The 72,089-nt window shown below is 38.2% G+C and overlaps 4 protein-coding genes and 2 long non-coding RNA genes across 6 annotated transcripts; 3 read left to right on the top strand and 3 right to left on the bottom strand.

The window, feature by feature from the left end:
* The first annotated feature begins 5,011 nt into the window (after positions 1–5,011).
* On the top strand, positions 5,012–8,208 carry LOC311300368. The gene is made up of 2 exons (XR_014629270.1): positions 5,012–5,152; positions 6,372–8,208. It is a non-coding gene; the product is annotated as an uncharacterized lncRNA (long non-coding RNA).
* A 5,155-nt stretch (positions 8,209–13,363) lies between these two features.
* LOC311300319 (uncharacterized protein) lies at positions 13,364–23,633 on the bottom strand. The gene is made up of 6 exons (XM_084424556.1): positions 23,497–23,633; positions 22,974–23,020; positions 22,227–22,538; positions 19,249–19,500; positions 19,055–19,135; positions 13,364–14,324 (listed from the first exon to the last, which is right to left on the bottom strand). Coding segments are annotated over exons 1-6 (840 nt in total). The 5' UTR covers positions 23,499–23,633; the 3' UTR covers positions 13,364–14,178.
* A 1,202-nt stretch (positions 23,634–24,835) lies between these two features.
* LOC311300376 lies at positions 24,836–26,125 on the top strand. The gene is made up of 3 exons (XR_014629279.1): positions 24,836–25,582; positions 25,827–25,895; positions 25,996–26,125. It is a non-coding gene; the product is annotated as an uncharacterized lncRNA (long non-coding RNA).
* A 142-nt stretch (positions 26,126–26,267) lies between these two features.
* LOC311300353 (uncharacterized protein) lies at positions 26,268–34,708 on the top strand. Its single transcript, XM_084424608.1, has 13 exons — positions 26,268–26,441; positions 27,275–27,377; positions 27,677–27,861; positions 27,956–28,091; positions 28,197–28,823; positions 28,935–29,049; positions 29,144–29,225; positions 29,585–29,653; positions 31,686–31,746; positions 31,861–31,911; positions 31,995–32,039; positions 33,289–33,354; positions 33,506–34,708. The coding sequence occupies exons 8-13, from the start codon at positions 29,629–29,631 to the stop codon at positions 33,762–33,764; spliced, it is 507 nt and encodes a 168-aa protein (XP_084280734.1). The 5' UTR covers positions 26,268–26,441; positions 27,275–27,377; positions 27,677–27,861; positions 27,956–28,091; positions 28,197–28,823; positions 28,935–29,049; positions 29,144–29,225; positions 29,585–29,628; the 3' UTR covers positions 33,765–34,708.
* Positions 34,709–34,801: 93 nt separating this feature from the next.
* Positions 34,802–48,374, bottom strand: LOC311300327 (uncharacterized protein). The gene is made up of 6 exons (XM_084424567.1): positions 48,250–48,374; positions 37,678–37,718; positions 36,929–37,240; positions 36,396–36,641; positions 36,239–36,283; positions 34,802–36,106 (listed from the first exon to the last, which is right to left on the bottom strand). Coding segments are annotated over exons 1-6 (786 nt in total). The 5' UTR covers positions 48,252–48,374; the 3' UTR covers positions 34,802–35,966.
* An 11,153-nt stretch (positions 48,375–59,527) lies between these two features.
* On the bottom strand, positions 59,528–62,283 carry LOC311300337 (uncharacterized protein). The gene is made up of 3 exons (XM_084424581.1): positions 61,650–62,283; positions 60,883–61,032; positions 59,528–60,202 (listed from the first exon to the last, which is right to left on the bottom strand). The coding sequence occupies exons 1-3, from the start codon at positions 62,023–62,025 to the stop codon at positions 60,063–60,065; spliced, it is 666 nt and encodes a 221-aa protein (XP_084280707.1). The 5' UTR covers positions 62,026–62,283; the 3' UTR covers positions 59,528–60,062.
* Between the last annotated feature and the right edge of the window lie 9,806 nt (positions 62,284–72,089).

The raw sequence follows: 72,089 nt of genomic DNA on the forward strand, positions 1-72,089 counted from the left end.
CGTTCCTTCAGTTCTGCAGTTTTTTTCTTATTAGTAGCTGCAACCTTCTCCGTCACTTGCAGTAGGGTTTTGCAGTCTTTAATCTCTGCCGCATTAAATTCGACCGCCTTCGCCATGTTAGCAAGCATTACAGAGTTTTGTTGAATCTGAGTGCTGAGAGACTCGACCTTGTTAGTTAGCAATGAAGTTTGGTTTGAAAGTTGTTTTATTGCGTCCAGGATAGCACTTACACTTTCTTCCGACACCAGATCCTTCTTTTTGGGATTCGGTTGGGTTTTGACCGGAGAAAACGGGTCTTTTCGCTTGGCGCTGTCGGTCGAGACCTCCATTTTGGTAGCGTAGTCGTGTCCTCCAGCTGACACACTTCCTCGTCTTGTTGTAGAGGGTTTCATGAGTCGGGAGGTATTTGTGTTGAGTTCTTTTCACGGGGTATATAAAAATTTAGTCAGAGAGTAAGTTTGATTAAAACAAATTCTGGGACATGCAGACGGAGCTCAAGCCTTCACGTGCACCTAGTGATGGGACATTTGAACCGAGGCGTCGGAGCGTGTGTCGAGAAAAAGTGGGCGTGCCAGATGAAGCCGCGATTCGAGGCTTGTGTTGTTAACGTGAAAATCACGTGACTAATGCTGCGTTCACACCAAACGCGAATTTGCGTCTGGCGCGAGTGATTTCAATGTTAAGTCAATGGTAAGACGCGTTGACGCGCGTCTGGAGGTCTTGCGGCGCGAATGAGGCGTTTAGCGCGGCGCGGTAGACGCGAATTCGCCTCATTCGCGCGAATTGAGCGTTTGGTTACGCGCGAAATTTATTAGTGCTATTTGTGCATTCACGCGTTTGACGCGAATTCGCGTCTGCCGCCCGAGTTGAAAAATCTGAACTTCTGCGTCAATTCGCGCCGCGTTAACCAATCAGGAGCCTGCTTGCTGCTGTCACGTGGTGAACTGACAGTTTATAATGTTATTTTATGTTTGGCCTCAATAAATTATTTTGTAATATGACTAAAATGCACAACAAAGCAAATAATCTTTCACATAAAAACTCGATTTCAATGAGAGATACTCATTTTGTAATGAATGCTATTTATTTCATATCTATTCTAGATTATATGAAACTTTATTAATCTAATGTAAAGACAACAAACACAATATAAAAACTTTTCAAAAAATCACAGGATAGGTTTCACTTTTGGAGGCTGGCTCCATTTATTATCAAAACAAAAATAAATGACAGATTAGGTGCGGGAGAGGGTGAACCTCGCGCCGGGCTGTACAGCGCGGGCTCGTCATGCAGAGACCACTCGAGGCCGAGGCTTTATACGGCCTACGCTGTCCTCGTCAGCGTCCTCACCGTTAGGTCCACCAAACCTACCTCCTGAAGCAAATTGTGAAACTCCTGAAACCCTCCGGAGGGTTTGGTGGACCCGAGTACAGCCACGATGTCCCCTACGCAGCTGTTTCTGCTCTCCAGAGCATATACGAGCGGTGACTCTCTCGATTAATGCTATTGCTAATGCTCGATAAACATCTAAAAAAGATGGCCGCCAACAGGTTTCGAAACTCTCGCCCCCGGAATTCGCCTTTGACGCGCGTAAATTTTGCTTCAAACTTTTGATTTTACGCGCGTCAATTTCGCTCTGACGCGCGAATGCACACAAAGTGGTCACGCGTGTAACTAGACGCGGCAGGCGCGAATTTTGACGCAGATTCGCGTTTGGTGTGAACGCAGCATAAGACAAACGAGGCCTCGGTTTGTGTGGATACGTCATCGGTTCGGTCTGAGTGTCGCTTCCGGATAAAAGGCGGTTCGAAACTCGCGCCTCCTTGTGGGTGTTGTCAGGAGTAGTAGAAGAAGTGTCAGAGAGTCAGAGAGTTAGATGATAACTGTTGTGTCATATGTGACAGAGAGTCAGAGAGTTAGATGATAACTGTTGTGTCATATGTGAGGGCTGTATATTATTACATTATCAGGTTAGAATAGTTATAGTATATTATTATTATAGTAGGCCTAGCTATATTATAGTCTTGTTATATTAATTAGCTAAGATTATTTGGATTGCTCTGGATTTTTGCATCTGGACTGGACTGCTTTTTGATTTGGATTGCCTTTTTGGATGTGTTTGCTTTTTGTGACTCTTCTTTTTCCTGGTAATGGAGCCAGCAAGAAAGAGGGAATCCTCCCCTGTCTGGGCTCAACAGAAGCATCAGTGTCCTCATTTGTACCACTGCCATTTTTACGTTCCCCTGCATCCCCTGTTCCTTGTGAAAGGATATTTTCCAAGGCTAGAGAGATTTTGTCCAAGAAGAGGAATCGTCTAAACCCCAACACACTTGAAATAATTCTGTTTCTCAATAAAAAATCTATTGTAATCCTTCCTTCCGGACTATTCTGTTGCAGTTTACTTTAATCTGTTATCTATAATCTGCTAAATGGATAAATTTACTTTATTACACTCCCTCTAACATAAGCACTGCACTCAACACAGTGTCACTGTTGTTGTTCATACTGTCACTATCCAAAAAATGTATGAATAATTAATAAACTGTGTGTGTGACTCTGCACAAGTAAATCCAGACAGAGAAAGATACATATTTTATATTATACACAGTAATGGACAAATGTCTGATCATGTCTTTTTATTATTGCAAATGAAAGGTTACAGACATCAACAGTGAGTAGCCTACAAAATAAATAAATAAATATTTGTATTTATAAAAATATTTTTATAAAATATACATTTAAATAAAAATATACAAATAAATATAAATATTTATTTGTATATTTACATTACAAATAAATATTTTTATTTCTAAAAGTATTTTATAAAATATACATTTTTTTATTAAAAAAAATATTTTTTTTTATAAAGTTAGGGAGGGGGGGGGGGGGGGGCGTGGCTCTGAACACTGGTTCAGAATGAATTAATTTGTCTGCTATTTCTTTGCACAGTAGCTAGGTGTCACTAGTGAGCAATTCTGAATGAAGCTTCGAGTAATGAACCTTTGGCTGAAGCAATGGCCTGCGAGGTCTCAGTGGTTCAGGAAGCCTCATTTTGCCATCACTACGTGCACCCGCTTCGCCATCTTGCCGGAAGTCCGCCATATTAGACATTCTCTGGTAGCGCGAATTCTGAACGCCATGACGGACCAACATTATGAAGCTGCAGACTCGGAGCCTGCATCTACAGTCCCGCACCCAGAGTCCCGCATTCTCAGACCCCTCATTTTTCGAGACAGCGCCTCCTGCTGTTCGGAAAATCGTATAACACCCTTATCCAAATGCCATTGAAAACAATAGGATGCAATAAAGTTATCCAAATAAATATTTGTGTTCCCTGCTTAATGCATGTGCCAAAAAAAAAAACTCATTGTGTACTCTGACTAACAAATTACCCAGTAGTTATTTTTTGAGCGTGGGTGTAATTGAAAGAAAATTACTGATGGAAGGCATACAATTACTATGGAAGCTTGACTCCGCCACTGAATAATAAATAAATAATAATAGCGACTTTTTATCTCACAATTCTGATTTTTTTCTCACAATTGCAATAGGCCTATATCAAGTCTGAGTTGTGACTTTTTCTGAGAATTGCAGGATATAAAGTCGCAATTCTGAGAAATAAAGTCGCAATTGCATATTGAACTATCTTCTGAAAAATATTATGTGATATTATACTGTATTGCTACAATGTTTTTTTTTTATTCAAATTCCAATTTTTCTTTCAGTTCAATGATGGTCTAATTAACATTATACCTGCTAACATTACAAAACCTGTTTTTTGATATTTTGAATGCGAAGCAAAACTCAAATAAGAATAGACAAAACACCAATAATAAACAATTCTGTACTTTATTTAACGATCACCTAAGCATCATCTTGCTGTAAACAGGACAAAGCAAAGAAAAAAGGAAAGAATTGTGTTAGTGACTTTACTTTTCGTCTTCAATTGCATTAAAAAAAACTCCTCATTTATAAGTCGCTTTGGATAAAAGCGTCTGCTAAATGAATAAATGTAAAATGTAAATGCATAAGGTATAAAAATTTCTGGTAGGCGAATGTTCCTTCTTTTTGCAATCGCTCTGTCAAATTCCTCGACTTCACTAAAATAAAAGATGAATGCCATTGTCAAAAATATTGTGTAATAATAAATCATATTTTTTTTGCAAATGCAAATTACAAGCATACCTAGGGTGATAAGTAGGGCCACGGAGGAAATGGCTGCAACAACTTCATATCAGTTAAATTAATATTGATTCATTTTAATACTACGTTTTATAATAACTAATTTAAGTAGTCTACATAAATTATATAAAGTAAAATAATTACTCCGGCATTAATTAATTCAACTTAATAGTTTTAGGAAAAAAGGTCCGGTAATTAAAAAAAAGGTAAAATGGTGAATCTGATTAAATAATTAATGATGACATTCTTTGATATTAACACACTTAATGTATTTAATTAGTCTACTTTAATGTCAACTAATTTTAATTTTTACAATGGCTTGTCTACCAAAAGTCCAAGGTTAAAGGCTAACGTAGGCTATAGCCTAAGCTATCAAAATATTTTCTGGGAAAAAAGGCGAAAAAACATACATTAACGGCTCAAATTTTGTTACAAACTACTTTACAAATATTAAATGGACTATTCATATGTTGGTGTATCGATGAGCTATAAAGTAGTTTGATTAAAAAAGAAACCGAATGAGGTATGATTCACTAAATAAAATTGACGATACTCACGTTTCGGCTTAAGTTCTTCACATGTTTATCCGATCTAATTTGATAGGAGGCGCTGTCTCGAAAAACGAGGGGTCTGAGAATGCGGGACTCTGGGTGCGGGACTGTAGATGCAGCAGGCTCCGAGTCTGCAGCTTCATACTACTCTGACGGACGGCGGAAGTGCTATTCTATAGGCGGACGGCAAGCCAAACGAGTACGTGTTTGTGTTCGTTCTCGTAATAATAATAATAAAAAAAAAAAAATCGTAATAAAATGTTATTTTGTGTTGTGCCGTGGGCTGTGCTTATAGACAGGGTAAAGTCAATATATATTTTTTATCGAATACCATTTGATGGGGAGAGAAGGCAGCGATGGGTTGCTGCTATCAGCCCTCCAAGTAACTTACTCCAGGATTTGCGAGCATTTTTTACAAGGTAAGAGTCATGTATTTCCCAGTTACGTGTACTTCATTTGTGTAATACCATACCGTCATCCATGTCCAGATAAAGACCCAGTCAAATTGTCATTTGTAACATGAGTAAAGTAATGTTATGTAATGAGCAAGTACCAGCTAGCGTGATAGGGCTGTGCAGTCTAACGTTACCCATTCACAAACGTAACGTTAACTAGCTTAAATGTCAGGAATACACTGATCACCCGGCCGTCTATAACAGAGTCATCTGTATCTGACACAAAGAACAACGCAAATTTTGGTGCCACTTAAATGTCTATGCTTCTCCCTGATGCTCATAAACTTACGTTAGAGGCAACGTAAACATTGCTGCATGGGAGGCTATTTAACACTACACTTGACAGCAGGTAACGTTAGCTAGCAGCTGGATAAAAATAGTTAAAATGCTGACAGGTAAACTGTGTACAAGTTTGTATGCGTTTTAATGTAGAGGATTCCTCTGCCACTGTCGGAAAAACAACACAGAGCAGACCTCATGCGCTGCATTCAAAGTGATTGTAAATTACCCTTTTCCCATCCAGAGGTTGTTTTTGTCATTTAACAGGAATTTACTTTACAAATAGGAAATGGATAATGTGTCAGGATAGTTATAGGCTGGGACCATGGTTCTCTTAAAATTGTCATGTGTCAGTTCCTCAACACATTCACACTTTGTATTTAATTGAAACATGCAGGACAAACGTTAAGTAGTTGTACATTATGTAATTTAGGTTGGCTCTTTTATAAACATGTTGAAAGATATTTTTGTAAAATAAACCAGCCCTCAAACTTTTGACCGTGCTGTTGTCCTTTATAAAAGGATATTAAATGTATGTAGAATTATGCACTTGCAAATTTTACTAAATAATTCAATTCAATTTTATTTATAGTATCAAATCATAACAAGAGTTCAAGACACTTTACAAATAGAGTAGGTCTAGACCACACTCTATAATTCACTTCATGTTTTGAACAACGCCCCACTTCTCCTCCAATTCTTGAGAGTCTGCACTGCTTCTGTAAAGAAGTCAGCATCAGGCAAAATTCTCTGTACGAAAAAATCGGATGTAGACCACACCATGAAGTCACAAAACTTCCGCCTCGTCACAAACAACTGGGCTGGCACCTGGTAGTGGTATTGATGATCTCTGTTAAGTGCATGTGTACATCTGTGTTCTCAATGCAAAAATGTTTCTTTTCAGTGGCACTGAGGACTCCGGCGTCTTTGGCACAGTGTGGGCACTTGATTTCCAAAATACCATCGCCACAGCAGGAGCAGGACAGCAAGGCGTCTGGAGATGCTCCAAGGTAGGGACGGGAGGAATCAATGCGGAGACCGGCATCACAAACACTTAGTTCCTGATGCTGTTGTGCAGCGTAAGCCTCATACGTCTCTCTGACTTTTTGTTTATGTTCACATCCCCATCTGAAAATTAGAAAAATGTTATTAAGTCGTCATAGCTCTTTGAGTGCCCTTTTCATTGGATTTGTTCTCTCATTTCCCTATGAATTGTAAGTACTATAGATGTCAGTACCCAAAATTGGCCTAATCTTAAGGGGATAGTTCGCCCAAAAATGATATTAAACCCATGATTTACTTACCCTCAAGCCGTTGATGTCGCCTTGTCTACGGCAGTTCATTGGAACGAATGTCTTTAAGGCGACATCTAGTGTATATATTAGGGGTGTAACGATTCATCAACTACATCGATGTATCGATTCATATTCTTAATGATCCAACTACATCGATCTGTGCTCGGCAAGTTATATCCATCTAGACATATATCGATCTAACATCGTTTTAAAAGGTAATGAATCGATTGTATCGATACTATGAAATAACGCATTGGATTTAAGCACGTCAGACTTTATAAGGATGTTTTTATCTTAGCACTTTTAATGATAAAGGCGTTAAACGTTAGAAGTGATCGCCATGCGTGGCGCGCCAGCAGCAGCGCAAAGACAACAAGCAGCGCAAAGTCTCTCACCTCAGAAAAACGGACTTTCCTGTCCTCTCAGCCGCTATACTGCAGTAGCGCGCACTCTTCAATTGCACGCGCAAATGCGGCGGCGCGCGCTGCAGGCTTATATCGTTTCATAGCCTATATAAAGCACAAAATAAACTACAAGCATGCAACGTCGTTACAAATTAGAAAAAAACGTGTTGTCCAGATTCAGTATCTACGGTCAGATGATGTTGTCAGGTTATATGTCAGTGTCATTATTCTATCATTATTTTCATAACTTGTAACGAAATAGTCTCTCACCTCAGAAAAACTAAATCTCATGTCCTGTCATCGTTATACTGTGCTCGTAGCGTGCACTCTTTAATTGCACGCGCATAATTAATTGATACCTGATTCCCTTTCAAGACATTTTGGTTAAAAAGTCACTGAATCAATTTCAAGTCACTGAATCGTTTCGGATCGTATCGTTCTAAATGAACCAATATCGTCCTTGAATCGTATCGACAACCACGAATCGTGATACGAATCGAATCGTTGTTAAAACGAATCGTTACACCCCTAGTATATATCTATGAACCAGTCTGCGGCGTACACGTCACACACCCGGATGCGCGCGCGCCCTCAGTTGGAAACCGCTCGTTTCGTGTCTTAGGCCATCAATGTGTACTTACGATGAGTTGTTTAATTTGGACGATGGGGAATTGTTTTAATTTAATTTTGAGCCAGTGACCATAGACCTGCATAATATGACTTAGAGACAAGAACGGTTTGACCTAAAAATATCAAAATTGAAACTACTGTGGAAACAAAGACACCTAGATCTTGGATCATACCAAAATTTAATTTCAAAGTGAACTATCCCTTTAAAAAGGTGTAAATGAAATATAACAGGAACCATTTAAAAGGAACATTAGGAATAAATAGGCAAAGGGAATAAAAGGACATACACCTGGGATTAAAAATAGATAAGGGCACTCAAAGAGATTGAGGGATGCACTCTGTCATCATGTTTGTAATTTAATGTTGATAATTTGTAATACTGACTGTAATAAATATTCCAATGATAAATGCATTTCTTTGTCTTGTGTTTGTTTCTTTGATGTTTTTTTTTAAAGAAAGCAGGGGTCCTCTACATTAGAACACATGTATTGCATACATTTCCATAGTTGAAACATAACAGTTCAAAGCACATTTAATATCTTTACTCACTTACACTATTGTGAAATTAAAAACAGAAACTGTATGTTTGTGTCATACTGTTGAAAATCTGCATAGGTCAGGGTAACAGATCTGCCTAATTAGGTTGGTTCACTGGCTATGATGCACCTACAAATACAGAAAGTGGCATAAATACATTATTTTTACATGAATGTTATTGTGATGTTATTGTTTAATGCTGCAGTGACACCATAAATGCCCCTTGTGAATACATCTTAACATCTTAACATAGGCTACAGCGAATATAATCACAGATAAGATGGCTAGATGTTACAATTATATGTGGTTACTACTGATCACAGACATTCCGTGATTTACTGCATGGATTAACGTGTGATCGATAATTAATGAATGCCCTCTCAGAGCCGGGATGCGTCCAGGCATCCATTAAAAAGCCACGGCCAACCATTTCCTCTAAAATCATAGGCTACGTGTTATATAAATCTTGACTTAAGTAAAGAATAGATGTTAATACAAAATAAACCATAGATTGATGTCTTTACCTTTGCCATTATGAAGTACCTCCACCCGCCGTTAGCGTAGCATCGCGTAGCTACCTGTAACCCAGCCAGCTACAAAGAACTGGTAAGCATCCAGACTTTTAAAAGCTTTGAGATCAGCACCAGTGTATGGGGATACCCCGTTTACCACATAGTGGTACAAATCGTGTGGGCTGAAGTTGGGCAGACTCGGCGATTTAATGAGGTCCGTGAAAACTGAGGGAGGAAGAAGGTAAGGGTCGGTATCCAAACCTGCTATCTCCAACTTCTCCAAATACCGCTCTTTATGAGCACCTACCAGATGCCCTACCTCCACCGATAACGGCACTACAACTTCTTCAATAGAAGAAGCCATGAAGTTTAGTGGTATATGGCAAGCCGTTTTAGCTTAAATTGTACCCAGCGTTACTCGTCGTAATTGCATTTTTACTAGTAAGAATTCAATTAGAGAGCTCTACAATTCAGTTATTACTAGTAAGAATTACAATTACAAAGCTCTCTAATTCCATTCTTACTAGTAACAATAACAATTAGAGAGCTCTACAATTCAATTCTTACTAGTTAAAAATACAATTAGAGAGCTCTCTAATTCAGTTATTACTAGTAACAATTCCAATTAGAGAGCTCTACAAATTAATTACTAGTCATATGTCTCCATTGACTTCCATTCATTTTTAATTACAGAGCTCTACAATCCAATTATTACTAGTAACAATAACAATTAGAGAGCTCTACAATTCAATTATTACTAGTAACAATAACAATTAGAGAGCTCTACAATTCAATTATTACTAGTAACAATAACAATTAGAGAGCTCTACAATTCAATTATTACTAGTAACAATAACAATTAGAGAGCTCTACAATTCAATTATTACTAGTAACAATTACAGCGCTCTCTAATTGAATTTTTACTAGTAAAAAAACAAATTAAAGATATGTATAATTGCAGAGCTCTGTAATTGAATTAAAAATAAAAAAATGCAATTACAACGAGTAACACTGGGTACAATTTAAGCTAAAATGGCTTGCCATAGTGGTATCTATTTTAAACTGTTTAAAACGAATCAAATTTCCCACTCGTCTACTACTGTTAAGCCTGTGCGTCCAGTGATTTGCCGTCCAGCATGGCGTCATCACGTGGTCGTGGTCACGTGTTTGCAAAGGGTCTATATCCACATATATACATACATACACCTTACATATACCTACCTAAACCCAGAGCCATATGGAGCTGGTAAGTCCCGCCCCCTTCCCTAACCCCGCTGGACCTCTAGGTTGAAAAATCGTCAATGCAAGTGAATGTGAGAAAATAATTATTTTCTGGTCCCGTTTGAATTGTGCCATGAATGTGAACATATGTTGTATGTGAATTATTTATATAACTCTCCATGTTACGAGTTTGACAGTAAATGGTATGATTCGTCAGCTAGCAGTTGTGGAAAAGACATAACGAGAAAGACTACATGTCGCCTATGTGACGTCACCCCATAAAGTTGACTTACCCGTGGTTTTTTAACATAGGGGTGTCCAAACTTATGCACCCTGTATTTTAAGGAAGAACATTTATTTATTTACGATACATTATTCATTCACAAAGAAAATTGGTGTCCTTAAAGGTTGGATTTTTCCTAATTTTTTAAATTAAGGCATTAAGTTCAATTTCCAAAAGATGATTTTTTATTCCTCTTTTTAGTCAACTTTAGCATGGGTGCCTAAACTTATGCATAGCACTGTATATGGTATGATTCTTCGGCTAGCAGTTGTGGAAAAGACATAACGAGAAAGACTACATGTCGCCTATGTGACGTCACCCCATAACACATTTTCCCTCCACTTGTCAAATCACGGTGCTAATGCCGCGATAATCTATGGAGACAGATCGAGATGCCTGTGTGTTTTGTACCTAAATGTCACCATTCAAACCAAATGGGCTGTTCTTTCTTCAGATTCCCGCGTCGAAAGCAGCGAAGAGTTGTAGTCCATAAAGTGCTCTCACACAAAGTCTAACCGTATCAAACTTCTTTTTTCTTAAACTCAGCGTATATGTACATTATATTAATGCTCCTAAAACAATGTCTAAAAGATGTTCATTTCCAACAAAAGCTCTAATGATATTCAAGCATGTGTTTCTTTGTTTTGGCTGGGACAGAACCTGACTCATGTTTTTCTTATTGATATATATATACAGTACCAGTCAAAAGTTTGGAAACATTACTATTTTTAATGTTTTTGAAAGAAGTCTCTTATGCTCATCAAGCCTGCAGTTAAAAAACAAACAACAAAAACAAAACCAGTAATATTATGAAATATTATTACAATTTAAAATAATGGTTCTCTTTTTTAATATACTTTAAAATGTAATTTATTTTTGTGATGCAAAGCTGAATTTTCATCAGCAAGTACTCCAGTCTTTGGTGTCTTATGATCCTTCAGAAATCATTCTAATATGATGATTTATGATCAATGTTGGAAACAGTTGTGCTGCTTAATATTTTTTTTATAACCTGAGATACTTTTTTCAGGATTATTTGATGAATAAAAAGTAAAAAAAAACCTGTATTTATTTAGTATAGAAATCTTTTGTAACAATATACACTACCGTTCAAAAGTTTGGGAACAATAACACATTTTTTTTTTAAGAAATTAGTACTTTAATTCAACAAGGATGCGTTAAATTGATAAAAGGTGATGGTAACGATTTATATTGTTAGAAATTTTTTTATTTTGAATAAATGCTGTTTTTATGAATAAATGCTGTTAACGTTTTACTCATCAATGAATCCTGAAAAAAGTATTCCAAAAAAATATATTAAACAGCACAACTGTTTCCATCATTGATAATAACTGAGTATCAAATCATCATATTAGAATGATTTCTGAAGGATCATAAGACACCAAAGACTGGAGTACTTGCTGATGAAAATTCAGCTTTGCATCACAAAAATAAATTACATTTTAAAGTATATTAAAAAAGAGAACCATTATTTTAAATTGTAATAATATTTCATAATATTACTGTTTTTTTTTTTTTTTTTTTACTGCAGGCTTGATGAGCATAAGAGACTTCTTTCAAAAACATTAAAAATAGTAATGTTTCCAAACTTTTGACTGGTACTGTATAAAAATGTCTTAAAACATGCTTGTCACAGATAGCCTGTGACTACAACTCTTATTTTGAAAGGACTGCTGAAGTGCATGAACACCCATGAACAGTTCACACCAATATACACACACACACACACACACACACACACACACACATACAATCTAGATGCCGGCAAAATAAAATAATATACACTAGATGTGTGGTTATTTTTCTATTTAGGTGGTGTAATAGGCCCTCTGCTTAGCTCCACGGTTTTGATTAGGCCTATATAATTTTCTTTTCTTTTGTCGGTTGTTTGTGTTGTCTCAATGCTTAATGTTTTGTTTTGTTATATGATTTAACATTCAAAGAAACCACACCAAACTCTTTTACAAATGTTAACAGTTTATTTCCCCTGTAACAATAACATATACACATAAAATACTGTTATACCCACGTGGTCACCTCTCTACTGGCAGACCCATGTGAGCGACGGCTGCCATTTTAAAGCTTCTGATTGCCCAGTAGGAACACAGACAGTAAAGAGTAGGAAGGGCACTTTCATTGTCAGACATCACAGGGGAAATCACTTAAATTTCTCAGACATTTTTCTGTGCAATGTTTAGACTTTTTGTAATTGATAGTGTGATGCATAGGTTGTATGTTAATATCATTTGTAGTTTTATCTTGCTTTAAAATTCTCATTTATTTATACATGGTATGTTCCAGAAGTGGGAGGAGCCTAACTCTATAAAACGGCTCCTAAGGAGAGTGTAATCACTCCTTGTATTTTTGGGCCTGGATATTGGCATAGCCAGAATACACATGTGAACCTCTTGTAGATTTAAATTTCTTTTGCCTTAGGTTTTGTCACTGTATATATTTTTGCTTGGGAATCACTTTTTCCAATGGCATCCGCTGTAAAAAAAATCTGTATAAACCTCCTAATAGGTTTTTTGTCAACTGAAATTTCTTAAAAATATATTTTTCCAGTGTTTCATGAGCAGAACAATCCTAAAACGCATTAAATAACAGTTCAGCCCATTGAAGAGATGCATGTCTGTCTGTCCCTCACTCGCTTTCATTCCCATTAAAAATCAAAGATTCAGTGTAGAGTCACGGGCATATGGCGTCAGTCCGAGTTATTTACTCACTTCACACTGGAGAAAGAACAAGACTGAAACAAACATAGTATATCATTAAAAATTAACAAGTCTCTCCAGTTTGTCATCTTAAATAATAATATCTTACAAATGTTTTTTTACAAAAATGCTTTCATTTGTGTTTTTTCATAATACACTTCAATTCAGATTTACAAAGAATAATGCAAATCTCCACTTGAGCGGACGAAAACAACAGTAAGAACAAAACTCTAGATGATGAAGACACTTTAGATGAAGCAAACCATATTAAATATACATTTTATTTAAACATACATATTTAAAATACTCCATACTTTACAGATATCATACAGTTTATAAAATACAGATTGTTTCAAAGCTTTACAGTGATAAACAGGAAAATAATGATCAATGATGCAAACAAAGTTCAATTCTGCTGTAATTTCAGCTGTAAGGACATTATTCATTTCCAGTCAGTTCAGTGTCAATGCTTGTTACGGTCGCTGGTTCAGGCTGTGTCTTATGCTTACTTTCTGTTGTCCCTCCATTGTTTGGTGTCGCTCTATCGCTATTAGCGCACACACTCTTTCTCTTCTGTTGCTGCATCTGTTCATCATTTGAAAGATAAAAGACGCCAAGGAGGAGAAGAAAGGAGAGAGACGACAGACGAGCGAGCCAGAACAAGCAGCGTCTTTATGTTTTATAGTTTTGCTTTACGTTTCTTATCTTTTTTTTTTTATTAGACTAGTTGTTGTCCCCTGTTAAAAGTGTCAGTGCTGAATATTAGGTGTTTTTAAACCAAAACTGAGCAAGACAAAAGGTGAAAGTGGCAAAAACAAAAAATAAACATTTTTTTACAAAATATACAGTAGTTGCACTTTTTGTCTTTCATAGTCTGGCATAGATACGTTTGTTCGCTGTTTACACTGTGAATACGTTCTTCATTTGTTTAGACACAAGATTTGATGGAATCAACAGAAACATTAAATCCTAGTTCATGTCAACTTTAAGTTCAGTGGCAGTATATTGCAGAAATATGCTGACAGAATCCTGTGCAGATCTGTTGGCTCTGAAGGAGAATTACAAGTAACCAGAGACGTCACTACTGTGCCTCTTTACGGATTATTAGATTGGGAGGAATCATGTTCCACTTTCTTGTTCAGAAATTGTTGTTTCTTGATGACAGCCAGTATAACCAGAACCAGAACCAGCAGAATCACAAACAAAAGCATTCCAGCACTCAAAACACAATGTATTACAGCTGGAAGATGGGAAGAGAACAAACATTTTTTCAATGTTATTCTTTTTTAAACTCAAGACTTAAATGATCTGTAAAGTTTTAAATGTATTGGATTAACTTTCTTTCCACCAAAAGTATTGAGGTCATGGATCAAAAATAATATGTGTGAAACGAAAAACATGTAAATATATATTTCACAAAACTGAGAAACGACTGCAAAATTATCAGAATAGCAAAACATTTGGTCACGGATTGTAAGAACAAAGCATGAATTAAACATTTAAAGGTTGGGTAGGTAATTTTCGGAGAGGCTACAGGCTAGCAATAGCGAACTAGCAGGGCCGTTTCTAGCAAGGGGGTAATGTTTCAGAACAAACTGAAGCTTCCCCGGGCGCCGCCATTGATTAGCGGACCCCCACCTGCTGTTAGCATCCATTGACTCCCATTCATTTTGGCGTCACTTTGACAGCGAATAACTTTACATCTGAGGCGTTTAAAGACTAAATTTGTCCATTATTTATTTCTAAAGAAACACGACAATGTATAAAAGGCTCCATTACCTTGTGTCTTACGTTATGGCCCCGTAGAAGCAGTTTTTGTAAAAATAGGCTAACGATTGCGTCATAACCACGTGACTCTCTGTCGCACAGTAGAGAAATTAATAGCTTCTAATTGCCTTCACTTTTCTCTGTTGAATCCAATGGGTTCGCTGTGTCCATTTCTTTTACTGTCTATGGTTTCTAGGCATAGGTAAACTAGGCGGTGTTCTAGGGCGCAACAGCTGGGGGGCGCCAGTGAGACCACACACCACACCAAGAGATTTTTTTTCTCGCCCAAGCGAGTGGAAGATAAATCCGATAGCGTAATCCGAATACATTTCCGATAACGGAGCATATATTTGCACTAAGTGCCTGTCTTTTTAGCAAAAGTTCATAGGTCGTAGGGCGTGAGGTGCTAGAAAGTAGCTTTTGACGCATTCGACCCGAGTTCGAATCCGCCTTTTGCCGAACTCGCTCTTCTCCCTTTTCCCAAGACATGAGATGTAACACTAATAGCCTAACATAAAGGTCCCTAGCGTTATATTTTGCCAACAAACTAAAATCGAAATGGTGATATGGCTTTGTGCCTTTATAAAACAGCACAAGACTTTAATAGGGTATATGTCGAACGCCGCATTACGAAACCGGAAAACAGGACGCATCGCTTCCGGTTCAGGTCTTTTGTATGTGCTTCATGCATTTTTTTACCGTTTTACTCAAGATAACTTAAAAGGAGCGAGCAAAGATGATCATAACCAATGTCCCTCGCATGTGAAGATCGATATTTAAAAGTAAAAAAAAAAAAATCTTCACACTAACGTTTAGATATTTAAATAGAATAAAAAGCCAATAACAAAGTGAGATAGGTCGGTTAGCTGATTACCTTAAAATTCCATAGATATCGGCATCAGTTCATACGGCTGTTAACACTTTCTATGACAAGCGGATGCGATGAGACCAGGTTTCCGGTTTCGTCATGCGACGTTCGACATATACCCTATTAACATTACTTATTTACACCAGTGATAATGTAATGTAGTAATGTAGACTAAGACTCTTTATCATACCTAAAAAGACGTTTGAGCCCTTTTTAATGTCCAGGTACAAGTCAATGCCTTTTCTTTGTTCAATGTTCACAGTTCATGGGTTGAAGTTGAAGCTCCTAATTCTGAGCTCTCAAAGAGCGCCATATTGATGCATTTAACCTTAAAATGTACAAAGTTTTCTTGCGGGGGAGCAAACCCCCGAACACCCAAGTGGGACAGAGGTCCAGCCAACATATATTTTCACAAAATCCTATGGGAAAGAACGATCATTTATCAGACCTGCAAACTCCTGAGACTAAAAAAGGTGACAGTGTCGGGGGGTGTGTGTGTGTGTGTGTGTGTGTTTAGATTATGCGGCGCATATGCGGTCCAGGTATGCGGCGCAACAAGAGATTAAGAGATTAACACAGTTGCCAAATTGCTTTATGTTACACTTACTCTCGCATCAGCTGTTGTGTAAACAGTAGGGGTGTAACGGTTCACAAAATTCACGGTTCGGTTCGATACGATACACTTTTGTCACGGTTCGGTTTGGTACATTTTTGATACAGCAAAAAGAAAGAAATGCCAGAGAAATTTCCTTGATTTAATTTTTTTTATTCTTTTTTTTATTAAAACTAACATCATAAAGTATGATTTTTTTTTTTACTTTGAGCAATTCTGGAGCTATAATTGACTCTTCTTAGGAGCATATAAAACAAAACAGCTCCTTGGAAAAAATATTGTAGTAGTTATAAACAAAGGTTTATTTTAGTTCAGAATGATTCACATTTGAGGGCAGCAATTGTATTCATAATGTCAAAATAAAACCGACGTAATGTTACTTGAAGGCATTATAGCTTACTATTCCTGCCAAACTTACATGGTTGCAGTTAGTGTTACTACAGTAAATCCATGGTGAATGTTGCTGATCTCTGGACACCGGATAGTTCATTCATGGCACAATGTTTCTTCCTGGTTTCCACGTCAGCGCTGTTTGATCCGTTAATAACAGAGAAATGTGAATGTTTCTCACTAGATCTCGCAGGAGTCGCAGCGATGTTATTACTTCTGTGGCGAATTCAAATGCTTTCTTTACTGGATCTCTTATTAGCGCTGTGTAGTAACAGTGTCGCTTTATCACGATCGGCTCGCGCTGCTTTGGTCCAAACTGATAAACGGTCCGTCAACCACACAATAACGAGCAGTTTCGTTCCGCTTGCATTACGTTTGCCATTTGATGTTGGACAATGTTGTGGTCGCGCCGGCGGATTATGAGCGTGCTCACCACACGCAACGCGCCTACATTTGAAATAACTAAATTTTAATTCCCCCCGCCCCCCAACAAAAACTCTTCGGTTCTTCGCGTTTCACGTAAATGACCCAACTGACCAAGAAAACGACGATTGTCGCCGAAAAGCGACAAGTTTGCAGGTGTGATTTACTAACATTAATCCAGCATAGTGCAACAAAGTCCTGTACATGTGAAACTGTTAATGCCAAATTAAAATTTTGGGGGTTGAGGGGATCAATAGGAATCTCGCCTAGGTTGCCAAAAAGGTTGCCCTGCGAGCTAGCTTTGAAATCATAAGATCCAACCCTCCCTTCAGAGCATCTCCAAAGCCACGCCTCCTTCTAAACACATGCATGAACGCGTTCAGCAGGGATCAAACTAAAGCATCCCGAGAGCCGGCTTTAAAGGTCCCATTGCATGAATTATTTTATTATTTTAGAATGTTTCCTGGGGTGCCCTTAAAATGTTAGTATGTTTTTTAGATCAAAAGTTGTTATAATTTAGAAATTAAAGGCATATTTCCTAGCCTGATTTTAGCCTCTGATTTGAACGCTCTGTTTGAAGGGGCGTGTCTGTGTGAGACTTCAGTGTAAACGCCCACTGCTGTGATTGGCTGCTGTGAGACAGTGTAAATGCCCACTGCTGTGATTGGCTGACATGCTTGCATATGAAATATCTAGCATTACATGTGGAACTCTCTCGAAAACTTTTATTATTACAGTTATTATACATTTTTACTATTACAGCTATCGGGGATTAACGAATCGTGAGAAGTTTTTAAAGTATTTAGATCTATTCCCATCACATAAAAGGTTGCAGTGATAAGCATTGAGCAGATGACAGTCTGTTGATCGCGTGAATGAAGATCTTATCATTGCAACGCAGTTTCTGCACTCACTAATGATTTCACCAATGCAAACATGAGGTAAGTATAAATTGGTGTCTCATAATTATTCATGATCCTATGAGAAGACGCCTCATTTAATTATTCACGACAGCATGCATTGATTTCCTATGACAGGCGCTACAAACAGTGAGATGATCGCATACATAAGTGAGAGATGCATTAATGGATCAAAAAGGAGTGTTTGTTTTTGCTTTGTAAGAGTTTCTGCATCACATAAGTTCTCTTCAATAGATCCTCAGTCTTCGACACAAACACAATTCATCCACACTGTGAATGTAACCGGTCTTTACGTTCCTATAACCGATCAAACGGCTTATCAAAACGCAGCAAAATAAGCCTAAAACTGTATTAATGATGCGACCGCGCGTTCATATCTTTGAATCATTATGGAATAAAAATGCAAATGGTGTGCATTTATTTGTGCATTAAACTATAGATATCACATCGTATGTGTGAATTTGTGTAATTGACGGTGAGCCAACAAAACCATATGTTAATTTTGTTGTATGTAATAGTGATTTTGCAACATGAATTGTGGTAAGCTTTGATGATTTTAACTCAATGTGATCAAAATCTTGTCTGCATCAGAACTGTTGCTGTTGCAAAACTAGTGCTATCAAACGGGGGGTTTCATGACCCTTTAAAAATAATAAGCATGAATCAAAACTTTAAATACATTTAAAATGATATTGCACAAAAAGGCATGATTATTTGAATCGCACACAAAATCATGTTTTCCTTGATAATATTACTTTTGTGCTTTCTGAATTTTGCCCATATTTTCATACTCTTAGCTGCTGATGCTCACTCGTACCCGTCAACATTATAGTATAGTGTAACATTAAAGTGGTATACATTACAGCATTGGAGTAAAAAACAAAAAATATATAAATGTTTAAAGTTTTGATTCATGCTTAAAACATTTTGATCCATGACGGCAATACTTGTGGCAGAAAATGTATCCCATATTATTGTTTCCTACTTACTAGGATGTTCAGTGCTATCAGTTTTGTCATCATCTGGGTCCACTTTGCCATTTGAGTCATTTTCCCTTTGAGTTCTAGATTCTGTAGAGGATTTCAAAGGTTAGTCACACAGGTTGAACACTTACTGTTCAAATCATGGTGAATAAACCTCGGCTGTCTAATAAAAAAAAGTATTTCCACTGATCTTCTCTCACCTGTGACTGAGACTGTGATCAAGATTTCTCCTTCATAATCCAGAACTCTGTATGTTCCAGTGTCATTGGCTGTAAACTCATTAATGGTCAGATTTCCATCATGATCAGTCAGTCGATCATTGTTGACCCCGTGACCTCTCGTCCACACCTCTGTCCACTCTGAGCTGATTTTGCTCTGATCCACAACTTTATCAGCGTTGGATAACAAAACATCCAACTTCAGCTCCTCTCCTTCCTTCACAAAGATCTCATCTGAGGAGAAACAGAAAGACAAGTTATCCTCAGTCATCTAACTATTGGTTGGGATGTGCGTCACATCCGCCAGCTGGAGTGCCCATGGTCTCCACAAGAGGGCACTCCTTCCGTCTCCTTTACTACCTCATCATGAACTCCATTTCCCATTCCCATTCCCTGACCATTCCATAATGTGTGATTATGTTCAGCTGTGTGTCATTTTCTTTATTAGTTCTGCCTTTATAAGCCCTGTGTTTCAAATCCATTGCAAAGTCTTGTTTGTATATCTTGGTTTCATGGCTTTTGTCTTTTGCCCGTGTCTTTTTATAGATTACGACTGTGGATAACCCTAAATTAAAGCTGCATTTAGATCTTCAACCTGTAATTCTAGACTTCACCATGCACAAATCCAGCAGCAGTTTGGTGAGTTAGCATATCAAGCACTAATGAAATCATACTAAAAGACATTTTTCTTTTTGTATTCAATAAACCTGTAAAAATCTTGGCTTCTGGATACTCTGTGTGACTATGTGGACTATTAATTGATGCTGATGTGGCTCCTCTTTTACTGTGGAGTAGAGGAGGACCCTTCCCCTGAACAGCTTGGCCCAGTATGGTGTTATCAGCCATCATGGCTGCCATGCCAGAGTCCTCAACAGTCATTGTAGCAAAGTTAGACATTGTGGGATTAAGGAGGCGGGAACCGGCTAATGTTCCCCAAACTTTAACAATAAAATAAACAAATACAAAATGAAAGTAAAAGACAACAGCCCCTTCATGGACTGCCTTGCGGTGCTCCGGTGGTCCTGAATCCAGGGGTCTTCCAGTGATGGCAACCGCAATCCTGTGTATGTGTGTGGGCCATTTACACTTCATCTACTCCTAAGTCGGTGGTGCCCGCTCATGAACTCTTGTTCCCTGACCGGAGGCGGCCTTACCTATGTTTCACCCGTTTCAATTGAAACGGGCCCCGCCCTCCAAGGGGGCCCCTAACAGAACAGGAAAATCCCATTAATTTTCTCCCTAGGATATTTATTTTCAGACATAATGTCTAAAGTGGTCTCCAACACGTCGCTCGCGAGAGTAGCTCGTGGCCTGATTGGAGGTAGCTCGCCAAGGGCCGTTCACACATATCGCGTCTTTTGCACGCTCAAGTTCGTAAAGCGACGCACTCATTTTTTCCAGGCGCGAGTCAATATTAAGGATGGGGGTGCACCCAAACTACGGGTGTTTTTTTCTTCTCCGTAAATAAATCTTCTAGCAGAGCTACAGCAAGCGTTTATCGGTAGTGGAAATCCATTAGCTATTAAAACTTCTCTGTCGTTGTGGAGAGCGCATGGTACATAGCAACGACAGACGCCACGGGAAAATCGGACCGAATTTGACTATTAATAATAAAAGATAAGCTAATGTGCATTGTAAATGTCAGTATTTTGTCTTTTTTGAATCATTCTTTTTATAAAAATGATTTAAAGGCTGAAATATGCGAGGTTTATCTTTTTATAAAAACTTTTTTGTCAAAACTTTATTTGAACTTGTACATGTTAGTAGATAACATGTTGCAAGACACTCCTTTCAAATTTGGCCATCATTTTTAATGTTACTATTTTAATGTTTATGCAAACAAAAAGTGCATATTGATGGTAAGTTTATTTGTTATTTGCTGGTTTTCGACATAAAACTTGGTGAATTGATTTTATTGTGTAGTATTAGTACTTTTATAGGCCTTCAATAACTCGTTTAGGTCTAAAACAGTTAGCATAGTTGTTAATATGAGAGTTATGAGACATTATTTAAGAGATTTAATTATTGCATATAGCTCTCGGCCACTTTCATTTTTAAAAAGTAGCTAAAAAAGGTTGGAGACCCCTAAACCATCCAAGTTAGATTGACCACGAGCTACGAGGCTGTGAAACGAAAGTTTCTGCTCCTATAAAAGCCACAAAGTATAAAAATCAACCTTGTTATTTGCGATCTTCTGGAGAAATACTACACTACCCATAATTCTAAGCAAAACACTGACGTCTCTGATTGGTCGAACTTGAGTCGCGCCGCGGTTACCATGGCGACGTTTACCGCCCCCGCGAATGGTGATCTGAAGTAAATAAATACCGGTAGTTTATGTGTTTATACTTTGCCTTTTTTCCGTAAGGTTAAAACGTTGTTTTTTTTTGAGCAGGGAAATAATTTGAATAGGAAATGAAACGTACATATGCCAGTGGTGCCTGTTCATGAAGCTGAAAGTGCGCGTAATAAAATAATGATGCAAACCAAAAAATGAACTGAGAACAGAACATGAACTGACCATGGAGGTCGGAACTTCCAGCCTGTTCTTTTATAACCACATAATCTGTAATGCCATGCCTATGGAGGCCATCGAAGGGGAAGAACTCTATATGCCTTTTTTGACATGCTTAACCATAACCTGTCTATGCTCTTTATTCCAGTTCCTCCAGTTCAGTCCTGCTGGCTTCGCCCTGGTTACTTTATCTGCCTGGTCCCCTCTGGCCCCCCAATCTGCCTCAGTTTCCAGTCCTTCTTCCACCACACAAACCCTCCATCCCTCCCCCTGTTCTGCCTCTGCTCCACCTCTCTTCTGGACTCTACTGTCTGCTCAGAGAGGGGCTGTGTGTCACATTAATGTCTTTGCTGGTTATGGCCCAGTATGCAGTACAAACATTATTACAACATTATCAGGAAATCCAGAAAGCACATGATGATGGTTTGATCAGTTTCGACCTTACCCTGAATATGAAGTTGATACTCCAGGGTTAGTCGCTCCAGCACTGCTTGAGCATTTTTGTAATAAACTCTCAGAATGTATTTCCCAGCATCACTATAGATCAGATCCTTGATGACGACGTCACATGATCCTTTTTTAAATACTCGGCCATTTTCACTCTTACATTCTTCACTCTGACAAACATAGATCACTTTTGACCAACTGCTTAAATGATAATGAGATATCTCTCTGGCCTCAAAGTCACATGGCAGGGTGACGTTGCTTCCTGTTTTCCCCGTCACAGGTATAACTTTGGTTCCTGCCTGGGGGGTTCCTGCACACACAGACAGATGAATAATTCAATATTAAGTATCAATACTGAAAAAATGTGTTTGTGTCTATTCTCTGTAATCAAGGTCATCATTAAATATTCTTATTTTAGTTAACTGTATTAAAAAAGGTTTATAAATGAAAGTAACAATGAGCGAAGAATATTAGCTCTGCCACATTTTAACATTTCAAATGTTGATGACAATATAAAGCTGTATCAGATGTAGTGGATTCCTGAACATTGTTTATTAATTAATTGCCTGAAATGAACTATATGTCACAGTGTGTGATGGTGCAATATGGTAGGAAATTTCATCATTAATCTTCAAATGTCAACCAAAGTCACATGGCTAAGTTACACAACAGAGAAACTATAAACTAGAATAACTCAAAAATAAAATAAAAATGGTTACAATTTATAAACAATAATGATACTAACCGCTATAATTGATAAAGCAAAACAGCAGCAGCAGGAAATTCGGAAACCTGTGTTGAGAAACCAGAAGAGCTGGTTTATGTGACAGACTCAGGCACATCACAAACACATTTATACAGATATAAAACACTTTCCTGAGCGGTGAAATAATACTAATCATTCACTTTCATTTTGTCTGAATATTTAACACATGTCGAACTTATATGATAGAAACATCAATCTATAATCTGAATCTTTGGTTTTACTTCCATAATACTAAAAAATATCAGTCAAACACAATACATAAACAACACGTTTTATAAATTATGTTAGATTACAGAAGAGTATATAAATGTAATTATCATATAGTCCTAATTTCGCTAGAAAAAAACAAACAAAAAAACAACAAAAAAAAACATAATTGTTATAAACATCATGACTCATTTCCGCATAGTTTACACAAACAGAAAAACGATATAACTAGCTAGGCTACTATAACACAAAAACACACCGGCTGGATTTATATTTAAAAACATGAAAAACTTACATAGTGAAAGTTCTGCATAAGTCTTATTCATCGGGGGTCAAGACTGTGTAAACTACAGCATGTCGTGCGCGATTTAAATGTAAGAAATCAAAGCGAAAGTCTCCACAGGAGATGTTGATGTTAATATTGGACATTCTGAGCAACAACAGGGAGTGTCTCCGAAGATCACGGCGTACAAAAGTGATCATTCCATAATTAATAAACAACGTTATCGTCACACAGATGTAGTTTACTGATGTAAACCACGTGGATCTGTATGCTTATAAAATAATAATTTTAAAGGTATAGGCCTAAATGGCTAATTCGCTATAGGAATAGCAACATTGTAATGACATTGCCTGGTCTCACAGGATTCCGTGAAATGTCCACGGGCCCTTAACTCAAAATCCGTGGAGCCATCACGGAATCGCCCCAAATTCCGTGATGGCTCCACGGATATAGGCTACTCCAGTGCAAGTCAATGACACTGACCTTCCGTGGTCCACACACACGGATACCCGTTTCAATGACGGAGTACAGATCTCACTCAACGGACGTGCTTTCTCATTTGGAAACGCAACATTTGAAGTATTTGTTTCTTTTCCAACATCAAATACCATAATGACGTTAACCTGACTGTTATTGTAGCTATTGCATTGTCCTGTCATCATAAACTTTCAGTTTGTTTCAGTTAGCCTAAACTGAAGACTTCAGAGTCGGCGATTTATATCGATGACTGTTCTGTGCAATCAGAGTTTTTAGACCATCTGAAATACACAAGATAAAGCCACAGACTTCGCGCGTTTCGTCATGAAGTTCAGTTGTGATTTACATGCCTGTTACCTTACAGATAACTTAAGGTTATAGATAATAACGTGAACGGTGATGTTACGTATCATAATTGGAAACTTATGTCATACATGTTTTGCCTTATATATGAATTTTTCTATTTTAAATGTTGTTTATTATTTTTATAGATTTGATCATCTTTGACTGACACTTGGAATGCAGAAAAAGCAAGCACATTCACTGCTCGAAAACAATAATAAACAAGTCTGATTTTATAAAGCACATAAATATGTGCAAAGTAGTAAAACAGATAATAATGTAATAATGTAATGTTCGGCCTTCTGTTATTCAAGAAGTCACGCATGAACATTTGTGTGTGAACATGTAGCATCACACAGAAGGAAAGGCTATACTGCCACCTTGTGGTTACTCAATAGAATGCCTATCATTACAGATGGTGCAGCTCCTCAGTGTGGTGACACTGATGAAACCTCTGCTTGAAATATGTTCGTAGAAAGCAGGGGCAAAGATTATGTTGTCCCCACTGCAATCTGTGCGTAAAAAAAAAACGCAAGAAACCAATACAAAGGGCACACTTGAATATTGAACCTGATATCACTGCACAGTCTCACCTTTAAAGTCAGTGTATTGACCCAAAAAAATCAGTTTTTGCTGTTGCAAAATCGTCTAAAGACCTTGTATACCCATTTATGTTATCAAAAAACATGGGGAATTTCACACAAGGTGACTTGTGGACTTGATGTCGGCAATTCTGTAATGGATTTTAAAAGAAGAAGTGGCATGTGATCTTGTCAGAGTGTACACACTTAAAATCAGTGGATTACTGCAGATCTGATGCTGGAAATGTTGTCCTGCATGAAGAGGCTTTAAGAGAAATGGTACAGCACAAATGGTTTTCAGAGGAACGCAAAAGACAGTGCTTAAATGCTCAGAAAAAAAGCTCAAGAACAAAATGTGTGTTTTGCATCCTATGCGACTCTTGGAGGTCCATCCTATATGCACTATGTGTCAGTTTTTGAGCCAAAAGTTTCATTCTATAACCGATTGGGAAGAATCATGGTTGTTTATAATGCAAAAAACAACACATGGCAGAGCCCTTGTACTCGGCCAAGACGCTCCTGTATACACAAGGCTGTGTGCAAATGGTACCTTTTCCAAACCAACACAAAAATGTTCCAAAGAGTGAAGAGCAGAGGTGGAATTGACCTGCAAGACTCCATTGACAGTGGACACTGGGCTTTCTGATTATACTGAGAACAATGTGTACCCTCCAAAAAATGAGGACCTCAAGAAAATGGTGCAGTATATCTTTACAAAGAAAACAATACCTTCTTCCCTAGATGACTTTTAGATTTAGATGAAAAGATGAAATGCACTGTTCATCGTGTTCGGAACCCCTTAGTGATCCTTTGCTCATCTCTAATAAAGCTACAATTGTCACAACAGTTGGAATAATTGAAGGTTTATTTGTTAGTAGTAAATTCTTACTTCAATAATGTGTGTTAAGATTAGCTGCTTATTTTGTTTGTTTTTGTTTTTAGGTGTTGAAACCTATTGCAAGGCATGCCCAGCGTGTGGACTTGCATATCGCTATCAAGAATGGAGCACTGGTGTGCATAACTATGATGAACATAATCATACTCAGATTGAAATTGTGTCTTCTGCTTCAAAGTTTTTTGCAGGCATTGTGGATTGCTTTATTTATTGCAGGTTGTCCAAACTCTGTCCTGAAGGGTCGTCCTGCAGTTTAGCTCCGGCTTGGCTACACCTGCCAGGAAGTGTTTTGTATTCCTAGTAAGAACATGATCAGCTCGACCAGACTTGATTAATTAGGTTTGGAGCTAAACTCTGCAGGACAGTGGCCGTTCAGGAGCAGGATTGGACACCCCTGCTTTACAGTGTTTAATGTTATTGTCACAACAATGTCTAATACCTCATTTTGCCTCTTTAGTCTCACACCGCTGTTGAAAGAGTCTGTAAAGCTCTTTCAATATCCAATGGAGTGGTTTACCCAAGCAGTAAAACCGTGCTTTGTGCTTATTTGCACTTTGAAGCATTAACTGATCACGAATACCAGTTTTCCTGCTTAAAGTGTGGAGTCCATCCCTCTGTTGTTATCATGGATGCTCATCGAAAAGCAGCTTTCAGCATGCCAGGTATGAGACAGATCTAATTAGAATTTGAAATATCCTGACTTGCATGAAACTTATTAGAATCAATATCATCAATTGAAGTTTTGAGTTGAGCTGTCTTTATTCATCAAATAATCCTGAAAAAGTATCACAGGTTATAAAAAATATTTCCACATTGATAAGTCACATTATAAATTACATTTAGATCATGTGACACTGATGACTGACACTGAAAATTGTTTTGCACCACAGAAATAAATTATATTTGAAAGTATATTAAAGGTGCATTGCGCAACATTTCATGTTAAAAATACCCGTTTTTCTAACCCATACATGCTTAAACAATTGCCTGATGGGCTGAATGAGCCCTTCTCTGATCACTGCGATTGCCTCTATAATCCTGTACAGTAAAATAAATAAGAGGGATTCGGGACGGAATCGACTGGGCGTGACGTCATGCGCGTTCACGCTCACCTGGCTATGTCTGGCAGGTTTGTGTATTCGCCGCCATTATCCGCATCAGCGAAGACAACTCAAGCGACTTTTGCAAAAGTAGAAGATGGATTCAAAGAGACCGGCTTCTAGTTCATCCCAAACCCCAACGCAAACTCCACGTAACCGCGTGCACAACTCTGGTTGCAGTTTCGCGTGTCGCCAGAAGGGGGCATAGTTCTGCAAAAACTCAGAGACTTGCGCAATGCACCTTTAAAATAGAATGCCATCATTTTTTTAAATTGCAATTTCTGCTCCAATAAATGCAGACTTGATGATCATAAGAGACTTCCTTCAAAGCATTAAAAATAGTGATGTTTCATAAGTTTTGACTTGGCACTGTATTTGTAATTTTATTTTGTTAGTCAGTGAAATAGAAGAACACCAGCAAACTTTGATGGACAGGTGGATGTGGAGGCCTTTGGAATTCACTGCGATTGGAGATTATTGCAAGAGGTCTTGTGGAGAGTAAGTTATTTTATTCATTTATTAAGTACTACACAGACACGGGTATTTGTTTTATCTGGTATTATGCCTGAACTTTTACATTGGGAGACATTACACATGGATGCACACACACAAATTGGAGAAAAACATCCCAGAAACACCTGCTATGAGTGTATCCCATGACATGATCTGTTATTACATATTAATTTATTTATATTTATGTATAACTTTATTTTGTTGTTAAACTTTAGAAATAAAAGTTGAGTTATCACTGGCAACAACATTATGACTTGTTTTTTTGTTTTGTTTTATTTTTGCAGCTGGAAATCCTTTTGCAGTCAAACCAAGTTATCACCTTTGGGCTCTCTGGATTGGACCGAATACTAGGAAGTCTGGCTCTGTCTTAAATACAGAATGGGAGAAAGTACATTCATCAAATCCTGATCCTGCATCTGAAGTTCCAGTAACTGAGGAAAGGCTTATTGTTGAGCTGATGTCACTGAAGGTGTAGTGTTGTTATATTTATCTTTTTGTAACCGTATTCTATTGTCAATGTTTATTTCTAATAAATTCAGATTTTTTGATGTTGTTGTTTTTAGTTCATAGGTGGCTGCTGTCCGACAGTTATGTGCATCATGTGGGTTAGATAACAAGGGATAAAAGATGGACCTCATAATGAGACTGAGAAGTGAAATGCAAAACAGATCAAAATTCAAAAGGTTTGGGGTGCATCAGGTTTGTATGCACTGATATATCTTAATTTATAATAGAAAACACACATTTCTTTATTTTTTTACTTTAAGTGCTGCAATCATTAATTTGAAACAATCTATCACTTAGGTGGCTGGGCAGCTGTTCTGTGCCCCTGCGGTGTCGTTAACAGCATTAAAGTCCTGGTGAGAGCTGAAAGTCCAAGGGACTTCACTGACATTTTGCTGTCCTGGAAACACCTTCCCAACATAACCATTTATGACTTTCCAAGAGGACTTTCCTCTCATGCAAATCTCCGTAATCCAAACACGATTCCCTTCATGAGGGTCAGCTTTTGGAGCCAAATGATGCCAGTATTGCAGCAGAAGAAGAGGGAAGACTTCACATTTCATTGGAATGGCTCAAAGAGAAGAAAATGCCTGCTGATGTGAACGGGCATCCATTAACTGGCTCATCTGATCACTGCGTACTTTCTGACAGATTCCATGAAAACAACACTAAGGATCCCCGTGATAAACTTCGTGAAATACAGCTTGTGCCTGAGTTGGCTGGAAGAGTTTATTCTCAGTGTGCGGAGCAGTTGTTTTCTCAAATGTTGTTTTCTTCCTAAATGTTATGAAACCATCTGAACAAACCACGTGTTCCTCCTGTAGCACCTCTACAATGTTGCGATTAACACTAGGTTTACAGAACAGCTCACCAAGGCTGTTGGATGCACTCAGGTTGTCCTGGATGAGCATGGCCAAGCAGTTGCAGGTAAACTTAATTTTTCATAATGCAATATAATGTCATTATTTGGCTTCTCCAGAAATGTTATTTGGCACTGGGGTTAGATGACTCTCACATGCTTTATTGCTAGGGACTAAGTAAAAGCACAGTTGAAATGGATGATGAGCCAAGTACAGACAAGGCGTCTGTGACAGGGCTGAAGGATGTAATGCCCAACAGCACCGGCTGGGAGCAACCATTCAGCGAAGACAAGGTGATTGCTCTATGAAAGTTGAAATCTTATATGCTGAGGAATGAGTAGCCTCAAACATTTTGTAATGAATGTTGATCTTTTTTTTTTTTAATAGCTCACACGTGTTTTAGACCCAGAGCAAAATGGGAGTGAACATGTGGCACCCACTTTGTGCAGATCCCACGTTACATATCCCTGTAAGCAATCATACTTTGTTTCAACAGTGTAATATTTTATTTGTGATTTGTTGATGTTTATCATACATACTTTGGATTTCATTGACTGTTTCGATGTTTTATTGCTATTGACATTTTATATGTTGCATATAAGATGTTGTAAGCATTCTTTCAAAGAAGCCAAAAAGATTTCACAGAGCAAAATAAACATTATGCACCATTTTGTATTATATTTACTTGTGATAGGTTGATGCTTCTAGACTGCATTCTTATTTCCATCGCGGAGCAAGTCACACTGGATGCTTTGTGCAAGTCATCAAGACATTTTGATGCATGTCAAATTGATTTCTGTATTTTGTGTTTTTAACAACCATTTTCAGAAACAGGTGTTTTTTCTTGATTCACTGCACGAGTGGTCTGAGTGATGGAAGATACAGTCAGGTGTACAGGTAAGTAAGTACAGGGTACCCGCGGGGTGATAATCTCAAATTAAGGCCTTAAAAGCCTTGAATTTGGTATACAAAGTCTTGGATTTCGTTACAAAGGTCTTAATTTTTTTTTTTTTTTTTTTGCCTTTCTATGATTAAGTTCATACCGTAACAAAATTAACTGTTACTAATGTAGACTAATAAAAAATTAGCTGCGTAACGTTGAGTGCACCTCGCGCTCCACGTCATAGAAGAACGCGCGAAAGCGCGCGCACCCGTTACGATGGTTACTAATCAGAGCTTTTCTGTTAAAAGAGCATGTTTTCTACCCGGTCTTTTCAGTAGTATCTGGCCACAACCATCCACGCGCGCTCTCTCTACATTGTTGAAGAAGCGCGGATGATCTGAAAACACAGACAAGCTGGAGTTCAGCGATCTTCATTTGAGAATATCTGTCACGAGCCGCTTGCGCTGTTTGTGCGACTAAATCTGCGATCAAAATGCAGGCTGATATACAGCAGTGTTTTTAATGTTGATCATTATGCGAGCAAGAATCCAATGTTTCCCAACTATCCACACGATTTCAAATGTGACATTGATTTTATACAACAGTAAAAAAAAAAAAAAAAAAAAAAAAAAAAGTAACATTAAGTGATGTACTACATTTTAAATGGTTTTGTCAGGCTTATTGCTCTATTTTGCAAGGAAATCTGTGGCTTTGACAAAGACAATGAGTTACCGCCACCTACTGGCGATTTTAATATCGTTTTTTAACATTGAATATTTATTGAACATTGTTTTATTTAAAGCATTATTTATTTTTTAAAGGTATTATAAATGTGATTAAATGATTAAATGGGGCAAATATTGTCCCTTAATGGAAAGATGTGACTGCAGTCGTGGAAGAGAGGGGGTACGGCACTCTAAAAAATTGGAGAACTAAGGAAAAGGGATATGTAGAATTGCACAAGTGCTACTGCTAAAGAGTGCAATGTCAATACAGCTTGTTAGCTTAATTTTAATTTCTCATAAGCTTAATCGAATTGGCCTAGAGAGAATAATTATGACATTTTCTGTCTAAAGACTACATATAAAATAGTTACCAAAATTAAAGTAACTGCAGTTTGACTAAAAGTAATGACTAAAAGTTGACAAAAAATGCAAACACATTTCGTCAACTAAAACTATGAAAGGCAGAATGACTCAAATGTGACTAAGACCAATAAGCATTTTCGTCTGAAGATGAAGAGTAAGACTAAATCAAAAATGGCTGCCAAAATTAACATTGGCCTACACACGTGCACGCTACAACGCTGATGCGTATGTATTAAATATGACTGATAATTTAAATAAAATGTTTTATTTAATTCAAGTAGTCTACTTGTACATAATTATTTTTTAGGGTTAAAAATGTATACAGATTTGACATTTTCCCCTCATACTTCTGTCGGAATTGGTACGAAGTTGGCATTGAATTTCGTTTGAAATGGTATTAAAAAGGTCTTAAAAAGCCTTGAATTTAAGTTGGAGGATCCTGGGGGTACCCTGAAGTAAGTATGCTTTGTTTCTATAGCACTTTTCACAGGTCGTTTACATAGCTCAGTAGTTCATGTTCAGAAGTTCCAGTTGAACAGTTCGTGTTCAGATGTTCTCAGCTGCTGTATGGTGGTTCAGGTCTAAACCATTCAGCATTTTCCTTTTTTTTTTCTTTCTTTTTTCTTTTCTTGTGGGAATGATGTCTGATGTGTATTCAAATATATGAGGTCATTTGAGTTTATTAAAGTTGAAAGCACCCAAACACTTATAGCCAATCAACAGTAAGGGGCGTACACAATCAGAATGTGGGACTGAGTTGTATAGTGTGTTCATGAGTTTGACAGAAGAGCTATAATAATATAAAGATAGGGGTGAGATACCTTTTAAGTAGGGGTGTGTTTTGTTGATTTAGAATTTCAACATAATTTCTCGAAATCACTGCATCTTTAAATGTGAATTTAAACAATGTGAATTATAAGCATCATTTTATAGTCGCTATTTGTGTATATTCTAATAGGAGGGTTGCTCAGACTGTCATTCCTGGCCATTGGACTGAGATCTCCTGTAAGGATCTTCCAGTAAGTTTATGAATCATCACTTATTCTTCTAGCACACAGTTCAATTAATTACTGTCTTGCTTATTTGCTTTTTTCCTTACTCCGTTTCTTTCTTTGCTTGCAAACCTTACCCAGGAGATTCCAATGCAGCGTTCCTCCAATAATTGTGGAGTCTTTGTGCTCATGGTGAGTTTTTATATGACAGTAACAGCAGTTTCATTTAGAAACCAAATTAAAAAAGGTCTAAACAAGTAGCCTTTGAATTTCAGCATGGCCTGTACATTGCTCTGGATGTGGCTTTTGACTTTTCAGAGGTGAGTCTTCAGATCTTTGTTCCACACATTTGTTTTGCAAGCCAGTATAAAAACAGAATTTTTAACTTTGTAGTAATGGCTGCTTTCTTCAAAGGCTAATATGTCAAGAATAAGGAAGTGGTGGTGTGTACTGCTGCTTAAAGTCTCTCTCTCTGTCTCTCTCTCTCTCACACACACACTCTCTCTAGAGCCGCTTTTCCACCGAAATTACCCGGAACAATTTGTCCCAGGAACTTTTTTCCCAGGAACCTTTTTTGCCCCAGACCGGTTGCTTTCTGCGTTTACACCGCGGTCTAAAGTACCGGGAAGGTAAACTGCGCGCAACTGCTCCTCCCAGTCTGCGACGGACAGTAATCAGTTTTGAGCGCCACATTTATAAGTTTGGAGGAGATTCAAACTGTGTTGCAGTTATTGGTTTACTAACGAGGTAATTAACATAACAAAATAGACGAGCACTGATACTAAAGCGTGTTCAGAAAGCTTGTATGCGTATAAAATTAAGACAAGGTACGTTGTGAGATGACTGGGAATAACGCGCAAAAATTTCCTTTTGCGTAAATACTCTTTAAAAAAAGCCTGAACCCCGTCTATCAATCATAAATAGTGACAGTCTTGTAAATAGTTGTTTGTTACACCTCAATGCGCTATTTCAAGTAAATTTGTAACATGGTTTGCCTTGCAATAGATGACAATGTGTAAACATAATGACTTAATATTAAAAGCTGTGGCAGAAAAGAGACGAGCACTGATAAAGCGTGTTCAGAGCTCGTAATGCTAACGTTAGATATAAAATTGTATGTTATCAGCTATTGCGGACATTGGCCGTGAGATGGCTGTGACGAACGCGCAGAAAGTTTCCTCTTCCACAAATACCCAAATAATAAAGCCTGAAACTCGTCGCCAGTCCCCCAGTTTTTTTTTTATTAAATTCCATATTTGCAGACAGACAACTTTACTGCATGAAGCCACTTTTTAAAAGGGAGGTTAAAAATAAAGAAAATGCTGCGTGGAGTCATCCAACCAAAATGCGGCGTGAACACAACCAATCAGCTTGTGCAGCGCACAAGTCCCACCCCTGAAAGTTCCTGAACTTTGAAAAAGTACTACCTCGTGAGCAGGGACTATCGGATGGGGAAATATTTACCCGGAACTTCATTTAGACCCTGGTTCCTGCGGTGTAAACACATCGAGTACCAGCCCAAAGTTCCTAGTTCCTGGGGAAAGTTCCTGCGGTGGAAACGCGGCTTAGGTCTCCTACAGATCAGAAAAGGCACAGAAAAGATGCTCAGGTTGAAGGCCTGTGTGGTCAAATCTGGTATGTTAAACAGTTTAAAATATAAAACATGTAATAAATATATTAAAAACATGGCCAGTGAGAATGAAAAAACATTAGGGCTTAAATGACTAACCCAAAATGATTGAAAAAGAAATCAAATCAGCAGTTTCTTGGAAAATGATTTCTCCAGTGCCTTTAACACCATCCAGCCTGCACTGCTGAGAGACAAGCTGGGGGACGCTGGAGTAGACCTTCACCTCTCAGCCTGGATCCTGGACTACCTCACCAGCAGACCACAGTTCGTGAGGATTAAGGACTGTCAGTCTGACACAGTGGTCTGCAGTACAGGGGGTACCACAAGGAACAGTATTGGCACCATTCCTCTTCACCCTCTACACTGCAGACTTCACCTTCAACACCTCAGACTGCTTCCTCCAGAAGCTCTCTGATGACTCTGCTGTCGTTGGTCTCATCTCTGATGGGGATGACAGAGTGTACAGAGAACTGAATCAGGACTTTGTGGTCTGGTGCAATCTAAACCACCTCCTTATCAATGCAGCAAAGACTAAGGAGCTGGAGGTGGACTTCCGCAGGAGTAAGCGTGCTTCTACGGCACCTGTGAATATTCAGGGGGTGGACATTGAGATTGTGGACTCCAACAGGTATCTTGGCTTCCAGGTTAACAATAAATTGGACTGTACAGACACTGTTAAGGACCTTTATAAGAAGGGCCAGAAGAGACTGTTCCTGCTCAAGAGACTAAGGTCTTTTGGAGTACAGGGTCCACTCCTGAGGACTTCTTATGACTCTGTGATGGCGTCAGCTATCTTCTCTGGTGTGGTATGCTGGAGTAGCAGCATTACAATGGCAGACAGGAAGAGGATAAACAGACTGATTAAAAAGGCCGGTTCTGTCCCGGGTTGCTCACTTGAGCCAGTTGAGGTGGTGGGAGAGAAGAGGGGGAGAGCTCAGCTCTCATCCATGTTGGAGACCTCGTCCCACACCTTTCATGGGACACTAACATCACTGAGCAGCTCCTTTAGTGGCAGACTGATACACCCACGCTGTGTGAAGGAGAGATTCAGAAGATCTTTCCTTCCTGCGGCCGTGAGACTTTATAATCAGCACTGTTAAGCATTAAACAGAAACCTCAACTCAGAGACTGAGTGGAAATCAATGCACAATGTCACTTTGCATGTTTTTATATTTGGTAATTTGTTTTATAGGTGTAAAAATATATTCTTTTTTATTTTAGTATTGCATAATTTATTTTGAATTTTGATATTGTTAGTATTATGTTAATGTCACTTATTATTTTACTTTATGCTATCTACTTTCTGCTGTAAATGCTGAAATTTCTCACTTGTGAGACAAATAAAGGTTGATCTAATCTAATTTAAAAAACATTATTTTCTGAATATAGTCAAAAATAGCCAAAATATTTAATACAAAAATACATACCAAAAAAAAAAAAAAAACACAAAAATGCTTCTTACAAAGGTGGTTTAATTTATTGAGTTTTTCACAATACTACTCAGATTTACAAAAAATAATGCAGATCCCCTATTATGCAGACACAAACAACAGTGGAAAGGAAAAAGTCTATAGATGATGATGATGATGATGAAGACACTTAAGGAGAAGCTAAGGCTCCTTCAAAGCCCAAATTAAACACACATATTTAAAAACAATATTTTACAATACATGCATATGTGCATACACACTGTCTTTCACTATATCAGTTCGTTCCCACTAAGATGCATTGTATCAAACTACTAAGTGCAGAGATGTATTAAAATCCTCCTGATTTCCCAGCGTTGTTTTCAATATCATGCACATCATGATACATTTATTTATTCAGTTATAAATCATGTTTCTTCCTGGTTTACATGTCCCAACCTGAGTTAAAGAGTGAATATAACTTTACACAGATCTCAGTAACTCATGTAATGTTTAAGTGTTCTGGCTAAACTTTGAGACCAGTCCGCATGTGTTTTCTGTTGTCTTTAAAAACTAAAGGAGGAAGTCCATCACTAATGTAACGTCAGACATGAAGCTTACACTGACATTTTGAAGAAGTGAACATCAGTGATAAAGGAGAGAAGTTTATCTTGATGCCGGATCATTTCAGACCAAGAGAGGATTCAGTTCAGTTTACAAAGAGAAGCCCCTTATAATCTCCTGTAGAGATCAGTTAAAGGCAACAGCGGCGAGGAGAAATCTCTCTAAAGATGATTAATATGGGAAAAACACCTCGGCATGAACACAGACTCAACTTTTCCTTCTGTACAGAGAGTCAGACAGCAGGAAAACAAATTACAGGAAAATCGAACAATTTGCAATATGAGTGGCTTAATAATGTGAGATTCCACATCAATAAAACAACAATTCTGATATTATTGTAGATGATAAATAATAATTTGATGCATTAATACAGAGCTTTTCTCGGCACTCACATTGCTTTACACAGAAGGGGGGAATCTCCTCAAACACCACCAACACTAAAACTACACTCCTCTAGCTGCAGACGTTCAGTACTGACAGAATCCTCTGTAGATCTGTTGATCTGAAGGTGAATTACATTAATCAGTGTCGTCACTAGATGTTCTGGGCCACGTTTACAGTTTAATCGCGGCCCTCAGGAGAGATTATTATAGGCCTGGTTCCTTCTGATCTGGCGGCTGCTTGTAAACTCCATTCAGACACTGGGATTTCCTGATGACAAAGACAGTCACACCCAGCAGAACCAGAGCCAGCAGAGCTCCACACACAGGCACAATAATCAAAGACTCTACAGCAGAAAGGAGGAAGGAGGGAAGAGAACACAAGTTTTAAAAATGTTTTTTTCTTTTTTTAAACTCACAGCTTAAAGATTTTTTAGCTTAAATAGTTTAAAGTTCTCAAAGTCTCCTGTTTTACTTACTATGTTGTTCATTATCCAGAATTCCCTTTGATCCTGTGCTAGATTCTGTAGAGGAGATTGAGAGGTTACTCACACACAGTTTAGCATCAATTTTCTGTTCAAATCCTGATTAAAAATCAGCTCAAATATCTCTCCTCATCCACTGATCTTCTCTCACCTGTGACTGAGACTGTGATCCAGGTTTCTCCTTCATAATCCAGAACTCTGTATGTTCCAGTGTCAGTGACTGTAAACTCATTAATGGTCAGAGTCTCGTCACTGACGGTCAGTCGATCACTGTTGACCCCGTGACCTCTCGTCCACACCTCTGTCCAGCCTTCACTAGAGTTTCTCTCCACTTTATCAGCACTGTCTAACAGAACATCCAACTTCAGATCCTCTCCTTTCTGCACAGAGATCTCATCTGAGGAGGAACACACACATTCATCATTATTATAATGGTGTCAATCAGTCAAGACATTAAAAACATATTTAGGATTAATATGGAATAAAGGAACTGAATGTAATAATTTAAAACCAGCCACTGAAAAGCCTATCATGAAATCATCTAATCTGAATATTGGATAATTGTTACATTTAATGTGTTTGCTGATCGCAGGCCCTGCACACAATAGTTTTAGATATTAAACTGTTAACATTATTAGGAAATCATGAAAGCACATGATGATGGTTTGATCAGTTTGAGTTTACCATGAATATGAAGATGATACTCCAGGGTTTGTCGCTCCAGCTCTGTCTGATCATTAGTGTAATAAACTCTCAGAATGTATTTCCCAGCGTCACTGTAGATCAGATTCTTGATGATGATGTCACATGGTCCTTTTTTAAACACTCGGTCATTTTCACTCTTACATTCTTCACTCTCACAAACAAGGATGTTTTTTGACTGTCTGCTTAAAACAATATGAGTAATCTCTCCGGCCTCAGATCCACATGTCAGGGTGACGTTTCCTCCTGTTTTCCCCGTCACAGATCGAGGAGTGTTTCCTACAGCTGGGGATTCTGCACACAGACAGAATAAAATTAACTCAATACAAAGAATCAATACTGAAAAATACATGTATTGTTTCTCTCTATTCTCCGTAATCAATGTCATCATGAAATATTATTTCAGTGAATATATATATATATATATATATAATTGTAGGTAATATGGAGCCAACAATATTAGCTGTGCCACATTTTAACATATCAAATGTTGATGACAATGGCATAAAGCAGTATCAGATGTGTATTCCTGAATAATGTTTATTAATAGATGAACTGCATAGAGAAGTAGTCATGGTGTGTGTGATGATGTATAATATACTGAGAAATGTCCATCATTAATCCACAAATGTCAAGCAAAGTCACTTGGTGCAAACAGAAACAATTGACTAGATCAACCTGGACCTGAAAATCAAACATTGTTACAATGTATAAACAGATATGATACTGACCGCTATATATGATAAAGCTAAACAGCAGCAGCAGATTCAACCTGAAGAGAAAACAGAAGAGCTGGTTTATGTCACAGATACAGGCTAATAATCATAACCACAAACACATTCATATAGGGATAAACCCAGAGATGGATGGGTATGGGAAACCCTTATATTATGGAGATGAGAGGGTCTGACTCTGTGTCTCTAACCGTTGGGGAAAGCGTAACGGCTAACTTGGATCATGTGACACACCTCAGCCTATCATGTGACGGCAGTGCCCGCAAAGTTTAATGGCAGTCAGCTACAGTTTACATTAATCAGTTTCTTGTGGATTATTAACGTGTTGTGACTTGTGAATAAATGTATATTTGGTGATATATCGCTAGTAAAAGTACAGTAGGACTGCATTGTTTGTGGACTGAGCTTTACTGTGGGGAAAAGCACAAATATCTCTATTAGCTGCAAAGTACTAGTCTCTGCAGGGTGCAAAAAACTACATTTAAGATTACACTAAAAATGTAATTGTAATTTAACACATATTTAATTCATTAAAATGATATGTATTTTTTACTGTAAATTTTCACCATTAGGCACACAGCAGTTGACACAACACTTGTTTGATTTTAATTAAACAACATACAATATAACACAATATTTATAATTAAATTATTTAAAATGCATAATATCAGCGTTATATCATATGCATACATGCAGTTAATAGTCAATACAATTCAAGTCTTATATAACTGGTAAAACCTGAAAGCCAAAGAAAGAAAACATCTTTATGTTTTACGTTATGTTCAACGCCGATGTATGAGTTTTATGGGCCGTTAAGACAAAGACAAAAAAAAAGATAGCCTATTAGATGTGTCGGCCCACCGGGAAACTCCTAGCCTACATGCGTGGACATCACACTTTAAATCCTACCTGTTGCCTTTGACCATCCACTTATTTAGCTGCTGGCACATCAGGTGACATGCCATCTCCTTTTCCCTCTTTCTTTTTCTATTTTTAGTCCCGACAGCTTTTTTGCTTTATCCATCTTTTTCGACTAGTACCTGCTCGCTCAGCGCTCACGGCGCCCCCGCCTGCTCGCGATATTATTTAGAAATATGTTAGAAATATGTTTGATAACATCTTATTCCCCATAGCATCCTACAGAAACTTGATTTCACAGTTCTTCTCAAAAAAAAAAAAAAAAAAATTCACAGGTTACGAACAAATTACTTAAAATTTCCTTTAACTCCCAAAGCTAAGGAAATCCATTTTAAAATTATAAATGGTGTATATCCATCCAGTGAATTTGTCAGTGAATTTGTACAGCGAAGATTTGGATTTGAAACTAGTAATTGTGTTTTTTGTGATAATATTGAAACTACTGATCATCTATTTTTTCAGTGTATGTATGTAGAGGCTTTATGGCTTGATATTCATGACTGGCTATATCCAAAGGTTCCTCATCTCGAAGTCTTCTCTCACAAGGACATTATTTATGTGTCCTCTCATGGGACAGTTATTATTCGATTATTTGGTTAACAGCATCCTTATTCTAGTTAAATTCTATATACACAAATCTAAATACCTGAAAGTGTATCCTAAATTCTGTGTATTTCACAATGAGTTTCTTTCTTATACAAATTCCCTTAAAATGATGAAAAGTAAAAATGCTAAAAAACTTTTTGCTATAATAGAAGAATATGACTTGAAAAGTAAACCCTAGCCCTTCTTCTTTCTCTTTTTATTTTATTTATTTTCCTTTTTTTTTTTTTATTATTATTATTATTATTATTATTTATTTATTTTTTGGTAATGCAATTTTGCACCTGATTCTACTGTCATTATGTTATTATATATTTTTGTTGCCATGTTGTTTGTACATGACATTGTTCAAAAAAAACAAAAAAAAAACAGTCGGCATCTATTCATAGTTGAGGGTGGAGTCGGCGTGGGGGAAAACACTGCGAACATCGTGTGTATTTGAATGACAAAAATGTCGTATTGCGAGTCATTGACGCCTGCCGACCGGCAACAGTACATTGCAAAATTAACTGCAATAGTTTATGATTGCCCTTATTTAATTAAAAAACTGGGTCAATGACCCAAACAAATGGCTAGAGGTGTATACGTTTCCAGACATATTTTGTTATCTGGTTGAATCTCCAGGTAAGACATCGCGGTAGCAGTAACCTATAACTCAATCAACTTTCGTATATGTTGCATACTATAACTCCATAAAACCTTGTCACTTACCAATTGTACGCATGCTTCACTCCAAACTATTAATCCTTCTGTAAAACAGTGATCAGTAGTACGAAGTTGCCGAGGGACTGTGCTGACAGTTATCCCTAACTCACAGACTGCAGTCTGAGTCGAACTACTCCATAGGTTCGCGATTGGCCTATCAAGCGAGCCTTCGGCTGATAAAGCTAATGTGAATGAGACATCCCTTATGAAAAAGGTGATCAGTGTTGCCAGATTAGAAATATCAAAGTATCGTACCAAAACCTCAAAATTATCATTTTTTTGAGAAAAAGTATCGTACACGAACCAAACGCATAAAATATAGCTATTTTCCAACAATTTTTTTTTCCAAATAATTTTACAGCCAATTTAAACAAGCTGTGTAATACGCTCACACTAACTGGAGGAAGTCTGGCTACTTAACTTTTTTTTTTTTGCCAAAGTGCAAAAGATATGCTGACAGTCCACATTTTGAACTAGACCATAATTAATCTATGATAAAGAGAGAAAAAAGTGCACAATTAACACTAGAAAGATTCAAATTCGATCTCTTAAGTCGCTGTCATCATCGACCACATCCACTTGTGTTGTGTTGGCAGATTATGTTGGTTGGGGAAGATTGGATGCCGAACTGAACTGTCTTCTTCGGCAAAACTGTAGTGTAGTGTTGACGTGCTGTCGACACCGTGTGGTGCCTGTGTGTGTGTGTGTGTGTGTGTGTGTGTGTGTGTGTGTGTGTGTGTGTGTGTGTGTGTGTGTATACATGCTTGCTTGTACGCAGGCGAGCCTGCGAAATGATTCGGGGTCAGAGAGTGAAGCGGTAGGATGTGTGTTTTGGACAAACGACTGAAAACTCTGAAATTATCGTACATTATGGGATTTTTTTCATTATTGATCGTACATTGTACAGAGGTCAAAATTATCCTACAAATACGATAATTATCGTACATCTGGCAACACTGCCGGTGATCCCTTGGATCTCACAACTCCGCAAACGTCAGATCAAAATTTTAATTAGGCGCTATCTGTATAAACAAACAACATATTTGAGATTAAAACAACTACATTCTCGACTGAAAAACTCTTAAAACTACATTTCGTGACACAATAACAGTAGTATTTTTAAATGTCGTGGTCTTCCTCCTCTGCTGACGCAACTTGAGATTATAGCAGCGGGATTTAGCATTCTACATAAAGCTACCACATAATAACACAAAAACAGCTCACGTTAGCCCGGACCAGAGCCATAGAGAGAAATTCTCTCTATGGCTCTATGGCTCGGACTCATCACACCGGTGTTGTGCCGAATTTCTACCCCCTGCCAAATTATTACCCCCCTCGTTCTAGTCAGTACCTGATTGCCTAATCCTAACCCCACCCCTAATCCTAACCCCTCCCTCACAACTAATCCTAAACCTACCAATACTAGGGGGGTAATAATTTGGCCGGGGTCGAAATTCGGCACGACACCGGCTCAGTCTCACACAAGGTGGGCGGGGTTAGGATTAGGGATGGGCATTTTTCAAAAATATTGCATTCGAATATTCGGGCACATACAATTCGAATATTCGAATATTCGTTTATTTAAATGACGTTTAACGAAAAAAAAAAGTATTTTTTTTTTTTTAAGTTTTTGTCACCATTTCTGAAGAACCTTACGATTAGGCAATATACACAACAAGCTTACAATATATGTTAAAGTTTTCTTTTAATTGAAAACATTAAACAGTAGGCCTGTGTGTAAACAAAAAAATATAAAGAACAAAAGGGTATAAGCTCAAGCAGCGCGAACGGAAAAAAACGCCTAATAAAGCCAGTTATTGTACAGAACGTACACATACACTCGAGTCAGCATATGATTATCGTGTTTATATTGTTTCACGTTTATGTTGAGAAAAACAATAATATCCACATGGAGGGACGCCGCCAGCAATTTATGCTCGAGTGAGAAAACGCGCTGCGCTGACAGACGTTTCAGAGAAACAAAGATAACGGTGTTCTAGTTCTAAGTTTCTAACGGCACTTTGCGTTTTCTGTTCTTAAACCTCTCTCTCAACGAAACTTAAAGGAAGAATATGTCTCAAAATAATTTTGCTATTAGATAAGTTATCATCTCGGATCACTCGCACAGTCGCACTACAGCTGCGCTTACAGTCGTGATGCAGTGATAGACAGCTGTCTTTCCTCAGTCGACTGCTGCTGTTTGGATTTCATGTGATTTCTCATTGTGGTGATGATATTATAACTCCAGATTAATTAATTAATTTGATCAAAAGTAATTCCATTTTGTAAGATCATTTAGTAACCTAATTTTCGACTAGTAATTACAAACTTCGCGAGGCAGACAACGACATTATGATAAAATACAAACAACTTGTTGAACACGCGCCACAGTGCCACCCAGTGCATTTAATTATAACTGCAAGTTAGTGCTTGGGATTTATCAGGGATTCACTGCATTTACGACCCGCAAAGTATTTACGGCTTCATAAATTCGATAAAATTCGAATAGTATTTTATTTTTCGAATAATAATTACAGATCGAATATTCGAATATTCGTGCACATCCCTAGTTAGGATTTCCCAAGATTTTCCAAGATGGCGCCGCCCATCCGGATGCGCGCGCATCCAGGAGGCAGAAAACCGCTATCTGTTATGCCGAGTTCTGTAAAAGAACATTGTAATTAACGTAGATTTCACATTGTTTGTAATTTCTTGTTGACTCAATAATAAACTGCAATTTCAGAGTTGGATCTGTTTGTTTGTGTTTCATATTAATATAACATTATGTAAAACGTCCAACTGTTTACGAATCAAAATCCGGACATACTGTGATGTATGTATGAATTATCATGTTAGACTAAGTTAGTAATGTAATTAGGGTGACCACCATCAAACAAACCAAATGTGGGACGATTATAAGTTTGTGTGGGACATGTTACCAACACCAAAACATAAGCTGAAACTGTTATATAATGTTTATCTAATTTAATAAAAACAGTTGTATTCTGCCTTTCAGCTGATAAAAATTATTTGTTCTTTAGTCCCTTCCAGAAAACACCATTACATCACTATGTAACATAACATGTCTTTATTTTACATGTCATTTAAATTCAACATCACTGAGGCCAAAGGCAGCAGGCATCATGCGCATATATATATATAATTTATTATTATATTTTTTAAAACAGTTCTGACCAACTCCAACTAAAACCCAACAAAATAAACAATGAACAAATAAAATATAAAACATGAAATTTGATAATTGACAGTCTTATATATTAAGAATATTTGGGAAAATATTCCCCTCCTTGAACTGCCACCTTACCGTGGTGGAGGGGTTTGAGTACCCGAATGAACCTAGGAGCTATGTTGTCTGGGGCTATATGCCCCTGGTAGGGTCTCCCAAGGCAAACAGGTCCTAGGCGACGGGTCAGACTAAGAGCGGTTCAAAACCCCTTATGATGCCCAAAAAAAGGAGGACCGTGACGTCGCCCGGTATGGCGCAGCCGGGGCCCCACCCTGGAGCCAGGCCCGGGGTTGGGGCTCGTATGCGAGCGCCTGGTGGTCGGGCCTCCCCCCATGGGGTCCGGCCGGGCTCAGCCCGAAGGAGTGACGTGGGGCCACCCTCCCGTGGACCCACCACCTGCAGGAGGGACCGTAAGGGGCCGGTGCTAAGTGGATCGGGCGGCAGTCGAAGGCGGGGGCCTAGACGACCCGATCCCTGGACGCGGAATCTAGCTCTAGGGACATGGAATGTCACCTCTCTGGCGGGGAAGGAGCCTGAGGTTGTGCGTGAGGTTCAGAGATTCCGACTAGAGATAGTTGGGATCACCTCTACGCACGGCTTGGGCTCTGGAACCACACTCCTCGAGAGAGGATGGACTCTTCACCACTCTGGAGTTGCCCATGGTGAGAGGCGGCGGGCTGGTGTGGGTTTGCTTATAGCCCCCCAGCTCAGCCGCCATGTGTTGGAGTTCACCCCGGTGAACGAGAGGGTCGCTTCCCTACGCCTTCGGGTCGGGGATAGGTCTCTCACTGTCGTTTGTGCTTACGGGCCGAACGGCAGTGCAGAGTACCCGGCCTTCTTGGAGTCTCTGGGAGGGGTGCTGGAAAGTGCTCCGACTGGGGACTCCATCGTTTTACTGGGGGACTTCAACGCCCACGTGGGCAGCGACAGTGACACCTGGAGGGGCGTGATTGGGAGGAACGGCCCCCCTGATCTGAACCCGAGTGGTGTTCTGTTATTGGACTTCTGTGCTAGTTACAGCTTGTCCATAACGAACACCATGTTCAAGCATAAGGGTGTCCATCAGTGCACATGGCACCAGGACACCCTAGGCCGGAGGTCGATGATCGACTTTGTGGTCGTTTCATCCGACCTCCGGCCGTATGTCTTGGACACTCGGGCGAAGAGAGGGGCGGAGCTGTCAACTGATCACCACCTGGTGGTGAGTTGGATCCGATGGCGGGGGAGGAAGCTGGACAGACTCGGCAGACCCAAACGTACTGTGAGGGTCTGTTGGGAACGTTTGGCCGAATCTCCTGTCAGAGAGATCTTCAACTCCCACCTCCGGCAGAGCTTCGACCAGATCCCGAGGGAGTCTGGAGATATTGAGTCCGAGTGGACCATGTTCTCCACCTCCATTGTCAACGCGGCCACTCGGAGCTGTGGCCGTAAGGTCTCCGGTGCCTGTCGAGGCGGCAATCCCCGAACCCGGTGGTGGACACCGGAAGTAAGGGATGCCGTCAAGCTGAAGAAGGAGTCCTATCGGGCCTGGCTGGCTTGTGGGACTCCTGAGGCAGCTGATGGGTACCGACGGGCCAAGCGGACTGCAGCCCGGGTGGTTGTGGAGGCAAAAACTCGGGCCTGGGAGGAGTTCGGTGAGGCCATGGAGAAGGACTATCGGTCGGCCTCGAAGAGATTCTGGCAAACCGTCCGGCGCCTCAGGAGGGGGAAGCAGTGCCCTACCAACGCTGTTTACAGTGGAGGTGGGCAACTGTTGACCTCGACTGGGGATATCACCGGACGGTGGAAGGAATACTTCGAGGATCTCCTCAATCCCGCCGTCACGTCTTCCATTGAGGAAGCAGAGGCTGAGGGCTCGGAGGCGGACTCGTCCATCACCCAAGCTGAAGTCACCGAGGTAGTCAAGAAACTCCTCGGTGGCAAGGCACCGGGGGTGGATGAGATCCGCCCTGAGTACCTCAAGTCTCTGGATGTTGTGGGGCTGTCTTGGCTGACACGCCTCTGCAACATCGCGTGGCGGTTGGGGACAGTACCTTTGGACTGGCAGACCGGGGTGGTGGTCCCTCTTTTCAAGAAGGGGGATCGGAGGGTGTGCTCCAACTATAGGGGGATCACACTTCTCAGCCTCCCTGGGAAAGTCTATGCCAGGGTACTGGAGAGGAGAATCCGGCCGATGGTAGAACCTCGGATTCAGGAGGAACAGTGTGGTTTTCGTCCCGGTCGTGGAACACTGGACCAGCTCTATACCCTCTACAGGGTGCTGGAGGGCTCATGGGAGTTTGCCCAACCAATCTACATGTGCTTTGTGGATTTGGAGAAGGCATTCGACTGTGTCCCTCGCGGCGGCCTGTGGAGGGTGCTCCGGGAGTATGGGGTCCGGGGCCCTTTGCTAAGGGCTATCCGGTCCCTGTACGACCGGAGCAGGAGCTTGGTTCGTATTGCCAGCAGTAAGTCAGACTTGTTCCCGGTGCGTGTTGGACTCCGGCAGGGCTGCCCTTTGTCGCCGGTTCTGTTCATAATTTTTATGGACAGAATTTCTAGGCGCAGCCAGGGGCCGGAGGGGGTCGGGTTTGGGGACCACACGATTTCATCTCTGCTTTTTGCGGATGATGTTGTCGTGTTGGCCTCATCAGACCAGGACCTCCAGCATGCACTGGGACGGTTTGCAGCCGAGTGTGAAGCGGCTGGGATGAAAATCAGCACCTCCAAGTCCGAGGCCATGGTTCTCAGTCGGAAAAGGGTGGTTTGCCCGCTTCAGGTTGGTGGAGAGCTCCTGCCTCAAGTGGAGGAGTTCAAGTATCTTGGGGTCTTGTTCACGAGTGAGGGAAGGATGGAACGGGAGATTGACAGGCGGATCGGTGCAGCTTCTGCAGTAATGCGGTCCCTGTACCGGTCTGTCGTGGTGAAGAAGGAGCTGAGCCGCAAGGCGAAGCTCTCGATTTACCAGTCAATCTACGTTCCTACTCTCACCTATGGTCATGAGCTGTGGGTCATGACCGAAAGGACAAGATCCCGGATACAAGCGGCCGAAATGAGCTTTCTCCGCAGGGTGGCTGGGCGATCCCTTAGAGATAGGGTGAGAAGCTCGGTCACTCGGGAGGAGCTCAGAGTAGAGCCGCTGCTCCTCCACATCGAGAGGGGTCAGTTGAGGTGGCTCGGGCATCTTTTCCGGATGCCTCCTGGACGCCTTCCCGGGAAGGTGTTCCGGGCATGTCCCACCGGGAGGAGACCCCGGGGAAGACCTAGGACACGCTGGAGAGACTATGTCTCCCGGCTGGCCTGGGAACGCCTCGGTGTCCCCCCGGAAGAGCTGGAGGAAGTGTCTAGGGAGAGGGACGTCTGGGCATCCCTGCTTAGACTGCTGCCCCCGCGACCCGGCCCCGGATAAGCGGTAGAAGATGGATGGATGGATGGATGGGAAAATATTTTTTTAAATTGTATATACAATTGTAAATGTATAATTTTTATGATTTTTATGAAACATATTCAATAACTTTACTGTAATTCACTGTATTGTTGCTAAATTCAGTTCACACATCACTGATGTCCTGATGGTTATACAACAACACTTATTTATTTATTTTTTTAAGTTGTATATACAATTGTAAATTTTTGATTTTTTTATGATTTTTATGAAAATATTCAATAACTTCACTGTAATTCACTGTATTGTTGCATAATTTAGTTCACACATCACTGCTGTCCTGAAGGTTATACTACAACACTTATTTTGGGAAAATATATATTTTAAATTTTATACAATTGTAAATGTATAAATTTGATGATTTCTATGACAAATATTCAATAACTTTACTGTAATTCACTATATTGTTGCCAAATTTAGTTCACACATCACTGCTGTCCTGAAGGTTATACTACAACACTTATTTTGGGAAAATATATATTTTAAATTGTATATACAATTGTAAATGTATAATTTTTATGATTTTTATGAAACATATTCAATAACTTTGCTGTAATTCACTGTATTGTTGCTAAATTCAGTTCACACATCACTGCTGTCCTGATGGTTACAACAACACTTATTTTGGGGAAAATATATTTTAAGTTGTATATACAATTGTACATTTGTGATTTTTTTTTAATGATTTTTATGAAAAAATTTAATAACTTCACTGTAATTCACTGTATTGTTGCCAAATTTTGTTCACCCATCACTGCTGTCCTGATAGTTATACAACAATCGAATCTGTGAATTTACTGCCAACTTTATTCAACTGCACTAGTTCTCTTCCGCAGTCGGTGATGCAGGGAGTCTTGTGATTGGTTTTCAAGCCAGCCAATCAGAATTTAGCAGTCTCATCTCTGATTGGCTGGAATTATGGCATATTGTAACGCTGGGTTGTGTTGAGCAAGCGAGCCGTCTGCGCTTAGAGAGCGCTCACGGCTGGTATGAAAGGAGCAAGAAAGTGAAACTTGCACACGCGAAAGAGAACGTCCGCGTACATCCAAATACTTATTTTAAATGCAAAATTGATTTTCGTTCGCTCGCAATATTTTCTTATCTGCGAGACGAACATTTATCCGCAAAACTCAGTTCACGCGCGTGCGAAATGCCCTTTGCACGCTCAAAATGTGATCTTGCGCGCGCAGAATTGTGACCGAAATCTCACCCCATACTTTTCGCCAGTTCCTTATTCAGAAAATCTTCGTCCTTAGATATTATCTGTCTCGACACTGCCTTCTATGAAATTCATATGAACTGCTACGGTAATGTCGTAAACGAGTAGGCTACATCTGTCGCGATATTCCCTGTATAACCACTTTTGTGAGGAAACACTTTCTCTTTACAAACAAGTAATCGACAGCCTGTTGGCGAAACATGTTTTACGCTACACAATACTTTTGTTGGGAACGATATGTAGATTTTCCTATGATAAAGGTTATTTTATAAGAGAAGACAGAGACGGGAATGTGATTTAGTGATAATCTCAGTACGTTCATCATAAACATGTCGACTTATTTCCTTAGCATCATTAGCAGGATTAGTTTTCCACAAACAGAAACACAACTATTGGTTTAATAACACAAAAACACACAGTCTGGATATATATTTAAAAAACATGAACACTTACATGGTGAAACTTCGGCATGAGTCTTTTGATCAGGCGTTAAAACTTCATAAATTACTGCATTTAGCGAGCGGTGAGACCGACTGAATCATAACAAAACTGAACGTATCTTTCCTGTAAGTCATGTGACTTCCTGAAACCTGAATCTGGGGATTGTCTCCACTAGGGGGCGGAGATGAAACCAGTTCCTTTTCGTCATCTATGAGGAATGCAGAAACAGTGAAAATCTAAATTCTGCACCTTATATCAAAATTCAGTCATACTTCTAAAACATCAAGTACCCTTGTCAACAGCCCCTATAGACCAGAAACAGCAGTTTCAAGTTTTATTTTAATGACACATTTGTACAATAAAAACGAAGCTTTTGAGTTAATAATATATTATTGGTCCAGTTAAACAAGCTCTTTATTAAACAAGCCGTACAATTTAATAAAAGTTTATATAAAACACATATTATATAGAAACGTGATATTTAATGGTATTAGATGATTTGTTAAATGTATTTAATAGATTTTACTTTCAATAAAACATGTGTAATTGGCTGGTAAAGGTGTTTTCTGCATGTTTTGACTGAGTTTCGCTGCATTAACACAGTTTGTGGAGGAGTTTCGTTCACAGTTTCTCTCGTCTCTAACCAAAAGTATCCCACAAAGATGAGCGATTCAAGGAAAAATTAAATAATATTTGGCCATTATTTATAGTATGATTGCTCAATATTTTCTTCTACTGGTTATGTTTTCGAAGCAGATTGAGCTGTCGAAAAAACATACAGCATGATGTTCAGTGACTGACATGATTTAGTAAATTATTTATTAAAAGAATTGCATATGAATTCATAAATTAACTTTAATATATGACTTTTATTTTGACACCTTAAAATAAAGTGTGACCCATTTTTCAGTGTTGTGAGTCTGAGCTTCACAGAGACGCGGTCGAGTTGTAAATGCAGCAAACGTAAACCATTTAAACATCCTCTTCATATTTCATCATAATATTACAAATAATTTTATGGCATGCTTGCTCACTGTTAATACTGTGAATACATTAAGATTTATTTTTTTCAAACAATAATTGATCGATTCAATTCGAAGCAATAAAAGCATGCATTCTTCATGCATACTTCATGCATTAGACATGCATCTTTCAGTTTCCAGCTGATCTTTATAGCTCACTTTATCCAGTGAACACAGAAGAGTGCAGTCCAGATCCAGTCCAGATGTTGTAAACTAAATTCATATTGCAGAAATGTTGGCAGAGTCCTGTGCAGATCTGTTGGTTCTGAAGGCAGTGACATTACTAGATGTTCTGGAGAATCTGGACTACTGTACAATATTTCCCACTGGGATCCTTTGGTCATGATCCGCTTGAGAGGAATTATGTTCAGTTTTCCTGATCAAACATTTGTGTTTCTTGATGACAGCAAATATAATCAGAGCCAGCAGAACACCAGAAACACCGGCAGTCCAACACACACAGTCCAAAACCTCATATCTGGAAAGTGGGAAGAGAAAACAGTGTTTAAAATGTTTTTTTTTTCTTTTTTAATCTCACTGTTTAAAGATTGTGCAAATCTCTCACTGTCTCCTGTTTTACTATGTCCAGTGTTCTCAGCTGTTCTCGGTGAGCGTGTACCAGATTTTGTAGAGAATATCAAAGGTTACTCACACAGTTTCACATTTACTGCTCAGATCATGATGAATAAACCTCAGCTGTAAAATCAGCTCAAATATTTCTCCTCATCCACTGATCTTCTCTCACCTGTGACTGAGACTGTGATCAAGGTTTCTCCTTCATAATCCAGAACTCTGTATGTTCCAGTGTCAGTGACTGTAAACTCATTAATGATCAGAGTCTCGTCACTGACGGTCAGTCGATCACTGTTGACCCCGTGACCTCTCGTCCACACCTCTGTCCAGCCTTCACTAGAGTTTCTCTCCACTTTATCAGCATTGATCAACAGAACATCCATCTTTACTTTCTCTCCTTTCTGCACAGAGATCTCATCTGAGGAGGAACACACACATTCATCATTATTATAATGGTGTCAATCAAGACCATAAGAAATATTAAGGATTAAAGGGGGAAAAAAATAAACATTTAAGAATCAGCCATTGTAAAACCCATATTGGAGACGACTGATCGTATATATTATGCGGGACGTGTCCCATTCAATGTCTCTGATGTTTACAGGCTCTGCAGACCAACACTATCACTGAAGGAAATCCAGAACACTCAGTTTTGACTTCACCATGAATATGAAGTTGGTATTCCCTGGTTTGTCACTTTGGCTTTGATTGATCATTAGTGTAATAAACTCTTAAAATGTATTTCCCAGCGTCCCTGTAGATCAGATCCTGGATGACTGTCACCGTCTGTTTCTGTCTAATACTACAATTCCCAGAATCCTCTTTTGGCACACCTGCATTCACTCTCCAGATTACTGATCACCTGCACCTGTTCATAATTAATTACCTCATCAGTCAACGCATAAAACCTTCTCTGTGATTTCAGTCTTGGTCAAGTCTCCAACAGGAACAGATCATATGCTGTTGTCTCTGTTACCGCTGATGCATCAAGACTCCAAGAAGTAATGTATTGTACCTGGGTTTGTACCTGAAACACTAACCTCTATATCCTGTTGTGCCGTCTTCAGAATTCCTGTCCGATTCCATGCTGTCTGAGATCCTATGTAGTGATGGGCAGATCGAGGCTTCGTGAACCAATGAAACTATTGAACCAAATGTGCCATATTGTTTCGAGGCTTCGAATCAATCCGACACCCGTCTCAACGGTGACACCTAGTGGTCACTTGCAGGTGTTGATCTGAAACAACCTTGACGAGCCATTAAAAAATATATTTTTTTATTTTTTCTAATATGTGAAGCTTGTAACCTATAGGCTCCTCACTGTGCATAATGTTATTTTGGTCCTGCAAAATGAATATTAATAAAAGAAATCAAGCCACAATGTCTCACTTTTTTAGAAATTTTTATTCAAAAATATTAATTTCTCTGCTGTGGAAGGACTTAGCTTACTTCTTTTTTTACAGAATTTCTCCAGCCTTTGAAAAAATCCTCTCACAAGGGACACTTGTTGCTGGCATGCAAAGATATTTTTTAGCTAGGACATACAAATGAGGAAATATTACTGCTCTATCTTTCCAGTAAGTTAGTGGATCATGAGTGGATCATGAAAACAAACAAAGTTAGGTTATGAATGTAGCCTATACCTACAACAAATAGGAAAAGCAAAATGATATCGTCACTGGCAGTGTATTGGGTACTCATACGTAGACCATAAAATGTATATTCACACAATATTATATTATATTCACATTGAAGCTATTTTTAACATGATTGGTATTTGTGATTGGGACATTAGGTTTTTAAGGCACAGGGCTATGGACTTTCTAAACAGTGTCCCAAAAGTTTGTAACTCTGTCTGTCTCTAGCCCAGAGACGTGCACAGACATCTTGAGGGGCAGGGGCTCAAGTGAAATAAAGGGCACTTCTCATAATAACGTTTTTTTTTTTTTTTACAAAAAAGTATATATATTAACGCAACTCTGACTTCCTTTACAAACATACAACCTTGATAAAAATGATCATCAGGAAATTTCAGATGGCATGAGGCTTTTTCATCTGAACTCTTCATATTTAGAATAACCTAAATAACTGCATCAAGCAGAGGGGCGTGTTTTACTAATAATTTGTTTATTTTTGCACAAGGCACTACATCGTTTTAATTATTTTGGTGTTATCAGAATACATAACACTTTAAAATTAAACTTCAATAAAAATTCAATAAAAGCCAATGTCATGTATGTATTTGTGGTTGTATGGAATACTATTTTATAAAGGTTTAGAGGAAATAAAAAAAGTTGAATTACTCATAAATAAAAAGTTAATTTATAAATATTGTTATTTTTAATGTTTAATGTTAACTTATTTCTACTCAGTTTTATTTATTAATGTACCAGATGCAGTTACTCAGATTTACTACATTTTTTAGATCAGTTTTAGATTTCTTCTAAATTCACCAATTTTGATTTCTAAATTTCAGGGGGAAAGACTCTTGATGTAAGTCATTAACTGGGGACGTTCTGTATGCAAATTAGGCGTCAACTAGTTCAAATGCGCACATTTGCATCTAATTGACAGGGCAATGCAGGTAAACAAAATAACTAAAGCATATCACTTGGTGGTGATATATGCTTATTTTATTAACTTATTTTATTACATGGCTTGGCTGAATTCCAATGTAGAATGCGGTGTGTTATTTCTTGATAACAGACCGCTGTGCGGAGTATAACAGACTGTTGCCGTGAAAAACAGAGCGTTGTTATGGACTCACAGGATTCTAACCGTAGAGACGGAGCGTACTATTTTCTTTAGCGGAAGCAATACAATCGGGTTTAACAATCGGGGGAGAGGGAGAGGGAGCGCTTCAGAACTCCTGACCTGATATTTAGATATACTATTCTTCAATAAATATATTTGTTTGACAGGGAAGCTGTGCGCAAACTACGGTGGCCTAGAGAGCTCAACGCGCTGCAAATGAAGAAAACGCATGCAAACAGAAAACAACGCATGCAAACAGAAAAAAACGCATGCAAACAGAAAAAAAAACACATGCAAATAGAAAAAAACCCACCAGCGAATAAGAAAACATCTTCATCAGTTTTACAATTCACGTGCGTCCCAATACTCACAACACAACCAAATACGGAAACGCGCTGCAATTACAGAAACGCGCTGCAAAAGTTCACAACACAATCAAATACAGAAACGCGCTGCAAATAGAACAGAACACAACGGAAATGTTTCCGGGGAACGCAATAAGTGACGGACCCGGCTAGGACGTGCGTATTACAGCTGTCTACTTTTATTATTATTTTTTTTTGCAAAACATACAAAGATGACACGTTTATGACATACAACTTTGTATACAATATAGGCCTACAAAATGTATATTTGCGATATGTTCAATGCCATAAGAATACTAAAAAGAACAATGAGCTGAAGACTAAAATAAATAAATAAATAAAAAAGATAGAGAAAAAGAAAGAGGAAAAGACATTAATCTATACATCAGTTACATTGAACACATTTTGTCATGTTATGTTAAAATAAGTTTCATAATAAATGTTAGAATGTAGCTATAGGTCCAAATATGAGACGGCAAGTTTTAATGTTGAGACACTCACACAAAGATAACACATATTTTAAAAACTTTGTTGTATAAAATGTATATTTATTTGCAACAGTTATGTTAACAGCATTAATACTATTTCTGGTAAGAACAGCTGATGGACACGCACTGCGTTGTCATGGGAACATCCCAGGTGAAAATAATGAGGAAATTACGTTGTCTTTCGTTGCTCCCTTCATCAACATAATGGCACACAAGTGCCCCGCTCCCTCCAAAGTGCCCAATTCAAGGGCTCTGCCGTCTGCCCTTTTAAGAGAGTAGGGCATAGGTAAAGCCAGAACCCGCGTCTCTCTGGTAAAGCTCGCGAGCCGTCCGTCCGTCACTTATTGGGTTCCCCGGAAACATTTCCGTTGTGTTCTGTCCTATTTGCAGCGCGTTTTTGTATTTGGTTGTGTTGTGAACTTTTGCAGCGCGTTTCTGTATTTGGTTGTGTTGTGAACTTTTGCAGAGCGTTTCTGTATTTGGTTGTGTTGTGAGTATTTGGAGCACACATGTGTTGTGAAACTGATGAAGATGTTTTCTTAATTTGCGGGTGTTTTTTCTATTTGCATGTGTTTTCTTCAGTTGCAGCGCGTTGAGCTCTCTCGGCCACCGTAGCAAACAGAAATATATTATTTTCAAAAAAAAAAAAAAAAAAAAAAAAAAGCACCCCAGAAAAAAAGGGCACTTTCTCTCCAGGAATAAAAAGGGCAGGTGCTCAAGCCCCCTTTGATGTCTATGTGTGCACGTGCCTGCTCTAGCCTATCAGTCAATGTGTTGTGTAAATTTAAATATAAGCCTAAATAGCCTATAACTAATCAAATCGCACTATGTCTCTATATTAACAAAAATCCGCTATCTCAAAATCAAACTCCTCTCACAAAAACCCACGAGGTCAATATGCGTTGATTTCACTTTTATACAGATGTGCGATTGTGTGGTCTGTTCCCGACCGTGTCAATCAAACGCTGATTCGGCAGACCACACCTGATGAAACACTTTTGTGAAACACTTCGAGGCTTCGTTTGGCCGTAGACACGTGACATGGGTGTTTTGAATCACGCTTCGGATCAATTGTTCGAAACATCTGCGCTTCGGGATCTCGCAAAGCTTCGGAACGACTATTTCGCGTCAGCCATCCTTATGTTGAGCTCATAATGAAATAGGGTTAGGGTTTGTTGGAGAGGGTCATTGGACTCCATCAGATACCGCTCTATGTACTATTTCTAATTTATTGAGACTCATTTAAGCTCTTTCTTTCTTTCTTTCTTTCTTTCTTTCTTTCTTTCTTTCTTTCTTTCTTTCTTTCTTTCTTTCTTTCTTTCTTTCTTTCTTTCTTTCTTTCTTCTCTGTCTTTCTTTCTTTCTTTCTTTCGACTCCATCAGCTGCCATTCTATGTACTATTTCTAATCAATCAAGACTCATTTAAGCTTCGATTCTAATAATTCTAAACTGAAAACCTTCAAACTTCTACAAACTTGTAAAACTACTAAACTAAAAAAAACTAATTAAAACTTCAAAAAACCTTCAAGCTTTTAAAAATTCTTCAAACTTTCTGGCAAGGCTTTTTCATGCCAACTTAAAGTTTGTCAACAATTTGAAGCAAATGCTTTATAGATATTAAACTACATAATATAGTCTGCATATGGATATGGCATACCCTTCTTCAAATTTGAAACATTTGATAGATAGATAGATAGATAGATAGATAGATAGATAGATAGATAGATAGATAGATAGATAGATAGATAGATAGATAGATAGACTTTCATACATAGCATATACATTATCTAAAGAAAGAATATATAACTATTGAATAATAATAATGTAACAGAACAGAGACTCAAGAAAGAGAAAATGATGATGAACAACAGTTTATTTGAGATAAGGTGGTAAACAGGAAATACTGGCGAGTGTGGCAGATGCAGCAAGGTGAAACGTGAATGTAACCAGAGTGAATACTGACAGTCTATTGTGTTGTAGAAGATGGAGGAGATCGTGGATGACAGACGGTGAGGGAACCTGTGAGTAGCGGAGTCACAGGACAGAGACATGGAGGACCAGGAAGACAATGGTGGTAACATATACTTTGGATTTAGCAGGCACAAGAGGTAAGTGAGTCCCTAGCTCAAAACAAGACCAGACAAAGTGCCAGAGTGAGGTGTGTGGTTTTACACTCCCTGTGATGATGAGGAGATGATGTGCAGGTGCAGGTGATTAGTATTCAGGTGATGATGACCTTCGTGATTTGATGGTGATGGAGCCTGGCTGGACCCTGCCAAATTATTAATTGTGTGTGTGTATATGTATATATATATATATATATATATATATATATATATATATATATATATACGCACACACACACATATAAAAATGGTATACATTATCTATTCTATCTATCTATATACACTGTGTGCATATATATTATTTATGATTTTCTGATCACATTTTTTTCCCCAAGCACATTTTATCAATTCCAAACCACATTAATCTTAATAACTACTGTTAATTTTGTATTTAATCATTTTGAAGTGATATATAATTGTTTATGAAGGCTGGAAATGAAAACCGCATTATATTCAGGTGTGCATAATTATTAAGCCGGTTTTCTTTTACAGATAAAATGAGCCAAAAAAGAGATTTAAAAGGTGCTTGGGAAAAAAATATTATCAGAAAACCAACTTAATAATTTAATAACTTAAAAACCAACCAGCATAATAATAGGCACACAGAGTATGTGTGTATATATATATGTGTGTGTGTATATATATATATATATATATATATATATATATATATATATATATGTGTGTGTGTGTGTGTGTGTGTGTGTGTATATATATATATATATATATGTGTGTGTGTGTATATATATATATGTGTGTGTGTGTGTGTGTGTGTGTGTGTGTGTATATATATATGTGTGTGTGTATATATATATATATATAATTCACATAGGCTATATATATATATGGAATAATAATATATATGTGGAATAAAAATATATATGTGGAATAATAATATATAAGTTAAATAACAATAATATATATGGAATAATAATAATATATGTGGAATAATATTATAAGATATATTTTATAGTATTTTTTACTTATTTCTTTTTTTTGGGGGGGGGTATTTGCAACAGTTCACTCTCAATTTTATTTATCAGTGAAACCTGCACCATTCCATTCACAGTGTTAACACATTTCATTGTGTTGTTTCAAATGTGTTGCCTCAGGAACAGCACATAAGACATTTATGATAATCAGTGCAAGCAACATCTAACCGGTCAGCTGATTTTGTGCATTTAAGGTGGAACCACCGTCTGCAAATAATGCACAAGATATAGTCATCTCTGTGCTTTGGGTCACCCTTACACGTTGAGGTTAAGCAGAGAGTCCAGTCTTTGCTGTTCGGTTGTAGTTTTTTCAAGGTACCAGTGTAATCTGCTTTGCTTACATGTACTGTTTGTGTGGCTGCCTCATATGTCTGTACTTCTTTTTTAAAGCATTGCAGTTTTTCCTGTGAGAGTCCCGCCCTTTTGACCTTTGGAGGCTCATACTTTTCAATAAGGGTATGAATCCACATTCTTGCCTTGACACTGTTGACTGGACCTAATGGTGTGTTGTCAATGATAGCACAACCATTCACTACAGCAAAGACACCGCAGTCATACCCATTTCCTTGTTGTGGAGTATTCACCACATCTGAAGTTTTCCAGTCAGAAGCCTGAAAGTTTTCTGTTGCTGAAGTGTACATGCAAGCTACTACTTTCATTAGTTTTGGAGCAGCATGCTTCACAGTTTTAAGACTGTGGATTGAATTGAACACTGAGATCTCTCGCTCTCTGAAATTTACAGTGGCAAGAACCCAGTGATATCCATGGCCAGTAATGTCAGTGTTGAAGGGAATTATGATTAGATCATAATTTAGAGCCTTTTTTGCAGCACAAAACTGCAAAACTGGACTAAAGTCTCCCAGTGCAGCTAGCTGGTAAAGGTATGTGGGTGCACATAGAATTGAGTCTGACTTTTTTTGCTGATGAATGAAGACATTAATTGCCTGCTCAATTGTTTCCCCTTCAAGCCAGGTCATTGGAGAAAGACAGCGGCTTTTGGGAGAGACCTTTGCCCAGTCATGAATGATGTCACTGATGCTCATCCAAGGAGCAAATGAAGCTGCTGTACTGTTTGGTGTGGATACTCTGGAAAGGTGTGGTTCTAGAGGCAGACTGTCGCCATTTGAAAGCCAAAACTGGTAAGTGTTCTCCTCTTTTTCAGCTCCTGGTCGTGCTGGCATGTTTGACAATGTAGCTTTATCAGAACACTCCTGCTCTGTATTTTTTTTATTTACAGCATTTAAAGAAACTGATGGCATGCTGTCCACCAAAGAGGCTGATTCATATGAGCACCCAAACTAGCAAGTATCTTTTCCAGCATCAGTCTGTAGTGGCTCCTTGGACAGAGCAGCTGTATCGGAACACTTATTTTGATCTGTTTTGTCCTCCTTTTCAGCATCCATAGGAATTTGTGGAATGTTGTCTACCAGAGAGTCAGGCATTGAAGACAGTAAGGAGTCTGGTGCCGGGTTCACCAAATAATCATAGTCTTTTGTTCTGGGTTTTTTCCGGCCCGATTTTGTTTCATTGCCTCTCCCTCTCTTCCGCATCACTGAGAGGCTGTATGTTCGATTTGTAGCAAAGTGAAGCCCCGTAGCCATTTCTACCGCAAAAATGTGGTAGCATTTTCCAGTGCTGGGACAAGAGCATAATGCACCATTTGCAGTATTTCGAACTACATGTACTGATTCGTTTGAGGGACTTTTCACGACAAACACTTTCAATGATAGATTTAGACTCACCAGACCCATTTCAATGACTGTCTTGGCCAAAGATGTCTGAGAAGACAGAAGTTTAACTCCTTCAACTTTGCATGGCTCATTTTCTTTGTTGGTCTTGATCCTTTTGATAATTTCTTCCAAAGGAAGAAAAGGGGGCATTTTCACATCTGTCACTGCTACACTAATGGCGCGTTTCCACCGAGTGGTACGGTACGGTACGGTACGGGTCGGTACGGGTCGGGTCTGTTAACCATGATTTGGCTAGCGTTTCCACCGCCAACAGTACCCTTACTTGATAGGCGTGGTGTATTCCAGAAAGTAGTGATAACGTCACTTGATAGGCGTGGTGTATGACGGAAAGTAGCTTGACGTCATTCGATCGCGCGGGAAGAGGAAAGTCCATGGTGTTGACTTGTTGTGCTCTGCACAATCTTTGTGAAAGGCATGGAGAGGATTACCAGCACGAATGGGATACACCTGTTGCTGCAGAGCCTGTGGTGCCACTGGCACAGGGTGCAGAGGAGGAGGGCAGGGATGTACGCGAGGGTCTGATGCGTTATTTGAACAGTTAAATCTGTTGTACAGATAGCAAAGGCACACCTGTGTAAACGCTAAGTTTTGATTTTATGGACATGAATAAATCCTTTTTACTTTTACCCTGCTTCTTCATATTTTGTGAAATATTTTTGCCGCTGCCTCTTATGTAGATGGTGTTTAAACATGAGGTATAATTCATTTTGGGTAACTATATCAAATGGCCAATCTGGTAACGCTTAAGATAATACTGCGCAAGTACACATAATTTACAGCATACCTTTTGGTAATTATAGAGTGTGTACATGTAATTATAGGGGAACAATTTATAATATTTGGTGAATAAAGGAGTAACAACCATGAAAAATACAAATAAAATGCAGTATTTCATAACTAAGCTACCCAACTAAGGGCTAATTATTTTAATATTACATGGTATGTAGCTTATGACCTATTATGCTAAAAAACATGGAAAATTACAAATAATTTATGCAGTAATTCATGATTACAGCCCGGAAAGTACTGCGTAAGTACACCGAATTTACAGCGTACCTTTCTGTAATTATTGTACATACTTTATAAGTACACGTGTAATTATAAGGGAACAATTTATAATATTTATAATATTAATTGATAATATTTGGGGTAAAGGACTTATTACTCTGCAATACCTATGACTGTAAAAATAAATAAATTCAGATTTTGTTTGCAATAAATGTAAAGTAACACATTGCTAACTATTTTGTATTTAAGGCAAGCATAATCTCCCAAATGGCCATTATGGCCAAGGTAGCAAACAATAGATGTCATTGACACCAGATGACAGGAACATTAATAAAACGACCTCAATTTATAGAATGGGTAAGGGAGGAATTGTGTGAGATGGCCATTGAACACAGGACACATGAGGTAATGAAAAAGTACTTTAATTTAAAAAGTCAAACAAATGCTATTGACAAAAAAATTAGCTGTGCGACAGAAAAAAGGTTTTGTAAACAAGTGCAAACAAAAATTAAAAGTGCAAACAAAGTAAACGAGTGCAAACAAAAAAATAAATAAGTCCAAAAAAATTTAACAAGTCCAAAAAAGTAAACAAGTCTAAAGTGCTGTGTGCAAAAGAGCACAAGTGGCTGGATCATGGCACAGGGTTGGGGCGACTACTCAACGCCTGCACCAGCTGACTGAGCGTGCCGAGGAAGGCCTGATTGAAGCTTGCAGACTGCTCCATGTGTTGGCGAGTTAGTTCAGCCTCATGCCGCCTCCAGCATAAGTTCGAAGCGCCGGTCACGGCGTTCCTCCATCCTCTCCAACCACTCCTGCTGCTTCTCATCAGCTGCCTGCATCTCAACCAGGGCCGCATGAACATCCTGTTGCCCCCTTTTCCTCTTGCCTGGAATGCAAAAGAGACAGGAATGTTGGTTTGTTTAGCGAAGCATTTTGATCCTTGTGATTTGAGCCAACCAATATTATGGGGAGATATCTACAGTACTACAATACAATGTCTAAATTGGACATGTATATATTAACATATGACGATAATGAACTCATGATACAATATTGCGATACTCCACGACATATGATAAAAGGTAAAAAAAAAAAAATTATTGTCGATTAAAATGAAAACTTGGATATTACATTGTGGGTTTAAATGGATAGGCTTGGACTTGGTGCTTGTAACCCAAGGACAATGGTGACACCAGAATACAAATATTCATGATTCTGAAGCTGAAAATACTGAATTATTTTAGACGAATATTCTTAACGTTCTGGTAATAAGACATTTGCCATTATGAGGACCCACAAATATTCCCCCATTGCATTAGTATACATCATAAGCAACATTATATAGTAATTTAATGTAGTACTGACACTCTGAAAACATGAATTTTTTCTCACACAGTAATTTTTATTTTGGGAGAACTATCCATGATACATATTGTCAACATCCACAATACGTATTGTTGCGCTTTTGTATTGCGAAATATATTATGGCACGATATATTGTTACACCTCTAGTATATATTATTACAGTATTATACATTTCTTTTCACTCTGGTGTTCATGTCTTACCGATTGTAATACGCCGAGGTTCACTCGAAGTTGATGGAGCAGATTCTGGTGGTGGTGTCGGGGTTGATGTCCTGGCAGGCGAACTTGAGCTTTCAAGGGTGGAAATCTCATCAAGTGCCTCCATTTCCTCCTGACAGCTAGGATGCTCAACTGAAAATTTACAAAAGTCACGTTAATAACACAAACGGCAACAATGCGGTTGAGATAAATACAGAACATACAACGTAGTAGGACTGAGTGGGTAGCCAAACAAAGCATTTTTACTTTGTATAATGTACATAAGTATTTTTTTTTTCAAGTATCTATAATTTTATAAGAGTAACTTTTATTGCACTACATTCCAAAGCATAATATTGTACTTTTTACCCCACAACATTACTGTACTGTTTAAGCCTATTGAATGTGGACATTTTCACCTTGCTCTGATATTTCATAATAATTTTCAGACGGAGTTCTTACTCTTTCCTTAAGCTATATCATTGGACCCATCTCTCTTTAATATATATTTAGTAGAATATGTTTAGTAATAAAACAGTTGTATTTTATTAGGGTATCTGTAGGCTACAAGTAACGTTACTGGACATGTACTCCGTCCATCACAGGCTAATAAACTAACGTTAGCGTTTTGCTAGCTTGCAAATGATCGGTTGATACCACACTGGCTGGCTGACAGACAAACAACAGACTTGCACAAAAGTTGTGCATTGAACGTAAGCTTTCCCGTGATCGATGTATACTAACGTTATATTTCACAATTACAAACTTACCGGGAGGCTCCATCATCGACTCCAGCAACGAGGTAGCCGTATCGATGCCTCCTTCTCGTCCCAAACTCGCCGGTCTGTGCCCGTAGATGGCGTCCATCATTTCTAGCCACTTCCAATTTTTTCTGTGAACACCACTCCGGCTGTTGTGGTCTTTCACCTTACGATAGTCACTCCGCAGTTTCTTGCATTTAATGCGGCACTGCTCGGACGTCCGCTGGTAACCCTCGACAGCCATCCTCTCAGAAACATGCTGAAAAACCTTTTCGTTTCTCACCATGCCATCGAGTTCCCTTTGCACCCTTTCTTCACCGATGATACCCAAGAAGGTCTGCACCTCCTGGGTCGACCACGGTAAAGTTATGCTGCGCGGCGACATTGTTGCGACGGTGTTGTAATTTAAAAATGGCGCCTCGTGTGTTGTGTCTTTCCCCTTGCGGCACGCGCAAATGACGATTCTCTGTCAACCAATCAACGTTCTGCAGTGAGTCTAGCTCCACCCTTTAGTACCGTTCCACTGTGCTAGGTACCCCAACGGAAGGGTACCCAAAAAGTGGTACGGTACGGTTCGGCTTTTTGGTACCATTCTCAACTTTTGGCAGTGGAAACGCAAATAAAAGGGTACCGACCCGTACCGTACCGTACCGTACCACTCGGTGGAAACGCGCCATAAGGTTCTGCTTCATTGCATAATTTCCCAAGCCACATTTTGCCCTCTGAAATTCAAATAAAAAGTATGACTGCATGTAGTACAGTGAGAGCACCATTGCGTCCACTGGAAGTTCTCGCCATTCATTTTGGGATTTGATCATTTTGTTGATGCTCTCACTTATATTGTTTGTTGGTGTTTTGTCTGTAAATGCACAGAATTGTTTGGTGTAGTATGCAGCCATGTTTTCACAAATGTCTGCTTTCAGGTGATGGTCAAAGTAGCAGAGGAATCCTTCTGACCATACTTTTGCGAAGGCATCATAGCGGGCATCAAACTCATTTGGACAGGAGGAATCAATGAGCTGCTCAACGTGGTCTTTTAGGACCTTCACATCATCCCTTTTCCCCCCATGTGTCTTAACCCAATATTCCACATCTCGTAAGATGTGGTTGCGGCAGAACACTACACTTAGATTGGTAAAGTTTTTTTTCAAAGCACCAACAATTCCTTTCTCCCTGTCAACTGTCACTGGTATCTTTTGGTATTTTTTTGAGTCCATTCCCAGCTTTCCAAAAATCTCAGTCAGAAATTTCTCATGGTGTTGCATGAATTTACGTTCATGTAACATGAAACCAACTGGATACACTGGGTCATTGACCAGTGCAGTGTTTCTCATAGCCAGCACAGACACATAAAAATCCCCCATTTGAAATGTTGTGTCATAACTTATCATTTGTGGGTAATCAAACCTCACTGATTCATCTAAGTTTTCACATGACAAATCAACAATGTCTGTCATGCCGGCATAAACAATTAGGTCCGGGAATGTGGTAATGTGCCATATGAAACCAGGTAGTTGGTATGCCAATTCATGCAAACTAAACAGTTCATCTCGTGAGATTCGTTGGTTGCATCTAGGGCTGTCACGATGTTAGATTTTTCACACCACGGTTATTGTGGCCAAAAGAATTCACGATATCGATATATCGCGCTATCTATAGAATCTATGGGGGGGTACTCAATCTATGGCAAATTTTTGTGAAGGAAGACAAGCATGTGAAGGTTATCTGGTTTCAAACTGAAGCCAAACACTGTCTGAAGGTTTCCTGAAGAACTGAAAAGCTCTTAAACCTGTTGTTGCACTGGCGCCAATAAAGTCATGCAGATAGCAGATTTGAATAAAAAAATCAAGTGCAAATACAAATACAAAAATAAGATGAGTAAAGAAAACGGTTTTCTTAATTTTAATAATCACCCTTTATTAAATATATGAATACAGAAACCCCCTGTTAACAGTTAATGTCACGTTTCCCATTCCATGATGACTAGTAAAATAATATCCGCGTCGCGTCTATGACAACTCGAGGTATCGCACACCGGACACGCAGTTTCTCAGTTTATGGCCAGCAATATCATTATGTTTAAGGACATTATGGAATTGAGATAATGTCTGTACTATGTTATGATTATACTGTACAATTAAATACAATAGTTGCTGAGTCTGTGATCTGAACACTTTTTTCTGCGCTCTGTGTCGCGGCAGGATTTTGAACAAGGTCCTGAGCCGTTGCTGGGCGCCGCGGACAGACGCCGAATAGAACCGCGCTGTGCTTCTCGTCCGGTGTGTGTACACTCATACAGAATGTGTTCGAATTTTAAAGACGTGGCGCTGCGCTTCTCGTCCGGTGTGCGACCACCTCTAAGGTGCTGTTTTCTTTGAAGCCGAAGAACTCTGTTGTTAATACTGGCGAGCTCAGCTTACTTTTTTCGGGTGTGGACAGTGTGTTTCACTCTAGCTGCGCGGGCGCGGACGAGCGCTGCGTCTAGAAAACGCCAATATCGGCAATACCGGTATATTGTATTGCTCTAAATTAACACGATGTCGATATTTCATGCTTTGAATATCACGATAATCGTCAATACCGGTATATTGCGACACCCCTAGTTGCATCGTTGTGCATATACTGTGTTCTGGACTTGTTTAAGGTTTCGTGGGGTGTTTACTGCCATGTGCTCCAGATTAACACTGCATGTTTTAGCAAGGACTGTTTTGTAGATGTTTGAAGGGGCTTGACCGTGGTCATTTAAAAGTATGTCTGAGAAAACTTCTTTTTTGGAAGGAATAAACACTCTGTCCGTTTTGGCATTTCCATGCTTTCGTGGTACATATACTGTCTCATTTCCCAGGTAATGAATCAAATAGTAATTTGTTGCCAAATTTATGTCATCATTAACCAGAGAGTAAATGCACTTCCTGAATTCTGAGGAGGTGCCTTTTTCACATTCACCAGCTCGAATGTGATAGTAGCGTTTCAAAACTCTTCCCCCATACTTTCTGATGTTGTGATAATTTGAACCTTTCTGCTTCCACATCATTGGATCAAATCTAAAGTCCATTTTAGATTTATCTGACTGTGAACTTTTGTAAAGGAACACATCACCACCCTTTGGATGTAGTGGAGGTTCGCTGGAAATGAATTCCTTGTATTTTTCAACGTCATCTAGAATTGCTTCTGCTTCTTTAAGTGAAAACTCTGACTGTTTTTGCATTAAAGTCATTTTTTATATTCACCTGTGTCCATGTGAATATACAACAAAGGGGGAAAAAAAGCAAAACAATGTAATAAAACAAAATATAATATAGTATATAATATAATATAGTATATAATATATATAATATATAATATAATATATGTATATTAAGAATACCCTGGTAATTTGACACCAGTGAAAATGAGTTGTAGCCTTTAAAAAGGCTTTTTATAAAGAAAATTTGAGTCCAAAAATAATGTAATAAAACAAAATATAATATAGTATCTAATATCATATAATATAGTATATAATATATGTATATTAAGAATTCCCTGGTAATTAATATGACACCAGTGAAAATGAATTGTAGCCTTTAAAAAGGCTTTTTATAAAGAAAATTTGAGTCCAAAAAACAATGTAATAAAACAAAATATAATATATATAATATAATATAGTATATAATATAATATAGTGTACAATATAATATAGTATACAATATAATATAGTATATATAATATATAATATAATATATGTATATTAAGAATACCCTGTAATATATGACACCAGTGAAAATGAGTTGTAGCCTTTAAAAAGGCTTTTTATAAAGAAAATTCGAGTCTAAAAAAATGTAATAAAACAAAATATAATATATTATAGTATATAATATAATATAGTATACAATATAATATAGTATACAATATAATATAGTATATAATATATATAATAGAATATAATATAATATATGTATATTAAGAATACCCTGTAATATATGACACCAGTGATAATGAGTTGTAGCCTTTAAAAAGTCTTTTAGATTAAATAAATTTAGATTCCAAAAATCTGAATCCAACTGAATAACGGCAAGACATACAGCGACACTAGCAAGGTGACTGCAGAAATGACAGTTTGTGCCACTTGACAGTGTCTTATATACCTACAGATGACAGTTGCATGCATTTCAAAAGATTACATTGTGTGGTGATTGGACGAATCAAAAACAAAGATTTGTGATTGGTTGGAGGCAACCATGTGCTCGAAAAAGGGGCGTGGGGAAAAGTTTTTTTTTTTTTTACTCCACAGCGTTTTCTTATAATGGTTTTCAATGGGAGGAAAATGCTTAATGTGTAATTAAACGCGTTGCGTTCAATTTCTGGGCTTATCTTATTTTTTATACATAGTATGGTTTATTAATATAATGTGTGCAGAGTTTGGTCAGAGCAATCAATCAGAGCAACGGAGTAAATGACGCATGTTCTTCATTCATATTTTCAACCAACAAAATGTCGCGGCTCTCTGTTCCTCTTTTAAAATGAATGCGCTGTGGATATCTTCTATAACAGACGCGATGGCGGAATCTACACATGATGTTTCATAAACAAAGTTCGGGAGGAGCACGTACAAATAATCAATCCAATATCAACTTGTCATCAAACAATACCATGTCTAACGTTACCCTATATCAGCATGAGGAAGCATATTCACTCTGTCAACTTACCTAACACTCCTTGACAGTTTTCCAGCATCCCTCCACCACCCCGAATCCTCACTCTTGACTTGTTCTCTCACAACCAGGAATACGGGGGAGTATGGCTACCGAGCCCACAGCCCTCTCCTCGGACAGCACGTCATATACGCATTTATTCTATCGACTTATTTGTGTGAAATCTTATATACGCATTTATTCTATCTGACTTATTTGCAAGTGTGAACTCGTGAAATTTCAATTCTCCAGCAGCAGTCGTCTTTGTTGTAAACTAATTCAAATCAAGCGCTCTTTGGTGACGTGGATGATTACGTTACCGTTGCTCATCTGTCCATCATCGTATAAAGCCCGCCCTGACAATTTGATTGGTCCGAACAATTTTTGTTCGGGCATAATAGCTCCTCAACGGAGCGAGTCCAGACCGAACTTCCCGACCAAAAAATGTTTGGGGCAGGGTTCGGGCTGGCACCCAGGCTATGGGGAAATGACATATGGCTCTCACATTTCAGCAATAGATCTGCAGGGGTCGCTATACTAAAAGGGAAATTCAGAGGTCAGGTTCTTAGCCACGAAATCGATAGTTTGGGAAGAATGATAATATTGCATGTAAACTCATTACACTCTTGTAAATTCATATGCCACCAATAATAGACAGCTTAATGAAACATTTTTCAAAAAAAAATTAATTGAAACAATGGTGGTTTCTATAGAGCCGTCAGTCTTAACTGATCATAAGGGTATTTCACTCCTGATAAATATTCACGGTCCAGATGAATCTAAATTAAAAAGGGGCTATTGGAAATTGAAAAAAAAGTTATTAAAGGTCCCATTCCATGGATTATTTTTATTATTTTATCATGTTTCCAGGGGTGCCCTTATAATGTTAGTATGTTTTTTAGATCAAAAATTGTTATAATTTAGAAATAAAAGGCATATTTCCTAGCCTGATTTCATTCCCTGGTTTGAACACTCTGTTTGAAGGGGCGTGTCTGCTGAGAGACTTCAGTGTAAACGCCCTCTGCTGTGATTGGCTGAAATGCTTGCATATGAAATATCTGGCATTACATGTGGAACTATCTGGAAAACTTTTACTATTACAGCTATTATACGTTTTTACTATTACAGCTATCGGGATTAACGAATCGTGAGAAGTTTTTTAAGTATTTAGATCTCTTTCAATCACATAAAAAATTGCAGTGACGAGCATTGAGCAGATGACAGTCTGTTGATCGCGTGAAAGATCTTATCATTGCAACGCAGTTTCTGCACTCACTAATGATTTCACCAATGCAAACATGAGGCATATAAATACAGTAAGAGCTTCGTTGTGCAGTGTAACAGCGTCATTGATTTCATAACGAGTTTTGGCAAGTGTCCAGATAAACTCGCGCTGTGTGATTGACAGCTTGGGCGATTGGAAAGGGATTGTTCTTTGATCGCTTTCTGTATATTAATCACAGTTTAAGTTAGATTATTTTCATCCTACTAAGAGAAACGATGTGAAGTTGATCGCTACTTCCATATTAAATCACTACTTACCGCTTGCTGGAATATAGCTGAAATAGTCCCCTTCGTCAGTATGAAAGGCTGAGAGAAGCCTGCTTGATATTATCCCAGGTTAGAAAAACAGTCCGTGGTGAAATGGACAGAGCAAACTAACTTCGAATTAAACTTTTGCGGTATCCGATTATAGATAAACATCAACCATCTGTTGACATTTCGCCATCAATACGCCTGTGTTCCTGTGGGCGGAGGTTACGGTTCTAGTGACATCATTAAAGCAGGATGTAGAGGGGTGTAGTCCAATCCAGCCGTTTTTTGTAGTCAACTTCTGTTAAATAAAATATCTCGCTTGGCATTGAACTTTGAGCTTTATAATTTTACAGATATTATTTATACTCTAACAACAACATTACACACTAACTAAAGTTTGAAACATGGGATCACGTAGAACGGGACCTTTAAATGATCACAATTTTAAACTGATGGCATCAAAGTTAATTGATAAGCACTGGTCTCAGGCTAAAATAACAAATGTTTATGGAGAACATTGTGAAATAATGAAATACAAAATTAGGAAACTAGCTATTTCAATGGGGAAATCGATTGCTTCAGTTAAAAGACAAAAAGAATACATCGTTATCAAAGGAATAATGCACCTATCAAGTAAAGAAAATTTGAACACACAGGAACTAATGGATTTATCATCGTAACAAGTACAACTGGATAACATTTATCAAGAAAAAGCAGATGGTGCATTTATCAGATCAAGATATAAATGGTTGGAACAGGGGGAAAGAAATACCAATTACTTTTTTAATTTGAATTGACATCTATAAACAAATGGTTAATTAATAACAGTCACAGAGGATGAAAAAAAATATATCACAGTTTGTTACTCAGTTTTACAAAGGTCTGTACGCTTGTCTTCAGATCTGAATGACTTTCTACATAATGTCTTAGATGAAGCCAACGTTATTGAGGATGATTTTAAATAGTTTTGTGATGGTGATTTAAGGTTGGAGGAAGTTAAAGAGTGTATTGGCAACATTAAAGATAATCGTTCTCCAGGTAATGATGGACTTGTCAGTGAGTTTTGTAAAGTGTTTCCAGATAAGTTGGCTCCATTTTTGATGGCCGTATTTCTAGAATCTGTTGAAAAGGGGGAACTGCCCTCCTCTTTAAGACAAGGTGTTATTACATTAATCCCAAAGCCAAACAAAAATATTCTTTGTTTAGAGAATTGGAGACCCATTAGTCTATTAAATAACGATGCCAAATTATTTGCTTTGATCTTTGCCAAAAGACTGAAAAAAGGATTAGAGGATATTATAAACGAGGAACAGACTGGATTTATTCAAGAAAGACACATTAGTAATAATATTAGATTGATACTTGATATGGTAGACTACAATGATTATGTTTTAGATTATAGTTTTATCTTATTTATTGATTTATTTGATACCATAGAACATAACTTTTTATTTAAAGCAATTTAATTTTTGGGGTTTTGCAGTTATTTTCAGAAAGCTATCAAAACCCTATACAGAGGATGCACCAGTTCTGTAAAATTATCAAGGGGAACTTCTGGCAGATTTGAGATAGGTAGAGGGATCAGACAAGGTGTCCGATCTCCCCATTAATGTATTAGTTAGTAACACAAATAATGGCCCTTCACATTAAAAAAGGACATTACAGCATTAGGGAAAACATTTAAGTTGCGTCAGTTTGCAGATGACACTGCTTTATTTTTGAAAGAATGAAATCATGAAAGCAGTGAAATGCATAAGAGTTTTCAGATGTATCAGGGCTAGGAATGAATATGAGTAAATCTGTTCTGTTTCCTCTTAAAGAATGTTTAACTAATTTCTGTAATATTCCAATTGCAAATCAAGTAACATATCTGGGAGTTGTTATAGCCTAAATCTGCGTAACAATTTAAACTTCAATCCAGTTATTAACTAGACTAGTTAGAGGTTTAATGCGTGGTTACAAAGGGATCTGTCAATTTCATGGACGGGTACTTTTGTCAAAAGCTGAAGGAATCTCCAGATCAGTCTATGTGTCATTATCATTGGATATTCCCCCTAAAGTTACCAAACTATTGGATAAAATGCTTTTTGATTTTATTTGGAAAAACAAGCCACATTATTTGAGGAAAGAAATTTTAAATATTTTTACTCCAACCTAACTTTCCTTGCTTTACAAATGATTTTAAGCTTTATTGTTCTGTTTTGTGTAATTGCACAAGTAAAAAGGCAATTAGAGCTGATAGCGTTGTAAGCATGATGATGTTGTATAAAGTAGCACCCTTTTTCTGTTGTTTGTAATACTTTTTTTCTTGTCCTCTGGCACTGTTCTTATTTTATTTTACTTTATTATTTTGTATTTGTTTTACTTTAAGTGATTATGTCTCATTGTATTGTTCTGGTTCATGGCATTAATAAAAATAAATATAAAAAAATAATAGAAGGGCAAAAAAAAGAACAGAAAAAAAAGTCTCTACCAGTCGTTTGTTGTAGTCCTTAAAAAACGATTTCTGTAAAAGCAAATATCTCCCTTTGCTTTGAACTTTGAGCGCTGTAACTGTGCAGATGTTGTTTATGCTCAAACAGCAACATTACACACTAACTAAAGTTAGAAAAGTCAAATCATAATCAACCACCCCTTTAAAAATAAAGAACTAATGCTGAAAAAAAATGTTTGAGAGCTGTTTGTTGTTAATTCTTGCAGTGTGTTACTTGTACAATCAGATCAAAATAACTATGACCTATGTCATCTGCATAAATTATTACAGTTAGCTTATGCAGATAAAAAGAATCTCTCACATTTTAATCAATTCCTGAACATGCATTTTTTTTTCTATCCAAAGCCAATGACTTCACATGTGATTGTTTTGTTGGTTCTGACTGACTGGTGTGTGAAAATGTTGCCTACTAGTGGTTTCTGGATGTAAATATGAATTTAATGTGTAATATGAGTAATGGCAATATTGATGATTAGCAAGAACCAACCTCTAATTCAATTTCGAATGTGTTATGTGTTAAGCCTCGTTCTACATTAAAAATGAATAAAACAAAATCTGACCACTGGTGTATGTTTCTTTTCACACTGCATGAGGTTTATTTTGCATCAAGGCACCATCAACTAGAAATTTGCTGGGTGTACACAGTGGAATCAATGTATATGTAATAAGTGATTATAATCAAGGTATTAATCAATGTTTTTTCCTTCTAAATATCAAATAAGTTGAATGACTTCTCTGGAGATTTTACTTTGTTATAGAAGTTACCAGTGTGATTACTGAGATGTTCTTTTCATGTATTCTTTAATGTCAGTATTTGATATCTGAATGCAGTAATAGTGCTTGCTTATTTAGCCCGGCTTCCAGGAATGAAATAGGGACTTGTTTTATGTTTTGGTCTTCAAAGTGTTAAGACATATAGGGGTCATTGAAGCCAATAGTTTAAGGGACCATTTCTCAGTTAAAGCCTTACTTTCCCAACCCAGGCTCATTGGAAATACGTTACTCTGCCTACATTATGATCAGTCATGTTAAAGCATAGAGTAAATTTACAGAATAAACAAAACACAAAAGAACATGACGTCCTCCATTGTGTCTGTCGCTCGTAATGCTGTTGATCAAACTACAGGTCTCAGATCAGTGCAGAGACACTGAAACACACGCTTCCTCTCATAACTAAAGCTTACACACTTTCCACATCATTTATAGTGCTGTGTTTGTTACAGCTGTGCTTTATTATGCTTCAGTTTTATGTGCATTGTGCAATGCCATAATTATACACAATATATATATATATATAATATATATATATTTATATTATTGGATGTGGTCTATATGATCATGAATGTCTGAAACGAGCATCTTCCCTCTCCTGTCAGTGACTGGACATCATTTACCACACATATATATTTTACACACGCCATGAAACTGTGGATTATTTCATTAATAAAAGGCAGAACCCATATCTAATCTAATGGCAATTATTATTCTTAATATTTGTATTTATTTTGTTGTTATTTAATCAAATAATAATTAAAATGTAAACGAATGAATAAAGAAATATGATTATAATACTATTATACTGTAAACCCATTTATAATGCAAATCATTTTAGTGTTGCAGTCGCTGTATAATTTACTGCTTTCTTTTCGCAAAGAGAAAAAATTGTGCACAAAACACTTAAATATATAAATATTTATTATAAATATACATTCAGTACAGCATTTTTCACATTATGAAGTGGCAGTGAAA

This window comes from Rutilus rutilus (assembly GCF_951802725.1).
Source record: "Rutilus rutilus genome assembly, chromosome: 11".
Taxonomy (NCBI): Eukaryota; Metazoa; Chordata; class Actinopteri; order Cypriniformes; family Leuciscidae; genus Rutilus; species Rutilus rutilus.

Coding starts and splice junctions, on each gene's coding strand:
- LOC311300353 (XM_084424608.1), top strand. CDS start 29,629: ATGGAAGATACAGTCAGGTGTACAG. Junction 32,040..33,288: donor TGGCTTTTGACTTTTCAGAG/GTGAGTCTTCAG, acceptor AACGCGGCTTAG/GTCTCCTACAGATCAGAAAA. Junction 33,355..33,505: donor GGCCTGTGTGGTCAAATCTG/GTATGTTAAACA, acceptor TGATTTCTCCAG/TGCCTTTAACACCATCCAGC.
- LOC311300327 (XM_084424567.1), bottom strand. Junction 37,241..37,677: donor TAGCTTTATCATATATAGCG/GTCAGTATCATA, acceptor GTCTGTGTGCAG/AATCCCCAGCTGTAGGAAAC. Junction 36,107..36,238: donor TCTGGATAATGAACAACATA/GTAAGTAAAACA, acceptor TTTCTGCTGTAG/AGTCTTTGATTATTGTGCCT.
- LOC311300337 (XM_084424581.1), bottom strand. CDS start 62,025: ATGTCGCCGCGCAGCATAACTTTACCGTGGTCGACCCAGGAGGTGCAG. Junction 61,033..61,649: donor GTCGATGATGGAGCCTCCCG/GTAAGTTTGTAA, acceptor GTAAATTTTCAG/TTGAGCATCCTAGCTGTCAG. Junction 60,203..60,882: donor ACCTCGGCGTATTACAATCG/GTAAGACATGAA, acceptor TTTGCATTCCAG/GCAAGAGGAAAAGGGGGCAA.
- LOC311300319 (XM_084424556.1), bottom strand. Junction 19,136..19,248: donor GATCACAGTCTCAGTCACAG/GTGAGAGAAGAT, acceptor AATCCTCTACAG/AATCTAGAACTCAAAGGGAA. Junction 14,325..19,054: donor TGATAGCACTGAACATCCTA/GTAAGTAGGAAA, acceptor CCCATCTTCCAG/CTGTAATACATTGTGTTTTG.